This window comes from Oncorhynchus masou, chromosome 29 (assembly GCF_036934945.1).
Source record: "Oncorhynchus masou masou isolate Uvic2021 chromosome 29, UVic_Omas_1.1, whole genome shotgun sequence".
Lineage (NCBI taxonomy): Eukaryota > Metazoa > Chordata > Actinopteri > Salmoniformes > Salmonidae > Oncorhynchus > Oncorhynchus masou.
The window spans coordinates 60,909,918-60,971,397 of NC_088240.1; the positions used below are offsets into that span (position 1 = coordinate 60,909,918).

Sequence of the window (61,480 nt, forward strand, 5' to 3'; positions counted from 1 at the left end):
GATCCTGGCTGAATGGCAGATCCTGGCTGAATGGCAGATCCTGGCTGAATGTCTGATCCTGGCTGACTGGCGGATCCTGGCTGACTGGCAGTTCTGGCAGATCCTGGCTGAATGGCGGATCCTGGCTGACTGGCAGTTCTGGCAGATCCTGGCTGACTGGAGGATCCTGGCAGACTGGCAGTTCTGGCGGATCCTGGCAGACTGGCGGTTCCGGCAGACCCTGGCTGACTGGCGGTACCGGCAGATCCTGGCTGAATGGCGGATCCTGGCTGACTGGCAGTTCCGGCAGACCCTGGCTGACTGGCGGTTCCTGCAGATCCTGGCTGAATGGCGGATCCTGGCTGAATGGCGGATCCTGGCGGCGCTGGGCAGACTGGCGGCACTGGCGGCGCTGGGCAGACTGGCAGCGCTGAGCAGATTGGCGGCGCTGGGCAGACTGGCGGCGCTGGGCAGACCCTGGCTGACTGGCGGTTCCGGCAGATCCTGGCTGACTGGCAGTTCTGGCAGATCCTGGCTGTCTGGCGGATCCTGGCTGACAGGCAGTTCTGGCAGATCCTGGCTGAATGGCGGATCCTGGCTGAATGGCGGATCCTGGCTGAATGGCGGATCCTGGCTGACTGGCAGTTCTGGCAGATCCTGGCTGACTGGCGGATCTGGCAGACTGGCAGTTCTGGCAGATCCTGGCTGACTGGCGGTTCCGGCAGACCCTGGCTGACTGGCGGTTCCTGCAGATCCTGGCTGAATGGCGGATCCTGGCTGACTGACGGATCTGGAAGATCCTGGCTGACTGGCGGATCCTGGCTGACTGGAGGATCCTGGCTGACTGGCAGTTCTGGCAGATCCTGGCTGAATGGCGGATCCTGGCTGAATGGCAGATCCTGGCTGAATGGCAGATCTGGCGGCACTGGGCAGACTGGCGGCACTGGCGGCGCAGGGCAGACTGGCAGCGCTGGGCAGACTGGCGGCGCTGAGCAGATTGGCGGCGCTGGGCAGACTGGCGGTGCTGAGCAGACTGGCAGCGCTGGGCAGACCCTGGCTGACTGGCGGTTCCGGCAGATCCTGGCTGACTGGCGGATCCTGGCTGACTGGCAGTTCTGGCAGATCCTGGCTGACTGGCGGATCCTGGCTGACTGGCAGTTCTGGCAGATCCTGGCTGAATGACGGATCCTGGCTGACAGGCAGTTCTGGCAGATCCTGGCTGAATGGCGGTTCCTGGCTGAATGGCGGATCCTGGCTGAATGGCGGATCCTGGCTGAATGGCGGATCCTGGCTGAATGGCGGATCCTGGCTGACTGGCAGTTCTGGCAGATCCTGGCTGACTGGCGGATCCTGGCAGACTGGCAGTTCTGGCAGATCCTGGCTGACTGGCGGTTCCGGCAGACCCTGGCTGACTGGCGGTTCCTGCAGATCCTGGCTGAATGGCGGATCCTGGCTGACTGACGGATCTGGAAGATCCTGGCTGACTGGCGGATCCTGGCTGACTGGAGGATCCTGGCTGACTGGCAGTTCTGGCAGATCCTGGCTGAATGGCGGATCCTGGCTGAATGGCAGATCCTGGCTGAATGGCAGATCTGGCGGCACTGGGCAGACTGGCGGCACTGGCGGCGCTGGGCAGACTGGCGGCGCTGGGCAGACTGACGGCGCTGGGCAGACTGGCGGTGCTGGTGGCGCTGGGCAGACTGGCGGCGCTGTCGGCGCTGGGCAGACTGGCGGCGCTGGGCAGACGGGTAGCTCAGGCAGCGCTGGGCAGATGGGTAGCTCAGGCAGCGCTGGACAGGAAGGCTCTGACACCTCTGGACTGAGGGGCTCTGGCGCCTCTGGACTGAGGAGCTCTGGCGCCTCTGGACTGAGGAGCTCTGGCGCCTCTGGACTGAGGAGCTCTGGCGCCTCTGGACTGAGGGGCTCTGGCGCCTCTGGACTGAGGGGCTCTGGCGCCTCTGGACTGAGGGGCTCTGGCGCCTCTGGACTGAGGGGCGGATTCTCTGGTAGCGCCGGACAGGCGGGAGCACCTGTGTTGATGGGACGGAGAGACAGCCTGGTGCAGGGTGCCGGCACTGGTGGTACTGGGTTGGGGACACACACCTGAGGGCGAATGCCTTGCATACTACGCCAAATCAACTCCTCTCTCTCTCTTCACACTCCCCCAATTCTATTAACACCTCCTCGAGTGTCTCCTCATCTCCCATCTGTTCACTCTCCTCCGTTCTGTCCAATAACTCCTCGACCCTCTCAGACTCAGCCCTCAGCTTCGCCGATAGCTCCGATACCATCCATGGCTCCTTACTGTTAACAGGAGGAGTTGGCTCAGGTCTGGCTCCTGACTCTGCCACACTCTCCCTGTGCCCCCCCCCCCCAAGAAATTTTTGGGGGTGCTTCTCGGGCTTCCAGCCGCTCTGCCGCGCTAGCTCCTCATAATGCCGCCTCTCTGCCTTCGCTGCCTCCAGCTCGGCTTTGGGGCGGCAATATTCCTCTGGCTCTGCCCAGGGTCCTTTCCCGTCAAGGATCTCCTCCCAAGTCCATTCTTCCAAATAGTGCAGCCTCTCCCACTGCTGCTGCTGCTGCTGCTGTTGCTGCTGCTGCTGCTGCCTCTGTTGCTTCTCTAGCTGTTGCTTCTCCTGCTGCTGCTTCTGCTGCTGCTGCTGTTGCTCCTGCTGCACCTGTCGCTTCTCCTGCTGTTGCTTAATATTTGTGTCATTCTCAAAACTTTTGGCCATGACTGTACAATGATTTTAACTTCTTATCTTTCGCCTTGGATCGCTAAAACTGTTGGACATTCAAGACAGGCATGAATTCACACGGTCTAAAAATAGCATTGTAAATATGAACTCATACTGTGTAGACGAGAGTGTAGGCTGAAAACTGCATCTATAGCTTCTGTATGTATTTTTATAATTTGCATAGTTTGAAGCAAATGAATAGGTAATGGACACTGATTAATTGATAGAGATACATACATAATCTTCATTCCGTTTTTATCTGAACAGTTATCAATTGGAAATGTCAAACCAACTCTGATTAAGCAGAGATCAGAACTTGCCAGAAGAAGGTCGAAAAAGTCTTGATTAACAATGGCGAAGTTAACAACATAGCAACCTATTGGAAATTAGTTCACTCCGTTTCATGTCAGAAGAAACTCGTGGGGAGTAAAGCAAGAAAATAAAAAAGGTGCATTTTGTTCTATTAATTTGCTGGCAAGAGTTCTGTAAGAAAAATGATAAAGCAGTTATAGACACTCCTGGTCTTTGTGGTAAGTTTTCCCTTAAAACATTTGAGACCAAAAAGATAACAGATCAGCCTGCATAACATATTATAAGGTCATGACCTAATGCAAAAGTCAAGTATGTACTGTTGTTATAATATGATATGTAGCCTACAAAAATTGCAATATTAGCTTGGTTATTATATTATAAATGATTATAATTATCAATTCAATGTATTGTTCCTGATCATGTTAGTGTTGTTGTTATTTATAACCCCATTGATATTGGGCGAGGACTTTGTATTCATGTCAAACTGCTGTCTAATTCCTTGCTCTTCTCTCTTCTGACCCCAACTCAAGCTCCTCTTACTCTGCCTCTGGCACCATGATCCCCTGGTTACCCGAGTGCTACATTGGCATGGGGGCTTTGCCGAGGTGGACTCCATGACAGAGGCGGTGGCCGGGGAGAGCTTCCTCATGGACTGCATCTCCTGTAAGAGGAGAGAGGAGGTCCAGGCCCAAACCACGGTTGACTGGCACTTCAGAGCCACAGGAGAGGAGGAGTACATCCGCATAAGTAGGCCTACTACATAGTACTAGCTGTACTATATATTGTATACTATTTAGTGTGTATTATGTAAGTGTATAATGTTTTTGTAAAGTGTAATGAGACTGTAAATAAAATGTGACTTGACTACCAAGACAGTAGAAAGGCTAAACATGACAATATGGAACAATTTAGTATAGAGGTATGAATGTGTAATACCATGGTTGAAATATTATATAACTTATACTCTGGGAGCGTATAAACACTGTGTGGGTGTTCTACTTTCTTTTTAGAGCTTTCACTATGACCACCCACATCCCAACACCCTCAAAGAGGACTCACATTTTATTTGTCACATACTCGTGGTTAGCAGATGTTAATGCGAGTGTAATGCTTGTGCTCCTCGTTCCGACCATGCAGTAATATCTAACAAGTAATCTAACCAAACAATTTCACAACAACTACCTTATACACACAAGTGTAAAAGAACAAATAAGAATATGTGCATAAAAATATCTGAATGAGTGATGGCCGAACGGCATAGGCAAGATGCAGAAGATGGTATAGAGTACAGTATATACAGTGGGGCAAAAAAGTATTTAGTCACCCACCAATTATGCAAGTTCCCACTTAAAAAGATGAGAGAGGCCTATAATTTAGGTACACTTCAACTATGACAAAAATGAAGAAAAAAAATCCAGAAAATCACATTGTAGGATTTTTAATGAATTTATTTGCAAATTATGGTGGAAAATAAGTATTTGGTCACCTACAAACAAGCAAGATTTCTGGCTCTCACAGACCTGTAACTTCTTCTTTAAGTGGGAGAACTTGCACAATTGGTGGCTGACTAAATACTTTTCTGCCCCACTGAACATATGAGATGAGTAATGTAGGGTATGTAATCATTATATAAAAGTGGCATTGTTTAAAGTGGCTGGTGATACATTTTTTACATAAATTTTAGAGATGAGTCAGTATGTTGGTAGCAGCCACTCAATATTAGTGATGGCTGTTTAACAGGCTGATGGCCTTGAGATAGAAGCTGTTTTTCAGTCTCTCGGTCCCCGCTTTGATGCATCTGTACTGACCTCGCCTTCTGGATGATAGTGGGGTAAACAGGCAGTGGCTCGGGTGGTTGTTGTCCTTGAAGATCTTTTTGGCCTTCCTGTGACATCGAGTGGTGTAGGTGTCCTGGAGGGCAGGTAGTTTGCCCCCAGTGAAGCGTTGTGCAGACCTCACTACCCTCTGGAGATTCTTACGGTTGTGGGCAGAGCAGTTGCCATACCAGGCGGTGATACAGCCCGACAGGATGCTCTCGATTGCGCATCTGTAAAAGTTTGGTGTTTTTGGTGACAAGCCAAATTTCTTCAGCCTCCTGAGGGTGAATAGGTTTTGCTGCGCCTTCTTCAACACGCTGTCTGTGTGGGTGGACCATTTCAGTTTGTCCGTGATGTGTACGCAGAGGTACTTAAAACTTTCCACCTTCTCCACTACTGTTCCGTCAATGTGGATAGGGGGCTGCTCCCTCTGCTGTTTCCTGAAGTCCACGATCATACCTCCCATTGGATAATGAATATATCACAGTGGAAAAGGAGGTGGTGCTTGCTTTTAAGTCAATCTCTCTTTAATGGTCTTTGTTGTGTATGTCCTGAAGTCCTGAAGTTCTTCCCTTTAGTTTTTCAGTCAATCTGACCACACTGCATATTTAGACTCTTTTCCCTCTTAGTAAAAAAACTGTCTCTTATGTAACACACATTTATGTGACAATAGGATGAATCCCAAAATACTGTTAAATATCCACATTTCCTTTTCTTACTTCCTCATCCTTACCAATTTAAAAATGAGGCCATTAACCAGCAACTTAAAATAATTCCGATTCACCTTGAATGTGCTCTATAGAAATTAAATGAATGTATAGAGTAAAGTACACATGATCTCTGCATAGCACTCCCTCTCCTCTTCCTATCCAATCGGTGGTGTCAGAGATCATGATGTACGTGCTGATCGTGGTGCTGCAGCTGTGGATGTTTGTGGTGCTGATCCACTGCTACAACAAGATCTGGGCTGAACACGAGGCGTGGGACGCCCGCAAAACCTTGAGGGCCCAAGAACTGGCCCTAATAAACAAGTGAGAGCCAGTTTTAACAATCTGCTAATCTGTATACTTCATACTGTGCAAATGTACACACCACAGAGATTGTATCATTTGTGAATTAAAGGTATTCTCCATTCTACTCTATACCAGACACTAACTTCACATTCTATGTAGTCTCTTTTATTTCCTGACCATTAACTCAGTCTATCTTTTGACATTTACAGGCCTTTAGACTCAAAGGACAATTGTGATGGAGTGCTTCTGGAGTGACTTGCTACGGTGAGTTTGTTTTGAAATCCTCTCACATGATTGAAAGTGTGATTTTATAGGCTTGATTGTACCGTAGATTTAACTGTAGACCGCTGACTGTAGAGAATAAGTTGAATTACTTTCACTATACTAAATTAGAACACATTTTACTGCAATCAAAAGCTTTTTTGCATTGCTTTTCTTAAAGCAGATGTTCGATCTTGATGTATTTGGTTTGTATCTAACAGGTTGTGGAAAGAAGGGGGTCGAGTGGTAAATGGCAGATATGTGAGAGCAGAACTAATAAACGGGCTCTGCCCGATCACTAAAATGGCCACCCCTGTCAGAACTACAGATCACAAAATGGCCGACCTACAAGTCCCAGAAGCAAGGGGAACCCTCAGAAGGTGGAGCCAACCCACAGATAAAGTGTCAAGAAAAACCAGGAAGCGAAGAAGAGAGTGCTGGAAGGATCTATGAACAATAGAGAAAGAAACAATAGAGATTGGCTGGATTTACCGTGTATGAGCTGGACTGTTTTGGACTTACCTGTTGGCGTTTGGACCTGGACCTACCGAGAACCCGATTCGTGTACCGAACCCTGCTATCCTTGACCTCGCCTACGGCCTGGGTGGACCAGGACGGAGAAACAAACACACAGGTACTGTCCTGTTTGAAATAACTCTCATTCTTGGGTGATTTGGTGACAGTTTACCACTTAGTTTGTGACAAACGCTCCTAACCTTGAAGAGGTTTGCCACACGTGGTGGAGGATGCGGGCATGGACTAACCATACCACTGGTTAGGTAGAAGAAAAAGAAAAATGTTCAGTTAGCACTCCAAAGGGGAGTCAGGTTTTTTTGTGGCTTTGTTTGGTTAGGACAGTTTCTCAGGAAAATGAGTATGGAGGGAGCCATACAGGCCCTGTTACAAGCGGCGGCCGCCCAACAAGAGGCAACTAGAGCTCAACAAATAGCTCATCAGGATGCAATGCGAATGTATCAGGACATGTTACAGGTCCAGCACCGCACCAACCAGCTGCTCAGAGAAGAGCAAGAGAGAAACACCCGGGAGTTAAGAGAAGGCCTAAAGGTTCTAGCGGACCAAATTGGGGCTCAATTACCAGCTGCAAACACCCAGAGGGCCAATCATTTTCTTCAAAAAATGACAGCGCAGGATGATGTGGAAGCATATCTTACCACCTTCGAAAGGACGGCAGAGAGGGAGAAGTGGCCAAAAGAAGAATAGGCAGGGCTTCTGGCACCATACCTGGCAGGGGACGCTCAAAAAGCGTATTTCGACCTGGAGTTGAAAGATGCACAGGATTACGATAAACTAAAGGGAGAGATCCTGACTAGACTGGGAGTGACCAATACCGTGAGGGCACACCGCTTCCACCAGTGGTCCTACCGACCGGGACAACCCCCACGAACACAGATGTTCGACTTGATTCACCTGGCACGGAAATGGTTGCGACCAGAGACCCGGTCATCCGCCGAGATCGTCGAGACCATTGTACTCAACCAGTTTCAGCGAGGTCTACCCCAAGAAGTGAGACGATGGGTTGGCCAGAACGAGGTACTTTCCGCCGACCATCTCGTGGGCCTGGTTGAACGGTATTGTATGGCAGGAACAGCTGAGCAGGCACAGGAGGAAAGATTCCCGTTCCCCAGGCATGGGCAAACCAGCGGACAGGGTAAGGCTGTCCCAGCATATAGAGGGGGAAGAGAGCAGCGTGGGGCCATGAGGAAAGAATCAGAATCAGGCCGAGACACTAAGGGAAAATACGGAAACCGGGACTGGGTGTCGAGGGGTCTCCCCCGAACCCCTATTATCTGTTACAATTGTAATCAACCAGGACATATTGCAGCCTACTGCCCTATTAAAGAAGAGCCAATGCAATGTAACCTCTGTGAAAATGAAGATGATATACGGTATGCATGTCCTGTTGTAACCACTGTACTTGAAAGATCAAGAAATAAACATATGTGCAGGGTGAAGGTTGAAGGGAAAGAGGTTGAAGCACTGCTGGATTCCGGCAGTATGCTAACCCTGGTCGTTGCAAGCCTAGTGCCGAATCATAAACTGGATACAAGACAGGATATCAGTGTTACATGCATTCATGGGGATACCCGTCTGTACCCCACGGCCTTAGTGAGCATACAAACAGAGGACGGTCTGCTGGATTATGAGGTCGGTGTGGTCCCAAAGATGCCATATGATGTAATATTGGGTAGAGACTTTCCTAACTTTGCGAAGTTAGGCCACAAGAATGGCATGTTTGAGAAGCCAACAACCCTGACCAAGCAGGAAGAAGCATGGGGCCTTCAACCAAAGCCAGGAAAAGAGGTCTCCCAGGGGACAACATCACAAGTGCCAGTAGGGGAGGAGGAGGATGAAGTGGCAAACCTCGCTAATAACGAACAGCCCGGTACTAGTGGGGCTGGGGTCGGTCTGAATCCAGAGGACGACGATCTAGAACCCGCAGACCTGGCAGGTTCCTTGACTAATTTTGGGACGGCCCAAAACCAGGATCCAACCCTGCAGCAAGCCAGAGCAGATGTGCAGGTCGTAGATGGTACTCCCATAAATGTTGGTATGATGCCTAATAGTTTTCCCCACTTCATCATGAAAAAGGGTTTGGTGTACAGAGTCTCGAAAATAGGGGTTGATGTGGTGGAACAGTTGTTGGTTCCCACTCGGTACTGGAGGACAGTACTGGATCTAGCTCATGGGCACATTCTGGGTGGACACCTTGGTATCGATAAAACCCGAGACCGGATTGTAAGGAGGTTTTACTGGCCAGGAATTCAAGCTGAAGTGGCTCGACATTGTGGAGAGTGCCCGGAGTGCCAGTTAACAGCTCCCCGATCAACTGTTAGAAGCCCGTTAGTGCCACTCCCCATAATCGAAACACCATTTGAGAGGATAGCGATGGATTTAGTGGGCCCACTACCCAAATCTGCCAGAGGGCACCAATACATTCTGGTCATTCTAGATTATGCCACTTGCTACCCAGAAGCCATTCCCCTTCGGACGATGGCTTCCAAGAATATTGCAAAGGAATTAGTGCTCTTGTTCACCAGGGTAGGGGTTCCAAAGGAGATCCTTACTGACCAGGGGACCCCCTTTATGTCCCGAATTATGGCGGACCTTTGTAAACTGTGGCAGGTGAAACAGTTGAGGACATCGGTTTACCATCCTCAGACGGACGGGCTGGTCGAGAGATTCAACCGGACCCTGAAGTCAATGCTCAGGAAGGTAATCGATAAGGATGGGAAGAACTGGGATTGCATGTTGCCGTATCTGATGTTTGCCATTAGAGAGGTTCCTCAAGCCTCGCTGGGGTTTTCCCTTTGAGCTGGTATATGGGAGGCATCCCCGGGGAATCTTAGACATCGCCCGGGAAACCTGGGAGCACCAATCCACCCCGTATATTAGTGTCATAGAGCACATCACGGCAATGCAAGACCGGATAGCCACAGTCATGCCCATCGTCAGAGAGCACATGAGACAAGCACAGGAGCACCAGCGGCACACTTATAACCGGCAGGCTACCCTGAGGGAATTTCAACCGGGAGATAAGGTGTTAGTGCTGATCCCCACGGTAGAGTGTAAACTACTGGCCACATGGAAAGGACCATATGAAGTACTGGAGAGAATAGGAGAAGTCAATTATCGGATCCGACAGCCAGGTCGACGGCCCCAGGAACAGATTTATCACATAAATCTGTTAAAATCATGGAGAGAGAGAGAAACACTAATGGTCACATACCCCACACACACTCAGGAGACAGCCGAAGTAAATATCTCACCCACTCTGTCCCCAGCACAAATACAGGAAGTAAAGACCCTAATCCAGAAGAACAGAGATGTGTTTTCAGAGGTACCTGGCCGAACTGAGGTTACGGCTCATGATATTGTTTCCCTACCAGGGAGAAAAGTGAGTATGAGGCCATATCGGATACCCGAGGCTCGACGGGCCGCGATTAGAGCAGAGGCGGAGAAAATGTTGACAGCTGGAGTGATCGAAGAGTCACATAGTGAGTGGTCTAGCCCAATTGTGATGGTCTCCAAGCCCAATGGGTCTTTGCGGTTCTGTAACGACTTTCGGAAGGTAAATGAAATCTCCAAGTTTGATGCCTACCCCATGCCCCGAGTAGATGAACTACTGGAGAAAATTGGTAATGCTCGGTACATTACGACTCTTGATCTGACAAAAGGGTACTGGCAAATTCCTCTGACCCCCAGGGCCAAAGAAAAGACATCCTTTGCAACACCTGACGGTTTGTTTCAATACACCGTCATGCCATTCGGCTTACACGGGGCCCCAGCCACCTTTCAACGGCTCATGGACAAAGTCCTAAAACCGCACAAAGCATATGCCGCAGCTTATTTAGATGACGTGGGGATCTACTGCCCAGATTGGGAATCCCACTTACCCCGGGTACAGGCAGTGTTAGATGCCCTTAGAAAGGCAGGGCTCACAGCAAACCCTGCCAAGTGTTATGTGGGGTTAGAGGAAACAGAGTATCTGGGATACACTGTGGGAAGAGGGTTAATCAAACCCCAACATAAGAAGGTGAAGGCAATTAGAGAATGGCCGAAACCAGTAAATAAGAAGCAGGTTCGAGCCTTCCTAGGGCTGACGGGTTACTACCGGAAGTTCATCCCAAGTTATGCCACAGTGGCCGCCCCACTTACCGACATGACTAGAGCCAGAGGGCCAAACATGGTCAAATGGGATGAAAGGGCCACCAAAGCATTTAGGACATTACAGGAGGCTCTCTGCTGTAATCCAGTGCTGGTTGTACCAGACTTTGAGAGAGAGTTTATGGTTCAGACGGATGCCTCAGAGGTTGGCTTGGGAGCAGTGCTATCCCAAGAGGTAGAAGGGGTGGCACACCCCATCCTGTTTTTAAGCAGGAAGCTGGAACCACGGGAAACCAACTACTCAGTCGTTGAGAAAGAGGCGCTGGCAGTAAAGTGGGCTCTAGAAAGCCTGAAATACTACCTGCTGGGGCGCCACTTCACCCTCATCAGTGACCATGCCCCACTCACCTGGATGCATAGGGCTAAAGAGAAGAACGCTCGGGTGATGCGGTGGTTTTTGAGTCTCCAACCGTTTCATTTTGACTTGAAACACAGAGCAGGGAAGGAAATGGGAAACGTGGATGGGTTATCCCGCATGCACGCATATTTTGCTGCGGTAGCCCGACCTAGGGGGTCGGATCTAGGGGGAGAGATGTGTGGCAAAGAAGGGGGTCGAGTGGTAAATGGCAGATATGTGAGAGCAGAACTAATAAACGGGCTCTGCCCGATCACTAAAATGGCCACCCCTGTCAGAACTACAGATCACAAAATGGCCGACCACCAAAACTACAAGTCCCAGAAGCAAGGGGAACCCTCAGAAGGTGGAGCCAACCCACAGATAAAGGGTCAAGAAAAACCAGGAAGAGAAGAGGAGAGTGCTGGAAGGATCTATGAACAATAGAGAAAGAAACAATAGAGATTGGCTGGATTTACCGTGTATGAGCTGGACTGTTTTGGACTTACCTGTTGGCGTTTGGACCTGGACCTACCGAGAACCCGATTCGTGTACCGAACCCTGCTATCCTTGACCTCGCCTACGACCTGAGTGGACCAGGACGGAGAAACAAACACACAGGTACTGTCCTGTTCGAAAGAACTCTCATTCTTGGGTGATTTGGTGACAGTTTACCACTTAGTTTGTGACAAACGCTCCTAACCTTGAAGAGGTTTGCCACAGGGTAAACATCAAAGGTGGAGATCTCTGTCACAAGCAATTGTTACCACTACACTAGTAGGCTATTACATCATAGAAACATAATTTGAATGTCTTAGCATAGTGTGTAACACATGCGGTTTACAATGTACTTGATTTACTGTACGAGGTAGTTGCAGCTGGCGTGAGTGGTGATTAGATTGACAGGTAGTGCCGAACAGCCTTAGTGTGTCACCTCAACAGAGAATGTCATCACGTGATGGAACAACAGTTCTGACAAAGCTCTGATTACAGATGGTTCCACCTAAGCTACATAGAACGACCATGCATCTACATAGACAGATCTCATCTACGACCATGTTGTGAAAGTTTATTTTAATCGCTTTGGTGTTATTTTCACAACTCTTAATCCAAAACTCCAAGCTGGTCACACATGTAATGTATGTATGTCTTGTGTCTGAGCCTTTGAAGTTGCGATTCCACTTTGTTCGTATACCGACATTTTGCTTGTTAAATTGCCTAAGAATAAGTACACTGTTTATATTCGGCCATATTCCCAGTCATCTTTCCATGGTTAAATGCAGTGGTTCGCGCCTTCAGTTTTGCGCGAATGCAGCCATCCATTCATGGTTTCTGGTTAGGGTCGGTTTTAATAGTCACAGTGGGTACAACATGTTCAAATCACTTACACGGAACCATAACCGGCTGCGTGCGTGCGCCATCGTGCGCTATCGTGCATGAATTTATTGGTGCACGATGCACCAAACAAACTCTGAACCAATGACATTAATTTGGAGACAGGTCAAAAAGCATTAAACATGTATGGCAATTTAGCTAGTTAGTTTGCACTAGCTAGCTAATTTGTCCTATTTAGCTAGCTTGCAGTTGCTAGCTAATTTGTCCTGGGATATAAACATTGAGTTGTTATTTTACCTGAACTGTACAAGGTCCTCTACTCCGACAAATTAATCCACACATAAAACGGCCAAGCAAATCGTTTCTAGTCATCTTTCCTCCTTCCAGGCTTTTTCATTGTTGAACTTATATGGTGATCGCATCTAAACTTTAATATTATTAATTAGCCTTTCAGGTTACGTCGATATAGGACTTGTTTTACTGTGGATATATAGATACTTTTGTACCTGTTTCCTCCAGCATCTTCACAAGGTCCTTTGCTGTTGTGCTGGGATTGATTTGCACTTTAAGCACCAAAGTACGTTCATCTCTAGGAGACAGAACGCGTCTCCTTCCTGAGCGGTATGACGGCTGCGTGCTCCCATGGTGTTTATACTTGCATACTATTGTTTGTACAGATGAACGTGGTACCTTCAGAAGTCTGGAAATTGCTCCCAAGAATGAACCAGACTTGTGGAGGTCTACGGTTGTTTTTCTGAGGTCTTGGCTGATTTCATTTGATTTTCTCATGATGTCAAGCAAAGAGGCACTGAGTTTGAAGGTAGGCCTTGAAATACATCCACAGGTACACCTCCAATAGACTCAAATGATGTCGATTAGCCTATCAGAAGTTTCTAAAGCCATGACATAATTTTTCTGTAATTTTCCAAGCTGTATAAAGGCACAGTCAACTTAGTGTATATAAACTTCTGACCCACTGGAATTGTGAGACAGTGAATTATAAGTGAAATAATCTGTCTATAAACAATTGTTGGAAAAATTATTTGTGTCATGCACAAAGTAGATATCCTAACCGACTTGCCAAAACTATAGTTTGTTAACAAGAAATTTGAGAAGTGGTTGAAAAACTAGTTTTAATGATTCCAACCTAAGTGTATGTAAACTTCCGAATTCAACTGTATATACAGTGCCTTGCGAAAGTATTCGGCCCACTTGAACTTTGCGGCCTTTTGCCACATTTCAGGCTTCAAACATAAAGATATAAAACTGTATTTTTTTGTGAAGAATCAACAACAAGTGGGACACAATCATGAAGTGGAACGACATTTATTGGATATTTCAAACTTTTTTAACAAATCAAAAACTGAAAAATTGGGCGTGCAAAATAATTCAGCCCCCTTAAGTTAATACTTTGTAGCGCCACCTTTTGCTGCGATTACAGCTGTAAGTCGCTTGGGGTATGTCTCTATCAGTTTTGCACATCGAGAGACTGAAATTTTTTCCCATTCCTCCTTGCAAAACAGCTCGAGCTCAGTGAGGTTGGATGGAGAGCATTTGTGAACAGCACTTTTCAGTTCTTTCCACAGATTCTCGATTGGATTCAGGTCTGGACTTTGACTTGGCCATTCTAACACCTGGATATGTTTATTTTTGAACCATTCCATTGTAGATTTTGCTTTATGTTTTGGATCATTGTCTTGTTGGAAGACAAATCTCCATCCCAGTCTCAGGTCTTTTGCAGACTCCATCAGGTTTTCTTCCAGAATGGTCCTGTATTTGGCTCCATCCATATTCCCATCAATTTTAACCACCTTCCCTGTCCCTGCTGAAGAAAAGCAGGCCCAAACCATGATGCTGCCACCACCATGTTTGACAGTGGGGATGGTGTGTTCTGGGTGAAGAGCTGTGTTGCTTTTACGCCAAACATAACGTTTTGCATTGTTGCCAAAAAGTTCAATTTTGGTTTCATCTGACCAGAGCACCTTCTTCCACATGTTTGGTGTGTCTCCCAGGTGGCTTGTGGCAAACTTTAAACGACACTTTTTATGGATATATTTAAGAAATGGCTTTCTTCTTGCCACTCTTCCATAAAGGCCAGATTTGTGCAATATACGACTGATTGTTGTCCTATGGACAGAGTCTCCCACCTCAGCTGTAGATCTCTGCAGTTCATCCAGAGTGATCATGGGCCTCTTGGCTGCATCTCTGATCTTTCTTCTCCTTGTATGAGCTGAAAGTTTAGAGGGACGGCCAGGTCTTGGTAGATTTGCAGTGGTCTGATACTCCTTCCATTTCAATATTATCGCTTGCACAGTGCTCCTTGGGATGTTTAAAGCTTGGGAAATCTTTTTGTATCCAAATCTGGCTTTAAACTTCTTCACAACAGTATCTCGGACCTGCCTGGTGTGTTCCTTGAACTTCATGATGCTCTCTGCGCTTTTAACGGACCTCTGAGACTATCACAGTGCAGGTGCATTTATACGGAGACTTGATTACACACAGCTGGATTGTATTTATCATCATTACTCATTTAGGTCAAGATTGGATCATTCAGAGATCCTCACTGAACTTCTGGAGAGTTTGCTGCACTGAAAGTAAAGGGGATGAATAATTTTGCACGCCCAATTTTTCAGTTTTTGATTTGTTAAAAAAGTTTGAAAAATCCAATAAATGTAGTTCCACTTCATGATTGTGTCCCACTTGTTGTTGATTTGTCACAAACAATACAGTTTTATATCTTTATGTTTGAAGCCTGAAATGTGGCAAAAGGTCGCAAAGTTCAAGGGGGCCGAATAATTTCGCAAGGCACTGTATATATATATATTATGTGTTTGTTTTTTGGTGGGGGCTTGCCTGTTTTGCATGTTATTTCGGCATTACTATGTGTCACATATCAGTTGGCAAACAATGTAAAATATATTTATATATCATTGAGTAAATAAAGCCACATACACACGGTCTATTTTTTGTTTTCTTGAGTAAGGCAGCTCCAAAATGCAGGTATTTTAGCCTAGCCCAGTGCTTTCTGTGGTGGTGGGGCAAGCCAGCAAAAAATAGGAGCATTGGCCGTGATTGGCTCAGTGTTCTGTCACTCATGGGGACACTATGTCATCGTTAAGTTTAAATCCTTAGTAAGGGTAGACATCTAAAATTCCAGCCCTTTGGGTCCTGCCATAAAGTTATATTACAAATGCCCTTCCAAGAAGACTCAAGGTCATTGGCCACAGATAATATGAAGTCAAATCACGTTATATGTACAGTAGCTTTGATTGAACTGATCGTGTCAAATCCTTACTTTCAAAGTCTTAGAAGTCATCATCATGAATCAAGTTAGCAATCTACTGCCAAATCCTTGTCATATGAAGAGAAATAATGAAGAGAAATTGAAGATAAAACGTATCGGTTTTCATCGGCCATTGGACATAAAGATATTTAAGTTGGAAATCGCAAATTTCTACAGAGTCGTTTGGAAGGAATCAGTGGCTAACTACTGCAAGCATTGCAAAGCAACCACTAGCCTGCTATTCAATGGAGTGGCTGTGTTATTTTTGTCTGAGTTCCCACCAATAATCCAGAGAATGCCAGACTTAGATGACAAATTTTCAGACAAAGGACCGCCGTGCCACTTTCATGTTTAAGTGACGACACCACAAGCCAAGGTAAGTCCAATAATGTCTTGTATGCTGCTGCATAAATTGTGTAATATGCAAGGGAGATATGTATATTGTAGATAATATGCTGTTAGTAGCCCATGTGCCTCACCAAAATAATTTGGTCTATTTTCACCTCATAATTTCGCCTAACGTTGCTGTTCTAACTCGGTGGTACTGCTCAAGTAGCCTATAATCTGTTTTTGAGAAATGTCATCTGTAAGAAGTTTCATTGTCTGTTTATATGCCTCCTTAATCCTACGGTTTTGACTACTGTAAGAGCAGCCCATGTTCTGCATTCTGTTGCTGTACATTTCCGTATTAGCTTGCTCATTAATGTCTTAATCAAAATTACGGAATGCCTCATCGTTATCCGCTCATCATTCCCTTATGTCATAGTTTGTACTCAATTGTCAGTAGAAACCACATTTGTTTAAGCAAGTCAGCCATAGCAGCTATGTTTTGTAATGGTGCATATCCTACAGATCTACTGATTTTCTTGGCAAAATGTTCTCATGATGGAATTGACAGTTGATCGTTCCAATTGGGGTGAACAAATCTGTCAGCCTCTGCCATAGTAAGGCCTCTGTTTACCACATGGTCAGCGACGATGGCTCGGACTTCACTAGACACAACAGTTCCCTGCCATCTGCCCCCCTCTCGTTCATGTCCACCTCTTTGAAGGGGCCCATGCCCACCTCTTCGACCTCTTGGATGAGGCCCATGCCCACCTCCCTGATTTCTCTGAAGGGGCCCATGCCCACCTCTTCGACCTCTTTGATGGGGCCCATGCCCACCTCTTCGACCTCTTTGATGGGGCCCATGCCCACCTCTTCGACCTCTTTGATGGGGCCCATGCCCACCTCTCTGATTTCTTTCTCACCCTTGCTGTCTATCCTGCTCCATGTTGAAAGAAATTGCAAGTGTTGACACGCACCCTTTTATATGGTGACCACTTGTGGTTAACACTATGTGAAATCAATTAGCAATAATAACTGCCTTTTTGATTATCTTTTTTGAGTCATGTAGTTAGAGTTGTGAAATTTCATCACATACTTGTGAAAATAGTACCAAAGCGATGAAAAAAATGATTTGACATGATCAACCGATACTTTGGCTTGCCTAATCATGTTTTAGGAATGTAATGACTGTTGATTTGCAGGTGGGAGTGTTGAGTGTGATCATCTAGACCTGCCACTATATTTCTTCGTAGTGTTTGTAAGCAGAATTTGAACTGTCATATATGGAGCAAGGCAAAATCTAATCAAATGTGCTCACAAACTCGGGACTTTTCCTTTTGTGTATGAAGGATGTTGTCACTCCCTGACCATAGAGAGCTTTTTATTCTCTATGTTGGTTAGGTCTGGGTGTGACTAGGGTGGGTCATCTAGGTAGTTATGTCTATGTTGGCCTGTTATGGGTCCCAATCAGAGGCAGCTGTTTATCGTTGTCTCTGATTGGGGTTCATATTTAGGCAGCCATTTCCCTTTGTGCCTTGTGGGATCTTGTTTTTGTGTGGCTGGCTGCCTGTGAGCAGTCCAGTACGTTTCGTTTGTGCTTGTTTTGGTTGGTGAGTTTCTATTTATTAAAATATGTGGAACTCTACGCACGTTGCGCCTTGGTCCATTCCTTATGACGAATGTGACAGATGTCTCTGTCTTGAACATTTGCAACATAGCCAGCGGTCCTCTGTTACAAACTAATCCAAAATTACCAGCAGGTGGCAAACTCTGCTATCAGAGAAGAATTTAGACCACACAACGTTGATATTCATTGCAGTCACAAATAGTAAGTTACAGTCAATAAGGATAAATTATCCAGTTATTCCAGAGGTCACAGAAAAACATAAAATGGGATTATAGGATATTGCTTTTGTATAGGCTTACACCAAACATCTAAAGGCACAGTCAAACAATATTTTATCTGCAAATTATGAGATTATCCCAAGGACTCCTTAGGTGCAGAATGCCTGGGGTCTACTAACTGGGATATGTTTATCATGCAGAATGGAGTTTTGACACAATTATATGTTGTTCATTCCGTCTGCAATGCTGAATGTTCACTCCACCGCTTAGGCCCCTGAAGGTGAGTCTCCAGGTAACACACGCACGCCCACACATGGAAAAGCAGTAGGATAGCTAGGACGTTTGGAGGTGATTTGTGATTTGCTCCTGTTGTAAACGTAATCTCGCCACTCTCCCTCCTGTCTGAATGCTGCTTTGTTCTACAGCCTAGCTCCATCTCAACCACGCATGAACATACACTGACCATACAGATATGACAATACAGACGTGACCACAAACTGACCATACACCTTACAGCACTGAAGCATGTTGACCAGGTGATCATAGCTATGGAGACAACTGTAACAGAGGTATTACCACACAGGTTTAACAGTACTGAAGTGTCCGGAACTGAACCACGATGTCCTGCGGTCATAAGAGTAAATCACACAGCACCCCTACCATACCATGGGGAGGTTCTGGCCTTGACCTCTGACCTGACATCTATGTCTCATTAAACGTGTTCACGTGGTTAAGGCTCTTTGTGTCTGCCACAGTGTGTGTGTATGTGTGTAAGAGGGAGAGAGAGCGAGAGAGACAGAGAGAGAGAAGTCTTGGAGAGGAAGAGTATGTGAAACCAGATTATCTTACAGTTTATACCCTTATGGGATATGAAGACCTCGAAATCAACGGAGTACTCTATTTAAAAGGTCACCATCATCATCATCGGATGTAGCTGGACACCGGAGCGTCTGTATCTCTGGTTCCAGAGAGACTCTACAAAGAAAAACTTTGCGCGTCCATCCGCCTTTCTTCATACACTGGTGACACTATTCCTGTGTTAGGGCAGATCCAGGTACCAGTCCGGAATGAGGGGAAGGAGTGGACGCTACCGCTTGTCATTGTTAAAGGAGAAAAATCAGCCTTGCTAGGCAGAAACTGGCTACAAAAGATCAAGGTGAACTGGGGAGAAATCTTCAGTCTCAGAAATGACAAACCAGTGAGTCAGGCTACACTCACTAACATGCTGGAGACGCACAAAGAACTTTTCAAAGATGGCTACGATGAAATACAAGACTTCACAGCAAAAGTCAGAGTGCAAGAAGGAACCAAGCCTATCTTTCACAAACCACGTCCGGTTCCCTATGCTCTTAAGGAAGCAGTAGAGAAGGAACTGGACCGCCTACAGAAGAATAACATAATCACAAAAGTAGCGAGGAGCGACTGGGCCGCTCCGATTGTTGTAGTCCCAAAGAAAGACAAGACCGTCAGAATGTGCAGTGACTACAAGGTCACAGTAAATCGCTGCAAACTACCAGAGGAATATCCACTACCAAACGCTGAAGATCTGTTTGCCACTCTAGCTGGTGGGAAGGTTTTCAGTAAGCTGGACCTGGCATTCGCTTATCAGCAACTGAAGCTGGATCCGGAGTCAGAACAGTATCTGACCATCAATACACAAGGGGCTATTCAGATTAAATCGCTTGGCCTATGGAATCTCGACAGCTCCAGCGATATTCCCACAAACAATGGATCAGATCTTGGACGGTATAGACCATGTTGTGTGCTTCATGGACGACATCCTCGTGTCAGCACCAACCATTGGAGAGCACCTTGTAGTGCTGGACAAGGTGATGTCAAGACTGGAGAAATACGGAGTGAGAATGAAACGCAGCAAGTGTGAGTTCCTCCAGGACTCAGTGGAGTATCTCGGATACAAGATTGATGCACAAGGCCTGCACCCAACCAACAGGAAGGTGGAAGCAATTGTAAACGCACCAGCACCCACAAATATCTCAGAGCTGAGGTCATTTTTGGGGCTTCTGAACTATTACGGAAAGTTTGTGGCAAACTTGTCCACATTGTTGCATCCACTTCACCAACTGCTGCAGGCCGATACAAAGTGGAATTGGTCCCCACAATGCGAAGAAGCATTCAAGACTTGCAAACAGCGTCTGCGAAAGAGCAAGTGGCTTGCCCACTATAACACAGCGATGAAGCTGAGACTCGCGTGTGATGCATCTCCATATGGAGTAGGAGCCGTCATCTCACATGTTCTACCGTCAGGTGAAAAACACCCTATTGCATTTGCATCACGGACTCTGTAACCAAGTGAGAAAAATTATGCTCAAATTGAGAAGGAAGCCCTGAGCATAATATTCGGAGTGAAGAAGTTTCACAAATACCTCTACGGAAGGAAGTTCCAACTGCTGACAGATCACAAGCCTCTGTTGGCCATCCTTGGACCAAAATCAGCTATACCAACCCTTGCTGCACTTTCGAATGCAACGTTGGGCTCTGATATTGTTAGCCTACAACTACAAGATTGAGTACAGACGATCCAGTGATCACGCAAATGTCGATGCACTATCGAGACTACCGTGCAATAGTGACTCCGACAGTGAAGATGATAGAGCAGTCTCCCAGATCTCTCTCATTGATGAACTGCCCATATCTGCTTCTGACATAGCAGAGGAAACAAGGAAAGACCCAGTGCTTTCCAAAGTCTTGGACTTAACGTTAAGCGGTTGGCCAACCTTCGTAAATGACGATAACCTTCGTCCATTCATCGACAAGAAAGACCAGTTGTCCACTGATCAAGGGTGTGTTCTGTGAGGATCAAGGGTGGTGGTACCTCACAAATTCCAGAGGAGACTGCTATCTGACCTGCATGAGGGACATCCAGGGATCACTCGAATGAAAGCACTAGCTCGCAGTTATCTGTGGTGGCCTGGACTGGATCAGGACATTCAACAGCATGTAGGCCACTGCTCACCTTGTGAAGCTGTTTGCAACAAGCCTGCTGCTGCACCTCTTCATCCATGGTCCTGGGCTGCTACACCTTGGGAACGCATCCATGTGGATTACGCCGAAATTGACATGCAACATTTCCTTGTTGTCGTCGATGTCCATTCCAAGTGGATGGAAGTGTTCCCTACTCAACTGACCACAGCTGAGAAGACCATCAATCTTCTCAGACACCTGTTTGTATCCTTTGACTAGTCAAGGAGCTCGTATCGGACAATGGCCCTCCGTTCACGTCAAACGATTTTGAAATGTTTCTCAAGAACAAAGGAGTAAGGCACATCTTGTCACCACCTTACCATCCGCAATCAAACGGAGCAGCGGAGAGAGCCGTGCAAACCTTTAAGAAGGCCTGGACTAGACTCGAGGTTCAGTCTGTGCCCACCCACCAAAGGCTTCCCCGGTTCCTGTTTACTTACCGTAACACCCCACACACAGTAACGGAATGTACACCAGCTGAACTGTTTCTGAAACGCCAACCACATACCCGCCTGACATTGTTGAAACCAGACATGTCAAGCACTGTGGTAAAGCACCAGCTACAGCAGAAGAAAGCTCATGACAGACACTCAAAGAATGTCAGAGAATTCAAAGAGGAAGAGAGGGTGATGGTACGTGATTCCAGACACCCTAAGCGCCTGTGGAACTCAGGTGTGATCTTGCAACGCAGAGGACCTTTGACTTACCAAGTCCAAATTGGTCATCGCCAGGTCAACGTTCATGTGGATCATCTGCTACGGTCCAACGCCCCCAGCAGAGACATGCCGAGAGAACAAGAACAATAATGACCCCCCAGGACTATTCTCCTGACTGTGGACATACGGGAGAGACAGAGCCTGACCTTCCACCCGAACCTGGCCCACCACAGGAAGCCCAGGAGGAGCGGAGATATCCTATTCGACAGCGAAGGGCACCTCAACAGCTTGACCTGTGAGTTGAGCTGGTTAAGGAGGTAACAGACAGTAAAACAAACATTTTAACCTCTTGATACTCCCCATCCCGGATCCGGGATCGTGAATAAAGCCTCAGGCTCATTAGCATAACGCAACGTTAACGATTTCTGAAAATCGCAAATAAAATGAAAATAATGCGCCTGCTCTCAAGCTTAGCCTTTTCTTAACCTGTTGCGTCGCGCAATCCCGGATCCGGGATTCTATTTATAGCCTCAAGCTCATTAGCATAACGCAACGTTAACTATTCATGAAAATCGCAAATGAAATGAAATAAATATATTTGCTCTCAAGCTTAGACTTTTGTTAACAACACTGTCATCTCAGATTTTCAAAATATGCTTTTCAACCATAGCTAAACAAGCATTTGTGTAAGAGTATTGATTGCTAACATAGCTATAAGCCTAGAATTCAGCCAGCAACATTTTCACAAAAACAAGAAAATCATTCAAATAAAATCATTTACCTTTGAAGAACTTCAGATGTTTTCAATGAGGAGACTCTCAGTTAGATAGCAAATGTTCAGTTTTTCAAAAAAATATTACTTGTGTAGGACAAATCGCTCCGTTTTGTTCACGTTTGGCTATGAAAAAAACCTGTATACAGTTATAGCCTCAAGCTCATTAGCATAATGTAACGTTAACGATTTCTGAAAATTGCAAATAAAATGAAAATAATGCGCCTGCTCTCAAGCTTAGCCTTTTCTTAACAACACTGTCATCTCAGATTTTCAAAATATGCTTTTGAACCATAGCAATTCACTAATTTGTGTAAGAGTATGCTAAGCTAGCTTAGCATTTTGAGTAGCATTTAGCACGCAACATTTTCACAAAAACCAGATAACCAAATAAATAAAATCATTTACCTTTGAAGAGCTTCGGATGTTTTCAATGAGGAGACTCTCAGTTACATAGCAAATGTTCAGTTTTTCCTGAAAGAATCTTTGTGTAGGAGAAATCGCTCCGTTTTGTACATCACATTTGGCTACCGAAACGAACCGAAAATTCAGTCACCAACAACGTCAAACTTTTTCCGAATTAACTCCATAATATCGACCGAAACATGGCAAACGTTGTTTGGAATCAATCCTCAAGGTGTTTTTTCACATATCTCTTCATTGATATATCGTTCGTGGAAGCCTGCTTTCTTCTCTGAATTCCATGGAAAAATACTTGCAGCTGAGGTTTGCGCACCAATTTCGGCGCAGGACACCGGGCGGACACCTGGTAAATGTGGTCTCTTATGGTCAATCTTCCAATGATATGCCTACAAATACGTCACAATGCTGCAGACACCTTGGGGAAACGACAGAAAGGACAGGCTCATTCCTCTCGCATTCACAGCCATATAAGGAGACAATGGAAAACGGAGCCTCAAATCCTGCTGATTTCCTGGATGCCGTTTCATCTTGGTTTTGCCTATAGCTCACGTTCTAGGGCACGCACAGAGAATATCTTTGCAGTTCTGGAAACGTCAGAGCGTTTTCTTTCCAAAGCTACCAATTATATGCATAGTCGAGCATCTTTTTGTGACAAAATATTGCGCTTAAAACGGGCACGTCTTTTTATCCAAAAATGAAATAGCGCCCCCATAGCATCAAGAGGTTAATATGTCCTAGATAAAAGGAAAGAAAAAGGACATTACCTGGGTTAGTTATTAGGACACAAACTCCATCTTCGGGGCAGAATAATCCCCTGGATTTGTGCTGGGCTCTGAAAAGTCTGCTTCAACCCAGTAGTTGAACAATGGTTAAGAATGCATTGTTCAGATATTGCATTAGTAGTTACCTAACATATTTACCTTGTTCTCTGGGAGTTAAACACTATGGGGGAGGAGTGTAGTATCTGGGATCTACATCTGTTTATATTAGTTACTGTGCTGTTACTAAGAAGTAATGCATTACGGCAGTGTTACGTTACTTCACCTAATAGGAAATGCACATGCGCACAGGGGTGCTGGGAAATGTAGAGCACGAGGGGTTGACTAAACGAAAACTAACTGTACTCCCATCTCCTGTCTGGTCATTTCTCCACAACACAAATATTACAGTACCCACGCTGGTAGTAGTCCACTATTTGATGGAATTATGCACTTCTTCAATTGACACCTATTGGCACATGCATTAAAGATACAGCATGTAACCTCACTGACATGTAATCGGTGACTACAGTAACTATGCCCGTGTTATGAAAGAACACCAGTAGCTAGCTGTCATCTTTATTAGCTGGAAGCTAAATCGTGCTGAACTCCACGGATAACTGCATCGTTCTTTGCGCGTTTTGGGTAAACAAAGTATCTAGCTAACAAGATACTAATTGCACTAAACTTATTCAAGTACAGTCACCCTTCTCATTCGTTTCAGACAGTATTATTTCACACTAGGTTGCACAGCATTGCACAGTATCGAGTGAGCACACACACACACACATAGTCACCCACCAAGACGCAGGGCCCCAAGTGGAAAACAGGAAATGCCCTAATCACAAGGGTTTGCAACACAAGATTAGGCTGCAACATCTTGTGACCGAAAGACACACACACAGACATGTCAAAACAACTTGCACACCACACACACACGCACACACACACGCACATAACTTCTCCTTTTTGTCGAGCATTCAAGGACAAAGGACTTACACCAGAACCAATAAGAGAAGGACACTAGCAACACCGAGGAAGGAGCTGAACCCGAGGACCAATCAGACGAGAGGAACCTCCTAGACTCAACCTACATCATTTGTTGTATAAAATGTCAATGCACAATGTCTTGGGGCCTTTTTCTGATAGTTCCCTCTGAGCTAAATGAACGGGTCCGTGCATGCTTTGTCAGATATTTTTACCTTTAATAAACTGCCTTGAATCATACCTTATCCACCTGGTCCAGCGTCTCAACTTGGTCTCTCTCCTCTAGTAACTGTATCATCAACAAAACATGGTAGCAGAGGACGGTTGATATAAGAACCTGAATTCAGTCCAAAGGAGGTTGATGAGAGGAGAGGCAAGTTGGAGGCAAATCCAGAGAGACGGGTGACCTGAAAAGGAGCCGCCGGGGATTCATCTCACCTCAGGAACCTGATCTAAAACGTCGACTAAACAAAGGTAAGCAGAGCCTGTTAAATCAAAAATCTGCATATTGTACTATAGACAAAACCAAATTTAAGATCAGTAACAGAGTGAGTATGAATTTCTGTTAAATTTACTTGTGTTGAAAAACAAGGCAGTTGTGTAAAAATATCTAAAACAATGTTATTTTATACCCACGAGAGAAGGGTTCAGAGTATATAGAGAGGCCCATGAGAGAAGGGCTACCCACGAGAGAAGGGTTCAGTGTTGTGATAAACCCACGAGAGAAGGGTTCAGTGTCAAGTCTGTATCAGTGTCCGAAACTAGTTGAATGCAAGTTGTTGGCAACCTCGGGCAGCCCTCTATAAGTGACGGAATTAAACTGAGCTTGACCATTCGGGATTCAAGCTAACAAATCCGGAACTAGTTGATAACTATTTTTCTGCTAGGCGGCACCGGTAAATAAGTCTAAACTTGAATTAAGGGCATGGAATTAAATCCATGCTCTCCAAATTAATGTGACTTGTGTAACCATATTGTAACTGCTTGGCCGTTTCACGAGACTCATTGGTGCTGACCATACGTGCTGAGTGATTGCTTGATTTTCTCTTTGTGCTGTTGGTATTTCCTTAAGGACTAGAATTAATTTGATAATTATTATAGAAGCGCTGGATTTCATTGATATATTGTTCCAAAAGGAGGCGTTTGAAATACTTTGGGAAAGTATTTAATTAATTGGTTGAATAAGTGACAATAATATTCTTTTCCTATCAAAGTCCTAGAATTATTCTGATAATTCTTTTAGGAGCGCCTGAATTTACTATTATATTGTTCCAAAAGGATATTGCCGAAAAATCTGGTTAAAATAGCTGTATAATTCATTCGGCAATAAAATTCCTTGTGTACGAGGGTGGGACACAAGAGATAAGTCTGTGTCGGCACCGTGAATACATCGCTGGTCTTGACCAACGACGGGCTAAGTGCACCAAGATAGTTATGGACCCAGGCGCAGTTTAAAAATAAAATGGCCACAACCATTGTCCCAAAATTTAAATTTAATGAATATTTAGATCAAAGGATGCAGGATAGAGCAGGTGGAAAGGAACAGTACAAGTCAATAAAGAAGGTTTGGGAGGGAGTTAAATTGAAGTGGACACAGGCAGGTTACCTAAGTGGGGGTGCTCCGTCAAAAAGTCAACTCACCACCATGGAGAAGGAACTAGGGGAGGCAGTGAAGGAAGGGATTGCAAGTGAAGAGGAAAGGAATAGGGCTCATCTATTCAAGAAAGAAGGAACTAAACACAGAGAGAGAGAGCAGAGGCTGAACTGAAGATAGGAACATGGGCAATTGAAGAGATTCAGAGGACACAACCATACAAGAAGCCTGATATGATGGGGATAGTGACAGATACCACAACGAATTCACCACCCCCACAGTCTGCAACCAGCATCACACCGGTACCCTCAGCGCCCGTAGCATTACTCTACCCGACCTTGCCGGATGACCTGAAAAGCACGCCTCCCCCATACACGTCTGGCGGTACCCTCAGCCCATATAACCCATTTTTGAACCCTCCTGTGGTACAGGCGCCAGTTTTGTATGTACAGAGTGGCCTTTTAAAGGGGATGTTACGAATCCCTTTTGGCCCGACAGTCTAGGGGGGATGGTAATGAGACTTAACATAACTCATGCAAATTATTATTGTGACAAAGTAAAAGTGTAAACGAAATAACCACGACAACAGAAATCTACCGTCAAACTCTAGGTTTATTTATAAACACACGGTAATGGGGGGAGCAGGAAAAGGGGCTGAGTTGGACCCAAGGAAAGAAACAATAAGTATTCAAAAACACCCCTAAGCTAGACTAGCCTACTTTAACAACAGCTAACTAACTAACCAAAAATACAGTGGGTGGTCCGCCCAGTTCTAACTAGTGTATTTAACAAAGTTCACCTACGGGTAGTGTATGCCCATGGGCGACTTGTCTTGGTTTCCCCCTTTTCCCACCAGCAACAAAAACACAAACACCATAACCAAAAACAATACTCACAGGTGATGACAAAGTTCTATGAGGTGCTTAAACAAAAGAGAGGTTAAGACACAAAGCGAGAGTGAAACACAGAGACCTACAGACATGACATATACAGAGAGATTGAGCTGAGCTGAGCTCTAGAACAAACAAATGATGGGGTTTTTAAACCATGGGGAAGGAACTGTGATAGGTCAGGAAATAGGAGGAGGTGTGTCTTCTGATTGATGATTGATTGTTGACTGATTGGGGAGTGATGATTTTCACCTGAGAGGGGAGAAGGAGAGAAAAGAAACCCACAGATAACTGTATCCGTAACAGGGGAACATGGCACTGAACATAGAGAAAGGATTCCTGGATTGTGAGGAAGTCAAAAAACAGGAACCACCCCAGGCACACCATTCTCCTCTGAGAGCCTCACAGAGAGGGGGGGTCAAATCCCGAGTCGCTGGTAAAGATGACATCATTCTCACTCATGTGCAGAAAGAGCAGCACAAGAACTGAAATTGAGACCTGACCTGGGTAATGAACCACTAACCAACCTTGACCTATGGTTGTACACAGATGGATGCTGCTACAGAGGAGAAAAGGGGAACATAGCAGCATATGCAGTGGTGCAACAGCTTCCAGATGGGTCACACGTGACTCTGGAATCTGCTATTATCCCACAACCTGCATCAGCCCAGTTAGCTGAAATCATAGGTTTGACACAAGCACTGGAAACAGCTGAAGGAAAGACTGTGAACATATACATCGACTCAGCTTATGCTCACGGGGCAGTCCATACGGATGGACCACAATGGCTGAGGCGAAACTTCACCACCCCAGGCAACCTACCAATCAAACACAAGGCACAGATGGAGAAACTGATTAAAGCAGTCTCACTACCTGGGAAGGTGGCCATCATGAAGTGCAAAGGACACCAACAACTGAGAAGCCGAATCAGCGAAGGCAATGATGCAGCTGACAAAGCAGCCAAGAAAGCGGGCGGTTACACCCCGAGACAATAGTACTACAGACTCAACCAGCACCAACTGAGCTCACAGAGCAACACATCAAAGAATTCCAGTTCTCAGCAGGACCGTATGAACACTCAGTGTGGGGACAGAGAGGGGCCACTAAGGGACCTGATGGACTATGGAGATGTCATGATGGCAGGTTGGTGGCCCCCGCACACCTATGTCCAGAGCTGATCCGAGAGGGACATGGGCTCACACATGAGGGTAAATTAAAGACTTTGCAGAAGGTGTCCTACATTTGGTGGCACCCCCACATGAAAGACATGACAGACTTGTTTTGCGACGAGTGTAGCATTTGTGGCAGCCACAATCCAAAGAAACCATATCAAACACCAATGGGTTCATACCCAGTGCCCAATGCCTGTTTCCAGGACATTAGTATAGACTACACTGACATTGGGCCTGATAATGTAACTAATGGAAAGAGATACCTCTTAGTAATGGTAGACAGGTTCTCTAAATGGTTGAGGCAATACCAACAGCACGTGAGGATGCCAGGTCTGTCATTAAGTGGCTACAGACTGAACTCATACCAAGATATGGAGTTCCCAGGCAAATCAGATCCGACAACGGGTCCCATTTCAGCAACCGACACCTGAAACAGGTGGAGGAGAGGTTCGGAATTATACACAAGTTTGGGTCTGTGTATAAGCCGCAATCCCAGGGGCTCGTGGAACGCGCTAACCAGACTTTGAAGGCTAAGATAGCCAAAATATGTGCAGGTTTAAAGTTGACATGGGTTGAAGCCCTGCCCCTGGCGTTGATGGCCATGAGAGCCTCTCCAGGTGCAAGCACCCATCTCTCTCCTCATGAGATAATGACTGGAAGAGTCATGCCTGGTCCACCAAGGGAGGGAGGTCATATGCCCACCCTTGATGTACATCAAATTGTAATGTCTGATTATGTCAAAAACTGACAGAACTTTCTGCAGCTCTCTCCAAACAGATCCACAAGGTCCAAGAGGGGGAGCTGACGGGAGATCCGGTGCCACTGAAGGTAAAGGTTGGTGACTGGGTGAGGGTGAAGGTCCACAAGCGGAAGTGGCTTGAACCCAGGTGGGCTGGATCGTACGAAGTGAAGGAGGTTACTTCACACTCAGTCCAGGTCAAAGGTAAATCGGGCGCACCTTGGCACCACCTCACAAATTGCACCCCAGCACCAACTCCTTCCAGAACATTGACTGAGGTCAGGGCCGATTTGAACGCCCTCAATTTGACACCAAATTCAGTTCCTCTGCCCTGTGACGATGTGGATGAGACTCCCATCAACACAGGCTAGAGGGCCTAACCCAGGGATGAGATACAAAAATCCCTGGGATAGGCTGGGGATCTCTGGTCCCTTGTTTGTTATTTTCATCCTAATCACTGGAGTTTCCTTAGGAACTCTCACGTGGTTATTTCAGCACATGACACATCCACCACACCCCAGCCAAGCTAATGTCACATCTAGCACCACTCTATACAACATCACTGAACACACCCAGAGCCATGCCATATGCAAACGACACATTGGACAAATCACCCAGACTTGCGCAACTGACCAAGTGAGAAGCACTACCCTATGTGTTCCTGTAAACACCACCACCACTGTTACCGTACCTTGGGGAATGCTAGAGAGCTCTAGAAACAGTGGTACTGGGCCACTATGGCAGACCACTTATCATTGGTATATGACAAAAGGGGGCCTGGATGACTGGTCCTGGAAAAATCTTGTCGCCGAAACGGGCCCAGACTGGTCTAGCTACTCAAGAGGAGCAGACCTCCCATCCCATCTTCTGTCACTATAAAGGATGAGCCGACAAAGGTGGTGGAGGCTGGAGGTCTGGGCAGGTGGAGACCCATTACTATGCTCACCACCGCACCCACGTTGGATAGCGCTATTCGTACGGCTACAGGGGTCTCTGGCCTTTCTAACAACGGGCTCCTTTTGACAGAGGAAGCAGGTAAGATGACAAATCAGAGTTGTGTGGTGTGCATGGGGGGACGTCCGTTGCTCCGCATTGTCCCAGCCACCATTACTATTGAATGTTTCCTGCCTGTCATGAAACACGATAACCCACCCCAAAATTGTTCCTTATGGGATAAGGTGTACCCTGTGGTTAGAAGCGTAGCCAAGAAACCCATCTTCTCCTATCATGTGGCTAAGGCCAACTTCACGTGTGTGAATCTCACCATAGGGACTCCCACATTGGGGACTGTTCCAAAAGGATGGTGTTCACATGTCCATACACCTAATTCTATCTTTAAACCTGTCTCTAGGGCTGATGTTTGGTGGTGGTGCGGAGGTTCAAGACTTTTTGATGGGCTCCCGGGAAATGTTTCTGCCACATGTGCTCTAATATCTTTGATACTTCCTATTTCAGTTTACCCAACCCATCCACAGATCTGGAATCCCCTGGTGAAGGCTTCCCTCTTAGGAGGACCAAACGTGATGCCACTACTCCAGGGGATGGCATAGGGGCATAGGGGATGGCATAGGGGTCCCAAGGGGGGTTCCAGATGAGTACAAATTGATAGACCAAGTGGCAGCAGGTTTTGAATCATCTATCTGCTGGTGGTGTACGGTAAACAAAAATGTTGACAGAATTAACTATATCCATTACAATGTGCAAAAACTAGGCAATTGGACACAGCAAGGCTTTGAGGCAGTACATGGTCAACTGTCTGCAACTTCCCTCATGGCCTTCCAAAATCATATTGCTATTGATATGTTACTGGCCGAGAAAGGCGGGGTCTGTTCCATGTTTGGGGAACAATGTTGTACCTTTATTCCCAATAACACAGCCTTGGATGGAAGCCTTACCGTTGCCCTGGAGGGACTTCGTACCCTTAATGGTAAGATGAAGAAACACTCTGGGGTGGACACCTCCATGTGGGACTCATGGATGGATGCGTTTGGCAAGTATAAAACCCTGGTCTCATCTATCCTCGTTTCCATTTCGGTTTTTGCAGCCATCCTAGTCCTTTGTGGGTGCTGTTGCATTCCATGTGCCCGTACATTGACTACTAGGGTTATCACATCAGCTATTGATCCGAATCAAACTAGCCAAATGTATCCCTTGCTTGTAGTGGAGGAAGCTGAAAGTCTGTATGATGAAGGGCTCTATTAGCCCATGTGCCACGTCTCTTGTGAGACGTGAAGAGGGGGAATCACAAAATTTGTCCGCTGACAAATTTTTATCTTATGCTTCTATTGCCAGCCCAAGGTTCACGTCTTGAGACGTGAAGAGGGGGATTTGTAATAAATATATCATGCTAACATTATAAGCTTGCTAGTTGCAACATAGAAGTTAATCATATGCTTATTAAGTAGGACGCTGTTGGAACCCATCCTGTATTACTTAAGTTGTCTACTGAGCCTCTCTATTAATGTTTGGTCAGTGTTTGGCCACACAGCGTGAGCCAATATAGATTAGGCATTGCACAGTATCGAGTGAGCACACACACACACACATACACACATAGTCACCCACCAAGACGCAGGACCCCAAGTGGAAAACAGGAAACGCCCTAATCACAAGGGTTTGCAACACAAGATTAGGCTGCAACATCTTGTGACCGAAAGACACACACATGTCAAAACAACTTGCACACACACACACACACACACACACGCACACACACACGCACATAACACATAACTCATATTTGTCAAGCATTCAAGGACAAAGGACTTACACCAGAACCAATAGGAGAAGGACACCAGCAACACCGACGAAGGAGCTGAACCCGAGGACCAATCAGACGAGAGGAACCTCCTAGACTCAACCTACATCATTTGTTGTATAAAATGTCAATGCACAATGTCTTGGGGGTTTTTTCTGATAGTTCCCTCTGAGCTAAATGAACGGGTCCGTGCATGCTTTGTCAGATATTTTTACCTTTAATAAACTGCCTTGAATCATACCTTATCCACCTGGTCCAGCATCTCAACTTGGTCTCTCTCCTCTAGTAACTGTATCATCAACACTCTCCCAATGAATTCAGGGAGTGGACGTTTTTGCCAAATCCTGTGTTTTTTTTAAACTACAGATAGACACTGAAGACAAAAACCTAATGTGAACAAATGTGGCTTTTGAATATGCTAGCAGCATGGTCTATTGCTTTTGTTTTATTACGTTTTATTTCTAATACATTGAGTTGACTGTTCCATATGAATTTGTTTTGTTTAAACAAAGCATTGTCACACAAGCCTACTAAGACAACATGTTGGGCAAGTGGCTGCATTTTTAAACAGATGATGTGTGTTATGGGTGTAAGATGGCACAGTAAAGCCATCTGTTGGTAAATGTTCATTACTGCAACTCACGTGTTTTACCGGTGTGCTTGAAATACCGGGATGTAATTGTGACGTACCTGAACAAGACTGGTTACTTGCGTCAAAACCTCTGTCTCGTCATTTAACATTCAAACAACGTGTCCTCCCCAAAAAGAAAAAATACACTGTGAATGTGTTGTACATGCAACTAAAGGCAGAATTCATTGGAACGTTTAAAAACAGGCTAATGCGTCTACAGACAGCCATATATGGATGTTAGTCTGTAATCACTAGCTAGCAACCAAAAGAAACCAAACAGAAGACTGACGCAAACAAAGCAGAAAGAACGAAACAAAGGGACCTACCTGAATGTGTCCAATGGAAACTCTAATGAGACTAAAAAATACACTCCTGGGTACCAGTCTGTTTGTGCCATCATCATGCCAGTCCTTGCCGCTCCTTATGCAAACAATAACAACTAATTGACCAGACAGAACAAACAGATCTAGGACCAGGCTGTCAATGGCTCTCTTACGTTAAGCAGACGTTTACATTCAAATGGCCGTATGCTTGTTTATGTTCAAGAAACAAATAATTGTTCACTAATTTGTATAGGCTGCAAAACACTATGTTACTACATGTATTCGTATGTTTTCTATTGTTGAGTTTAAAAAAAGCTGGATGATCAGAATTCACCACACAGTATATGCTACTGAAAAGAAAAAAACAGCAGCCAATATAAAATGTATTCATTTATTGCAAACTTTGGAGACTATTCATTTTTCCAATTTAAGAATGTACTGTAAAACAGAGGGCATTATTATCATCACATTTTTGTCGCTTGCCTTAAAAAAAAATGTGAATGGCCCCCATCTCCATTATTCCCCCTTCAGGTCACTGATTAGGAATGGCTCCAGCTTCATCAGGATATCTAAGAATATATCTTTGCCTTTAGGCCCACATGCTTTCAGAGGGCCATCGTAGAGCTCCCTCATCCTGTTCTGGGTGGTTCTGTTCCGTGCAACCATCACGTCACTGTAGGTGTTTGGGGTGATGATTCCCTTATCCAGGAGTCTATCCAATAGGGGTTCCACCTGGCTCACTCTGTCGATCAGGGCCGTCCGGTGATGGTCCACAAAGTGTTTATCTGAGGTAGAGATCGGACATGGCTTGGGACTTTTGGCAGTGATGTTAATGATGCGTGTGTGCGTGCAGGGGGGGGGGGGTTGAGGATAGGCGTGAGGAACTTTTTCTAATTCATACAGGATTAAATAGGCTATGGGGAGTGAAGAAATGCTGTTGAAGATTCTAGAGGGCAGCAGTAGCACCTACAGAATGTTGGGGAAAGAAATTAAAAGGAAGGACTTTTCTACCGTTCAAAAGTTTGGGGTCACTTAGAAATGTCCTTGTTTATGAAAGGAAAGCTAATTTCTTGTCCATTAAAATAACAACAAAATTGATCATAAATACAGTGTAGACATTAATGTTGTAACTGATTATTGTAGCTTGAAACTGCTGATTTTTAATGGAATACATCGGAGTACAGAGGCCCATTTCTAAGTGACCCCAAACTTTTGAACGGTAGTGTACATTTGTTTTAATAACGTCATCCTATTTGAGACATTAGGCTATATAACATCTGGTTTAGTGCTTACCTTGGTTCATCTTCGTTGGTCCAGTTGCACTTTCCATTCTATCACCAGATGTTACGCAAGATCCTGGAGCTGTAAAATAGACTTCATGAGACGCCACCAATCGAATACAAATATTGAATAGTTGGCCTAAAGATAAATCAGCAAGCAATCTAAATGTGTTTATTGCAGAACGTATTAGGCCTACTTTTAGTTGAAAATGAATATATACTACTGAATGCTATCATTCTGGTCAGAAGAGCAAAATAGAATGCTCGCATAAGTGAAAGTAAAACTGTCAACTTCCTTATAGTTTTCCTTCCCTACGTTATGGACATTTCAATGTAATTTATTTAGGCCCTAGATCTAATAAAGTTTTGTTCTAGCCTACTTTTGGGTTAACTGAAGTGTTTTTAAACCTTTCAAAGATATGAAATTAAATATTTTTAAATGTCCAATGGACGTGCCTCCTACTTTATTCGACTTACATTTCTTGAATTCCATCAGTTCCTTTGCGACATTTTGGCAGTCAATTGCAACCAAGACCTCTATAGCCACATTCACAGCCCCGTCTTCAGTGAAGGTACGGGTCAGAATGTCCACCAAGTCCACTGGGTCCGCTTTCTCAACAATGCCCCTGCGAACTTTTGGCTCCTGCTTGCGGTCACATAGTTTACGTCTGAACTTCTTCAATTCAGCCTCTCCTAAGTCATCCAGGACTCCAATTAATATATCGCCAACGGTTTTCGACATTTTTTATGCCAAACTGGTATTTAAACAAGGTTTTGTAACATTAGGCTCCGTGCCTTCTATTCGGTTGTCTAATAGGCTACTGACTGTAATATCTTCAAGATACTGTACAATTCGCACCGTGACACGTCATAGGCCGAGGGGAGGTCCATCAGCACACTCCAGCAGAAACAAAAAAGCATAATCCATTCTATTTTTACAAAAATGTCATATAGAATTTATCTTAACGAATCTATTATATTATTTGTATGTATTTTTGCCTGCTCATTTTAGTTTCATACCTTTCGAAATAATACAGAAAATGTAAATAGTATTTTAAAGTTATGTACAGTTTATTTACAATCATTTTACAAACAACATTGTTCCCTAAATCATGTAAATCACACATTATATTCAACAGAACAAGCATTGTCCCTCTTAGCTTTATTTTGTCAGCCATAAAAGAGGTAGATGTGTAAGAGTATAAAAATAGACAGATCCTCACAGTCAAAGTTCATGTCAAACATTGTTCAACATCATGGGTGCTAAGCAGGGGTGTCATGCACCCATTATTTTAGAGGGGGTAAAAAGTACTTGAGGATGGAGGAGGATTGTTCATCACTAACCATGTCATTACCATAAAGAACATCAGTATTGGAGACAGCTGGGCTTACCGTTTCATTGAGCTCTCATTCTGCTGACGTTAATAGGAGGTAAGTCATACACTAAAACCAAATCAAATTGAAGGCTACTACATACTTTTTAAAATTCCGATTTTTCAGGGGGTGCTACAGCAACCTCAACACGCCTACTTCCCACAGCTATGGCTACTACTGTATCACTTGGTAATAAAAGTGTTACACCGAACATTGTCTAATGTTGCAGATAGAAATCCCATGAATAGAGCCGATGTTATTCCTTTTCTACATGTCAAAGAGGCATGCTTGTTCTACATAGCATATTTCTAGTGATGTAGCCATAACACTATCAAGAGACAATAGCACCAATGAGAACCAGTGCTGCTGGTACACTCCCTCTACAGCGACGCCATGCTTCGCTGGACACTGGTGATGATACTGGTGCCCCCTGGCCTTGCCAGGAGGACTCTGTCCCCGTGGGTAAAATGTTCAGGCTGGCCAGGACCTCCTGTGCCGTCTTCCCCAGCATCCCCTGCACGTCCAAGACGAAGCGGTAGACGTATCGCTTGCCCGTCGTTTTGTGGATGATGTTCTTGTGGTAGTAGTAGCGCAGGCCACGGCTCAGCTTCTCGTAGTTCATCTTGGGCTTGTTCTTACACTGGCCCCAGCGCTTGGCCACCTGGATGAAACACAAAGGGGGTGATTGTTAAAAAATAACCACAAACACATGATAGCATATTCCCATTGCTCAATCCTATGCTCGTTTCCAACTCCTCGTGCGAGTGGTTAAAATCTCTCACAATCAGTAGAGAAACTCACCTCTGCTGGGTCGGACATCTTGAACTCCCAACCGTCTCCTGTCCAGCAGATGAAGGTACAGCAGGCAGAGTCTAGAAGCAGCTCCAGTAAGAACTGCCATAATTGGATGGGCCCTGATCCTGAATAGAGAGAAAATGCATATGAAAAAAAACAGAATTGTATCATCTTTAAGCACTAGACTGCAAACAAAAGTTGTTTTTGCCTGCTACTCTTAAGATATACTATGAATGTGTTTCAATTTAAAAGAAGACACAGTAATGACAAAAGCACATTCTCGAGCAAACCCACAATCAGGCTCACACACTACCCACACACACAACCCACGCTCACACACACACTTGTATAACAGTAGTAATGATAATTCATGATAAGAGACTAGTCTCACCTGGATAAACTGACATTCCCATCACTTGTCCTCTTTCCCTCTCGTGTCTTTGGGAGTGTGTACTTTTGCGTTTGGCCACACGGGGGCAGTATTGCTCTGAAGGCTGCTGTGGTCCAGGGGTTGAGGAACAAGATGGAGGGTGGTGAGGGGGCAGCAGGGATGCGCTGTAGCTGGGAGAGGGGTAGTCTGGCCAGAAGGAGGGTGACGTCTTTTGTGCTTCTGAGTCGTACAGTTGTTCACCTGAGTGACGGGTGTAGCTTTGTTCAGCTTCACCTATGGAAGAGGAGGAGTTAGACATTGCATATATTATCCATGTAATCAAAGCCTATGGATTTTTCTGTATGGTTATTTTTACATGTTAAATAAACAAAGAAGAGCTGGTAATAACAGACAGCTTGAAAATGAATGATTTGAATTAGACATTACACAGCCTACAAAAAAACAACAACTGCCAATATGTTTCTAAACACAAATAGGCCTAATGGTCATGCATTTGTTAATTTCATTTTTTTTTTTGCATTATGTCTCAAATGTGTGGTCTTTCTTACTGAGGTGGTCCAGGCTGACAGTGCTGGGGGACCCGCTGTGGCTCGTTCCTTTTCCAGGGAGGAAGGAGTTGCTGGTGCTAGCATCCTCCATGCCCGGGCTGAACTGTCCACTCTGGGCTGGAGAACACAGGGGCACAAGGCTGTGGTACGTCTGGGTGGAATCCTGGAAACCCGCTTGAGACTGGTCCAAAGTCAACCCATCTAGTAATGGATAGAGAGAGAAAAAGGAATGAACAATCATGATCAATATTCATTCATTTCTAATACTACAACAGGTGTTGATAATAGAATAATTCTCAAAATGATAGAAACATATGGATTGTAGAACAGGGGACTGACACTCACCACTTGGGTATGATGCCCAACAGTTAAACTCTGGGTATGAATCCAGGTTGAACAGGACAGAGTCACTGGAGGTTACTGAAAAAAAGAAAAGAATGAAAGACGTCAACAATAAAACACGTGAGCAACATTGGAAGTTAGTCAATGGTCACTGACATGCCTATCTCATGATTTTTTCCCCCAGAATGCTTATCAGAGTGGTCAAATAAAGTGGTTGTTAAACAGCCTCTAGAAGAGTCTTCATATGCGTACCTTTGTTGTCGTACGGACAGAGATTCTTCTTCAGCTCTCCATAACTCTCTGGATACTGCTGCCCGGGTCCTTTACTGTCTAATAGAAAAGACAGGTCTTCATCACTGTAGTCTGGAGGTCACGGAGATAGAAGAGAAGGATCGGGATGAGTCAAAAGGCATAAAGATCTAAACAGAACTCAAAATGGAATAGAAATAGAATTGGTTTAGAATGTAATAAGTTACATTGATATGAAGGGGATACAAGCTTATCTCTAAAAACTGTCTAACTGCTTTTCTTGAAGCAATAATAATGTTATGGTCTACTACTATTACTCATTATTATTATTATTTACGTTTAATAATAGTAACAATAACACATCAAAAGATCTATTTAACAAGTATTCTGAGGCACCCAGAACAAAATCTCAACCAGACCCATTTTAGTTGAATGGAGGGAGAAAGGGAAACAGAGGGAAAGAGGAGAAAACACCAGTGGAGGGAGCGTGACAGAGTAGTGATGAAGGGGGATTAGAGGGGCTCTAAATCTGTTGGAGAAGGAAGTCTGGAGGAAAGGATTAGGGAAAGAGAGTGGGAGGGTCTTTAACCCGACCACCCCCGTCTCGCTCTACCTCCCTCAGTCAGACGGACATTCCTACAAACAGTGCATGGACACACACCCCAGCACCCCTTTTCCTGACACAGCCCTCGGTTGGGTAGAAGAAGCAGATGTCAAGGTCTCACTTTGAGTTTCTGACAGGGCTGATGAGATACTAACTATGCAAAAAAAACATTTCCGTTGTCCTTCAACTACTACACAGAGCTACAGGAAACATAACTCAAAATCTTATCATAGACACATGTGGACACTGAAAGTTATTTTCAGAGTGTACAATGATAACTAATAAAGTTGATGATTAATCATAATTCTAGTGGCGTTGGTGGCAGTTATTTGGTTTGGGGTGTAGTTCAATTTGAACTGATGCATTGATCAGTGTTTATCAATAAGTTATCCAATGAGAACATGACATACCATATGATGCAAAGTCCAAACCAGCAGGGACTTCCTGTGTCCTGAAATTTTCCATATAATATCCAGCTTGGTACATATCCATCTGTGTGGAAAAAGTGGAATGCATATGTCATGCCCATTTTATTGTGGAACATCTTTTTCATACAATTTTACATCTTTGTACAACATATATAACATATTACATATTACAACATATTACATATATGTATAATCGGATTTCTTTAAAATGGTCTCTGAAAATGTAAATATATGTTGCATTCTTAATATTTTTAAGTGTTCTTGCAGGCTGCATACTGCAAAACTTAAATTCGCAGGAGGCAAAATCCTACCTTTATTTTAGAGTCTCTGGTGTCTATGTTTCTCTCGTTGGATTTCAGGATGGTATCCCAGTACGTATTTGACGGGAACAGTTGCTTCCACTTGGAGTTCAGAGTTACAGTTGTGTTGTCTCCCTCTGCCCGGCCCAGTCCCGTTATAAAGCAGCGGAGCTTTGAGGGGCGTGCCTGCTCCCCGGTGCAAAGGAATGTGTCCTCTTGCTTCGTGACTCCCCGGTCCCAAAAAACTGCTGTTTAACTGGCCGTGACGTCAGCCACGACTCACGAACACAGATTTGGCAGCCAGACACACACCCATTCACAAAAATGTATCATAAAATGGTCAATTGAGCGCCCAAAATCTAATTAACATTGCATGCCCAATTGGCTATCTTACTCCCATTTTTTTTAACCTTTATTTAACCAGGCAAGTCAGTTAAGAAAAAATTCTTATTTTCAATGACGGCCTGGGAACAGTGGGTTAACTGCCTGTTCAGGGGCAGAACGACAGATTTGTACCTTGTCAGCTCGGGGGTTTGAACTCACAACCTTCCGGTTACTAGTCCAACGCTCTAACCACTAGGCTACCCTGCCGCCCCATGATAAATTGACAACCCATTCATGATCATATAATGTATGGAGAGTTTATTGGTATATTCATAGATATATTGTATAGGAATACAACTTGATCTACAAATTATTTTATTTAAATTAGGACAATATAAAACTAGCCAATGTACTGAGAAAATGTTTTCCCCCAATTAGGTCAATAGCGACCTAATAGACTACACCAAAACGCCTGTATGCCTATCAATTGGCTATTGACTTAGTCATTTAAAAAATCAATGGAAATCATTACCTTCTATGCTTGGCAACATCGACTAAGCATAAACCTATGCCAGCCAGGGCGGAGGACAGATAGGGTGTTTTAAAAATCAGAACTTGCAAGTTGCTTATAATGAGGTGGGAGGCCATGAGCATATCTTTAGAAGCCATTCGACTGAACAATAGCCCGTAAACTACATGCTGAAGCTCTGAAATCACGGTGTGAGTGGCCTGAGCAGATAAGGCCCACACAAGCGCCTTTCCCCAGCAGAGAAAAAATACATCTGGAAAAGTGAGCTGCCAAGTCGTGCACGGTGTGGGAGACACACGAGTCGTGATTGGGACCCCCGTCTCCAAACAAGGACACAAGGGGTTTCGAGTTACACAACCTCCTGGCCGGCCTAATGATGAAGAGTCCATCATCAAGTCAACTGGTTTACCAACTTAATGACAATGAAAAACTCCAGAATATTACAAAGCTGAACAATGCTATAACCTTAATCAAAATGTCTCATCGATTATCTTAATACATAAAAATGGGCCTAAACATTGTTCAGTGGACTGAAGGGACAGTTCAAATATATTTCGTTATTTCCTTCCACAAATGAGGAAACATTTAAATGCATAAGACAGAAAATACATACTAAATCTAGGTTTACTAGTAGGCTATTAATGCTGTGCCTTGTAAAGGGCTTGGGATAATCTCAGCTGGGCTATTTATTTATTTGAATTTATTTTTGACATAAAAGGCCAAAGAAAGTTTCGATTTTCTGAACATATTATGGTGATAGACAAACTAAAGTAGGTTACTCCATGCATGCGTTAAAGCCAGATTGAGACATAAGCAATGTGTGGTAGCTTTCATGATAAACCTATGGAAATTGATTATTAAAAGACAAACCTTTTCTAATGAAATACAGAAACTCACATCTTCTATTGTCTAACTTTGCACACTATTAAATAATACAACAATGTTTTATGAATTTGTTTAAAGTCACCTTTTACATTCAACCTCACGGAAGTGTATTGGGTCTATCATATTATAGCCATATCTATCGGCACCATCTATAGGCCGACTTGCAGACTAAGAAAGTAAAGGTCTTAAAATATGCCCTTTCCTACATCGACGATAGATGGTTATTTGTTTGAGAACGTTTAATGATTCGTTTGCTAAGGGGAACATGGTCTTACTTTGTAACCTACTTTGTGATGAGGTTCTTTTTATCAGTGTGCAAGTTTGCGGTCAGAGATTTTTTTGACATCAGTTGCAATTTCCGGAGTCATATTTAGAAAAAAACTACAGGAAGGGTATACAATGTTCATTACCACTATGGTTATTATGGTGAGGCTATTCAAGTTTAAGTTTAGAAAGTTGCAAGCAACAGGCTTTTGAATGACAAGCGAATGTATTCATCTCAACAATGCCCAATAACAAATTAGAAATAGGCCTACATTCATTTGTAAATTACATGTTGCTTGGAACACACATTATGTAATGTGATTGGGCACCTCAAAATGCATCATATTTCTCAAAACATTGCTGAATGATAACAACACTCGGAGCAAAGCCTATAGAAGCCCAACCATATCTGCACCTTTATTGCTCTATGTCCAATCATCAGCCTCATCAACTTTTAGGCACAGTCAGATTAGGAAGATTGTCATCGTTGATTTGTAGGCTAATCAGCAGGTTTGTGTGTGCAATGTTCTAAGAAATTAAAAAGGACTTCGTTTCACCAGTAGGGACCCAGCCCTAATGCGTTGTTAGAGTGACTTCACTTCCCAATTTAGAGTGAGAGAGAGAGAAAAAAGCTGCCATCCGGTTATGGACTAAGCAAGAATTGTTGCTGCAATGGTTTGCGCCAAAGGGTAAATGCGCTTGTGTATGGGTTGATGCGATTCAGTCAGGCTATCCAGACTTGTTATAACGTGTTTAAATGACTAAATGAGAATCAACGACTGAGTTACTGCTACAATGGACTGTACGATAAAGGTAGGCGATTGAACTGGTTTTAATGTCGCTTGTGAAAACGATACGCAGCCACCCACTGAGTTGTTTAGCACGTCTCTGTTTGCTGAGTGAGAGAGGCAAAGCGGTGATGCGAGGTCCCCACTCTTTCCTTCTTGTACAAAATTTCCTCTTCCTTCCCGTTCGTGGTTGTATGTCGGCTCTTTAATAACACAAGTAACCACTACATCTTTACACACCGATAAAAACGAAATGGTGTCCTGCACTGCACGCGTAAAAAGGGGCGCGCAAAACTCGCTATTTTAATTGTTTCGTTTAATCAAGTTTAATGCAGACGTTACTGGGTTAAAAACACATATGCTAGTTTAAAGAAAGTTCAAGGTGATTTAAAAAGAAGTGATGTACCTGTCCCAATTGATGATAAAGACGACACATTTGAAGCACATTACACAGCATACAAGCAATCTTGATCAGTACAAGTTTATTGGAGCGCGCTCGTGGCAGGTGTCTTGGCGCCATGGAATGTATTTGGAGTAGAAGGCTACTTTCCATAGAGTTGGAGGATCGAAATCCATGAGATGACTGGTATTTCATATTTTACATTTATTTCGACATTAAATCATAATTACCACAACATATGAATAACTGTTAGGATTATTTTATCCAATTAATAAAAAGGACTTCAGGAAATGACTCTTCTTTAATCGAATTATTAAAATGGGGGTAATGTAGAGACGATCTCAAGCTTAACGAAATTGATGAGAATAACTAGGCTACTAGATTTGGAATGGATAAAATATTGACTTATCTAATGGTTCTGAAACGCATTTTTGTCATGAAGGTGGGGCAAAAACTCTGACCAAGACAAACGAACAGCATCGATTACAAATATAAGGTATTGAGGTATTCCTTGTTATAGCAATACCGATTATTATTTTCACATAATAGGGTGAATTTAACCAAACAGTTAACGAATAGTTCGACAAAAAATATGTAGCGCCCGTTTAAATAGCGTGTCCTGTAAAGCAATAAGGACCTTCAACTTTGAGAAAAAGGCACTAAAACAACGAATGGAAATTCTGCCAAGGTTATAAACCTCACGATCAATTCAGCCTATTTGCAGAACGAAACATATCAATTTAGAGGCTAATAACGAAACGAAATAAACGTTTTAACAGGTTTTGAAATTGGTTCCATGTTGATGATATTTTGAAGTAGCTAAGGCATTGGAATAATCCATTTACATTAAAATGTTATTAAACTTGATTAAAATGTATACGTTTTGGACCAACAACTTTAGCCTACTTTCGCGCATTGCAGGTGTCCATCCTGTTTTTCGTCCACTGAAATCAGATCACTTCCAGAAACGTATAACGAAATGATTATTACTTTTCTTCATACCCTATAGCTATTACAACATATAGGACTAACATACTTAGGCTACTATTCAGATAATCTGAGGGAGGGAATAAATAGGCTACTTCTGGTTACTGAAAATGGATGTTATTACAGTGACATAGAGAGCGTAATTTAGGAGCACGCGCGCGCACACACACACACACACACACTTTTAAAACTTAAATATGATGGCCCATCTACTGAAACATGGATATTTTCTAAAACATCCAGATAAAGTCAGTTGTTTTTGTCACAAAGTTATTTAAAGAATATAGAGGCCTGAACTGCAAACAGGAGCGCTTGTCAGGTGTCGTTATCTGAGCTCTGCAGGCTTCCTGTCTCAAACCTCAGACTTTCCGCACACATTTCCGCTCCATCCAAATGAAAAAGACAAAAAAAAGTCTTTGCAAAACTGAATCAAGTCACTGGATGTGTCGAGGCACTGCAATGTTTTAGATGTTTTTGCAATGTTTTAGATGTGAATACATTAACTCTGAATATAACTAAGACGAACGTGCTCATACTCCATGCGTATCCTTTATTATTGGCAGCTACAGTACATGCTTTATGTTTCTACTGTCTAAAAGCCATGTAACAGAAGCTATGATGTCGCCATATCAAAAGTTGTGAAAACCACATGTTTTTGCATGTTGAAGGAGCAGCTGCTGCAGGCCTTTGCAAAATCAGCTCGATTCAACCTCTACTTCTGCTTTCTTGGCTTCTACACCATATTGAGGACAGAGTTGGTCACATGTTACATGGATCACCGTAGTGAATTAGTGATCAACTGCATACAATAAGCAAAACAAACAGTTTCTTGATATATGGCTCTGGTTTCAATGGGCAGTTATTTATTCATTTAAATTGTGATAAACAATAGCATAATGAACTTTCTTTTAGATGTACACTTTTTATCCATTGACTTTTTAAAATTATAGACGATTGAATATTTAGCGGAGTCAATATTTTCTTGTTTGGCAATGAACATTCATCTTGGTAGACAAACTCTTTGCAATGCGAGGCCTCGGTGGAAAGGCACCATAAGCACAGATCAAAGCGAAAATACATTCACAACATAAGTCAACTTCAGCAATGATATGGAACAAAAGTTAATCTAACCATAGTTATGCATTGCAGTCTACAAGCCTTTGATTTAGACTAGTAATTAGTATCCCTTGTGAATCAAAGATATACAGTTGAAGTCGGAAGTTTACATATACCTTAGCCAAATACATTTAAACTCAGTTTTTCACAATTCCTGGCATTTAATCCTAGTAAAGATTCCGTTTTAGGTCAGTTAGGACCATCACTTTATTTTAAGAATGTGAAATGTCAGAATAATAGAAGAGATAATGATTTATTTAAGCTTTTATTTCTTTCATCACATTCCCAGTGGGTCAGAAGTTTACATACACTTAATTAGTATTTGGTAGCATTGCCTTTAAATTGTTTAACGTTGGTCAAACATTTCGGGTAGCTTTCCAAAAGCTTCCCACAATAAATTGGGTGAATTATTTCCCATTCCTCCTGACAACGCTGGTGTAACTGTCAGGAGGTTTGTAAGCAGTGGCGGTTCTAGACCATTTAAACTGGGGGGGCTAAGCTGGGTCCAGTTGTACTGTTAGAGGGGCCATTTACATTAGACGTTATTGTTGTCATTGGTTTCTTCACTGCATTGCAGGCATTAGCAGGCAAAAGACCATGTTCATAATTATCATCGTTGCCACTGTCTAATAATGGATGTTAAAAAAGAATGATAGCAAAAATGTGTTATGTACAAATTATTTCATACTCCACATGTGGGGGGCCACAATGGGGTCCAAAATTGTTGTCCCCCCCCCCCACCACCACCCCAGAACCGTCAATGTTTGTAAGGCCTCCATGCTCACACATGCTTTTTCAGTTCTGCCCACAAATTTTCAATGGGATTGAGGTCAGGGCTTTGTGTTGGCCACTCCAATCCTTTGACTTTGTTGTCCTTAAACCATTTTGCCACAACTTTGGAAGTATGCTTGGGGTCATTGTCCATTTGGAAGTCCCATTTTCGACCAAGCTTCAACTTCCTGACTGATGTCTTGAGATGTTGCTTCAATATATCCACATAATTTTCCTCCCTCATGATGCCATCCATTTTGTGAAGTGCACCAGTCCCTCCTACAGCAAAGCACCCCCACAACATGATGCTGCCACACCCGTGCTTCACGTTTGGGATGGTGTTCTTCGGCTTGCAGGCCTCCCCCTTTTTCCTCCAAACACAAACATAACGATGGTCATTATGGCCAAACAGTTCTATTTTTGTTTCATCAGACCAGAGGACATTTCTCCAAAAAGTACAATCTTTGTCCCCATGTGCAGTTGCAAACAGTAGTCTGGCTTTTTTATGGCGGTTTTGGAGCAGTGGCTTCTTCCTTGCTGAGCGGCCTTTCAGGTTATGTCAATATAGGACTCGTTTTACTGTGGATATAGATACCTTTGTACCCGTTTTCTCCAGCATCTTCACAAGATCCTTTGCTGTTGTTCTGGGATTGATTTGCACTTTTCGTACCAAAGTGCGTTCATCTCTAGGAGACAGAACGCGTCTCCTTCCAGAGTGGTATGACGGCTACGTTGGCCAATGGTGTTTATACTTGCGTGCTATTGTTTGTACAGATGAATGTGGTACCTTCTGCTGCTAACCATCAACCATTTAAGCAGCTGAACCTGAGACAACAGACTTCTAACTTAGTCCTACATGTTCTGCCTGTGTATGGTTCTGTTGGCTTTTGTATTTTATAATAATAATAATATATCCCATTTAGCAGACGCTTTTGTCCAAAGCGACTTACAAGTCGGCTGGGGCCACTACTTTTGCATATGGGTGGCCCCAGCGGGAATCGAACCCACGACGCTTGGCGTTGCAAGCGCCATGCTCTACCGACTGAGCCACACAGGACCCTTTTTTGTTCAACAACCCGTTTTATGGCAGTATCTAGTATTAGCCTTAGGTGGGCCTAGTACATTCGGTACAAACCTTTCAATAGATAAAAATGGCCTAAGTGTGATAATGCACAAATATAATGAACCAAAAAAATAATTTCACTTTGACAGCAGAACTGACAGAACTTTAAAATGTGCGTATGCCGTGTGTGTGTAGACAAAATTGTTTTCAAAACTATTTTGTGTCCCTCAGCAACAGGGCCTAGCTTCTACGAAACTCATTGAACAGGAAGTCAGTTGTGGCATTGGTGGTCAGGCCACATTCGGTATATTTGTGTCAGTTTGCAAGCTATAGAGGGAGAGGGAGTGGGGGGGAGAGAGAAAGAGAAAGAGCAGGTGTATGAGCTTGGGGCTGTGAATGCACAAACACACCATTGAAACAATGAATGAACCTAATGAAAGATAAGAAGTTCAACAATTGATCACTCCAATGCATAACATTACAATATGAGAATGGTGCTCATGACACTTTCCATGAATCATTGCTGCTCAGCCTCAACCTCTTCTCAGCTCAGCCCTTAGTTTCACTTCTGCTGTCAGGACCTCTGCACAACATGACAGGAGGAGGGAGACAGACAGGGATAAGAAAGAGAGAAGCGAGAGGAAAGAGACAAAGAAAGGAGAGAGAGAGGGTAACGGTCAGCGAGGAAAGTGTGGTGGACCTGTGATGTGTTGTTCCTCTACCACTGAAAACAAACATCACATGTACTAACATTTCAGTATGAGTACTGAAATAATATGTCAGTTTATTAATGTCATTCAATTAAGCTTAAATGTTGCTATAGCTAACAGTCCTGTCACTGTTAGTCTAACGAAGGAAATGCCACTAAATGTGTACAATGCATGAATCACTTTACAATGCTCAGGTAACACAATGGAAGTATGGCACTTTGAACTTCAATCAAGGTTGTGTATTCTTGATGTCCGACGTACCCAATCCTCCCCTACCTTCATCAACCCTAGGTTGTTTTCCAGTTTAAAAATGAGCCACATCTTTACACAGTGGCCCCCCTCTGTTTCCTTTCCCTTGGCCTGTGCCAAAAGGTTTCTCTGCACATGGGGGCCAGATTTCCTGTGGGCCACCGAAAAGCCCGGCACTGACGTACGAGCCACAAAGACAATAGTGAAGTCCTCTAAACACACACGCACTTAGACCAACACATATATACTTACCCACACAAAGACTCAAAAACAAGGCCTATCCTTACCCACCGTATAGACACAACACTCCCTCGCAGACAAACACACACACACACACACACACACACACACACACACACAGTGCCATCTTGAAGAATGGTTTGGAGTTTGGGGGCCATTGTCAGCGTTAAACACAGGAAGCAGCACAAAGAAAGCGTCTCAAATCTTGATCTGACTCCACCAAGCTCGCCCCCACCATCCCCCAATCCCAACGAATTAAAACTGTGACAAAGATCACGGAAGCTCTCATTTCTCCAAACGTCGATGCCAGTGTTCCGCAAGTAACTTTAATCAAACATTATGATACAGCTAAATTGATCAATAATGAGAGTGATTTATAAACTTCATGCCACAATCCTCTATTTTCCATGTCACCAATCACATATTCTAAAGACATCTGGAATATGACAACGTTAGAAATGTGAATTAATAAATCCTTCATCAATAGAACAAGACTCATTAGGGTATAACATTTCATCATGCGTGTTCCATTCAACGTAGTGTGGAAAAACCTCAGAGGTGTGAGCAGTTTCCTGGCTACCATCATCACATGACTAGTTGTGGCCCATACTTACTGTAACCGCTGACTCCACTGTATGTCCATGCCGGCAGGAAGCACTGTCCGTGGTGAGCGAGGACCAGTCCATTTTCGAGTCGCCCTTCCCTGCCGCCACGACCATGCACATGAAGGGCGAGATGACGTCACCGGGAAGCTTCAGCCAGGCCTCCGAAGAGAGCCAAGAACCCACCGAGCCGGAGTGGGCCGGGCCGGGAGCACAGAACCCTGGGAAGAGAGGAGAGCACATCAACGGAACCAGGTGAGGGAGGGTGCATCACAATTAGCAGTCTTTGAGAGAAGTTATACTACTTATTTAGTGTTTTATTTACCACATTCCCACTTAGTGTTATATATACACACCACATTCCCACTTACATAGTGTTATATTTACCACATTCCCACTTAGTGTTATATATATACCACATTTCCACTTATTTAGTGTTATATTTAACACATTCCCACTTATTTAGTGTTATATATACCACATTCCCACTTAGTGTTATATATACCACATTCCCACTTATTTAGTGTTCTATATACCACATTCCCACTTAGCGTTATATATACCACATTCCCACTTATTTAGCGTTATATATACCACATTCCCACTTATTTAGCGTTATATATACCACATTCCCACTTATTTAGTGTTATATTTAACACATTCCCACTTATTTAGTGTTATATATACCACATTCCCACTTATTTAGTGTTATATATACCACATTCCCACTTATTTAGCGTTATATATACCACATTCCCACTTATTTAGTGTTATATTTAACACATTCCCACTTAGTGTTATATATACCACATTCCCACTTAGTGTTATATATACCACATTCCCACTTATTTAGTGTTATATTTAACACATTCCCACTTAGTGTTATATATACCACATTCCCACTTATTTAGTGTTATATATACCACATTCCCACTTATTTAGCGTTATATATACCACATTCCCACTTTAGCGTTATATATACCATATTCCCACTTATTTAGTGTTATATATACCACATTCCCACTTATTTAGCGTTATATATACCACATTCCCACTTTAGCGTTATATATACCACATTCCCACTTATTTAGTGTTATATATACCACATTCCCACTTATTTAGTGTTATATATACCACATTCCCACTTATTTAGCGTTATATATACCACATTCCCACTTATTTAGTGTTATATATACCACATTCCCACTTATTTAGTGTTATATTTAACACATTCCCACTTAGTGTTATATATACCACATTCCCACTTATTTAGCGTTATATATACCACATTCCCAATTATTTAGTGTTATATATATACCACATTCCCACTTAGCGTTATATATACCACATTCCCACTTAGCGTTATATATACCACATTCCCACTTATTTAGTGTTATATATACCACATTCACACTTATTTAGTGTTATATTTAACACATTCCCACTTATTTAGTGTTATATATACCACATTCCCACTTAGCGTTATATATACCACATTCCCACTTATTTAGTGTCATATATACCACATTCCCACTTATTTAGTGTTATATATTTTTTACATTCAAGAGAGTTTACCATCACCATAATAAATACTGCAACAGGATCACACAGAATCATACCAGAATATTACTCATCTCCCCATTCTCTCTCAACAGTCGTGAGTCCCCTGTGGACTGCAGTGTGACCAAACGCTCCAGACACATGAGCAGCAACGAAGGGGGTCAGCTGGCCTACCAGGCCTCATACCCTGAGCCCCGCGCCAGCCCCCAGACCGCCACCACACCCAACACCACAGAGGAGAAGAGAGTCATAGTGCCCGCAGGTGAGGTGCCAACACACTCAGCAGAGGGGTGCCCAGATCCTAAGGCACACAAGGATCTGCGAAGAGAATAGGCTGGGATGGTGTTCCCATCATATTGCCTTCACTTGTTAAATGATCTTCCATCATTTGGGAGTCAGCCATTAAGAGCAGATTTTAGGGACTGGGAAGGGAGCACATTTATGGAATGGAATCCAGCCAGTGAGTCATTGTTGGGAGATTCCACCTAAGATGACATTCCAAACATGAGACATTAGGTGTGTTAAATCTATACAATTAATAGACAAGACTACAAGGTTTGATTCTTAGCCTGAGTCACACAGGCCAAGCTATTCTAGTGGCCTTGATAATACGGATATTACATCACAGCTGTGTTAAACAAGGACAATGAAGACCCTAGGGCAGGGCCCCATCCCCCCAAATTCTGAACACAAAAACAACATTGATAATTGTATTTTTTATTTTGGGACATACATTTTTTTAAATAAAAACACCAGCATATCAGCTACAAGTGATTTACATTTTGGAAATCTGTTAAAAGTATTCCCACACATAATAGATAAGATAAAAACATGTAAGCAAGGTTTGAAATTATGTTTTAATCAAATATCCATTTGGGCATCTTGAGGTCAATTTGCAGTCAACAAATGATTTGTAATTATGTTCCAGCCCCTTGACCATCCGCTCAAGAAAAAGAAAAGTTGATGATCAAGTTGATGATGGTCAGGACCCACTTCTGGGACACTGGATGAAAAGTTTACACTGAAAGCGTTAAACCAAATAGAAAGTATGTAGAAAACATAAAGGACCTATTTATTTCTCAATAATAGCCTATAATCTTTGAATGTTAACAATAAACTAAATAAAAGCTAGACAATCAGCCCCCATTGATTTTGTAATGTTTGAGCATAAGAACACAGCATTAGCCATGTCAAAATGCATAGAATTGTAGGAAATGTAGGAGATTAGCTATAAAACCACAACATTTTATCTCCGCTGCCAAGATATGTTTGACTTATTATTTGGTCCGTGTCTGTTTTTTTTCACCACTCAACCCTTATGGTAGGTTGAGACTCAAAAAGGACAACTCAATTGGTGGGTCACAAAGCAAAACAGTTTGGGAACCCCTGCCCTAGGGTACAGACAGAGGCTAGGCGTCTACAAACTGTCTGATATTTTGGGGTATTCATGTGGTTCATACATCATCTTTGGGTTCTTACTGTACATTTAAAAACACCTTAAGTTTCATTTGAGGAGAAGAAAACATTTACATTGAACTTTTTTTTTACTCAAAAGAGTAACTTCTCAACTTGATGAGATGATGGGTCTGTGTGAGTTACAACAACCTCCTGTTACCACGACTTACCAATCTCTCTTCCTTCTCTCCCTGTCCTCCTCTTCCTCCTGGTCCCAGACCCTGAGGTGTGGACCCAGGACCATGTGCGCCAGTGGCTGGACTGGGCCATCAAGGAGTACAGCCTGGAGGAGGTGGACATCAGGCACTTCCACACACTGGAGGGCAAGGCCCTCTGCAAGATGACCAAGGAGGATATGATGCGCCTTACGTCCGCCTACAACACTGACATCCTGCTCGGCCACCTCAATTACCTCCGACAGAGTAAGGGTTACGGCCTGGGACTCGTAGAAACTTTTCATATGACTATTTTCATACTCCACAAGGACATAACTGATCTATGTATCCATTTTGTAACCTTCTTTGAATCTCTTTTTAGGCAGCCCTACTTTCTCCTACCCCACAACTCCAACCAACAACACACAGCAACAACCCAGACTACAGGTTAAATCAGGTAAGAGAATTAACTTCACAACTCATTACCAAGAACACAGTGACAGTGTAAAATCCTTAAACCGCATGCATAAAGAACCTGGAGCTAGCGAGCATTGAGATAAACAGCCTTAAAATGAGAAGGGGATTAAAATGGAGGGGTTTTGTGGCAGGAATAATTTATTCAAACCTCGGAGGCAGATCAAATACTTCAAAATTAAGTGTCGAGTTGCCTTTTCAGATTACATAGTTTAGAGCGCTTTAAAGTCTTTTGGCGGAGCGTTGCCCTGAGTTGATAACTATTTGACGAGTCCACGTCTCAAGTCAGTTTCAGACAGGAAACAGCTGCACCGGCAGAGAAATGGGCGAGTATGGGCCCCACTTTGGGACACAATTGACAATCTAGTGGCAACAGAGGTGGCCTGGTCAAAAGGACACTCACCCCAAGGAATACTGGACCATCTTCAGCTCTCTGTTTTCTTCTGGCTGCCTCAAATCACTCTTTTAAGTCTCAGTTTTTGGGCTTCCTTCCATAGACTGTAAAAAAAATATGGACGAAGCCATCGATGACGATACCCCATTGTTTTCTATGGGAATGCTAAGTGGTGCATTTGATGATCAGGGAGTATCTTGCTACATGGGAGGAATTTTTGGAAACATTGCATTCGCAGTTTGAGCTACTCTGGGAAATTACATTGCAGGCTAGGTCAGTGTTGACCCCTCTCATGTAGTATGTCAAGTTGAAGGCCCTCCGAGGTACCGCAGGCTGACATTACAACTAAATTATCCTTATAACTTCATCTGTCCAAGTACTCTGACGTGCAACTGGTGAAATAGAAGCAATTATTGATACCATGATTGTGTTTGGGGAAAAAAAATCCTTCCGTCTATGGCTACTGGGTAAATACACTTGAATTCAATCACTTGATTTGAATGAAACATTCCAGACATATTTCCCCATTGTAGAAGTTCTCACTAAGTTACTTTTTGGACCCAAATGCAAAAACATTCCAGAGATAAAAGGTGCTCAAAGTTGAGCTATTTTACAAACCCCAACATACGAGACAGTTATGTCTTCATCACTGGAACAGATAAACAGTTGAGACTGCTATCATTTAAAAGCTTACAAACAGTGTTGTCAAACTATTTTATACTTTCTTGAAAATAAAAATGTAATTTCACCTGAAACAAATCAATAAACGCTGAAACTCTGATTTGTTTCATATTCAAATATAGGTCCATTCTATTTCTATGATTGACACCCACCCTGTATTCAAGAGCATGTTGTGTCTCAACCAATGGCGGGCACAACACAAACACCTCAGATGATGTAAAGTAGGATCTAATCTACAACATATATGAAGAAAGAGTTTACAAGTTTAGATAATTAACGTTAAAAAAGGTCAAAAAGTCAATTGTCATTTAAAAATCTCATAATTTATTTGAAAAACCTTTTAACTGATATATTCAACTGTTTATACTTTCCGGTGATGTAGACATGGATGTCTCATGGTATGGTATGCAAAATGGGTCAACTTTGAGCACCTTTATCTCCTAAATGTTTTGGTATTCAAGTCCAAAATGTAACCTTCTGACTACAAACATTATGGAAAGTTGTTTAAATCAAAAGGGATGCTGTCAAAAAGGGATGGAATTCAAATGGATTCACCCTGCTACCCGTCTGAACTTTCTTCATGTGGATGCCTAGTCTCACCCTCCGTTCTTTTTGAGCAGAGAACAGCTATGAGGAGATAGGCAGAAGGAACAGCTGGCCATCGAACCCCATGCTGCCTGCAGTAACCAAAGGTACAATAACCGACGTCACATCTTATTCTCAGTGCTTTACATTTCTTGTGAGCACTAAGGCAGATTCATACTAATAGTTGTATCAGATTAGTTCTAGAAATTATTACTACAGTGTTTCACAGTGGAGGCAGAATAAATTCATTAAGTCAAGAATTTTGTCGTTCAAGATGGAATAATAATGGAGAAAACTGATAAATAAATCATGTTTATGATTTAGGTTCTCCCATGGAGCACCAACACAGCACCAGAGTCACAGAGCCTCCGCCGAGAATTGTGCAAGGTGTGCATCTGTACTGCTTTCTCGTTTCCTGACCCTAGTTTGTTGTAATACTGGTACCATAGTCAAGCCAACAATGTCTTAACAGAACAATCTAACCTTTCCAACCCTTAATTTCCTTGCAGACCCATACCAAGCATTAGGTCCCATCAGCAGTCGCCTAGCCAATCCAGGTGAGAGCATATCCCATAATGCACCATGTTAAACTGGTGAACCAAAAAGGTGGTGACAAATGTGGCCTTTACACTGTCTGCTTTGGTGTCGTGAACTGTAACACTCCAAAATAGATTGAATAGGAGAACAGAGGGCAGAGGTATTCCTTAAAAAGAGAACAATTAAGTCCTACCTTCCCTGTCTGGGATGGCACATTGACAAAAATGTCCACCTAGACAATAGCATTATACATTCGCACTCAGCAAAACTAGGCTGAAACATTTTAATTATTGTCTCCCGTTAACCAGAATGACCCTGTTTGACAGAATTAATTCTGTATCTCCTCACAGAAGGCCAGGCCCTCCACTCCAAGAAACGAACAGGCAAACACAGTTCATACAGGCTGCCTGACCCCAGCGCTCACAGGCCTGTGGGTAGGTTTCTGCCTGGTCCACCCACGTTCTGTCTCTCTCCATGACACACAGTGAAAAAGGTCACATTTGCTGAAGTAGTTCAAACTTGAAAGTGTATTTAGAATCCTGGTGGCATCTCTTATGCAAATTATATTCTCAGACACAGACACCCATGGGACATAGATTGATATGACGATAGCAAAATAGTCCACGAGAAGGCGATATCAATGGTGCATGTGAATAAATGTAATTGTATTTGTGTCAAATTGCCAGTTGGCAACCTATCCCTTAAGGGATTCATTGACACAAATAAAAATGACAATGATTCACAGTGATAATTCTTACGGTGTTCTGTGCAGTGCACATCGCATAAAGAATGAAATGGAAATCAATACACAATAGTAGATAAGGATATTCAAGCAAAAAAAACAACTTACAAATCTATACAAAAAAATGGTGTGTATGGATAAAACTATACTAATCTACAAACAATCCTACCCTTAAGAGAAGCATTTCAGAAACAGATCTTGCTCACTTTAACAGAATCCAGCCCTTTGATGCATCCATTCCCCTCACCCCTGTCCTGTTTCTCTTCCAAGGCTCCGGACAGATCCAGCTGTGGCAGTTCCTGCTGGAGTTGCTGTCGGACAGCAACAACTCCAGCATCATCACCTGGGAGGGCAACAATGGCGAGTTCAAGATGACTGACCCAGATGAGGTGGCCAAGCGTTGGGGCGAGCGCAAGAGCAAACCCAACATGAACTATGACAAGCTGAGCCGCGCCCTGCGCTACTATTACGACAAGAACATCATGACCAAGGTGCACGGCAAGCGCTACGCCTACAAGTTTGACTTCCAGGGCATCTCACAGGCCCACCAGAGCCACGGCGGAGAGGGGGCATTGTGAAGTACCAGACTGAGGTATCTTATGCCCAGCCCTACCACAGCCACCAGCCAAAAATTAACTTCATGAACACGCATGCCGCCCCTATGCCCGTGTCCCCTGGGAACTTTTTCGGGCCGTCTACAACTTACTGGAACTCAACAACCAGCCCCATGTATCCTGGGTCTCCCATGCCAAGGCACCCAGGGACTCACTCCCACCTAAGCTCATACTATTGAGGTATGGGTGTCTTGCACTAGACTGGATGGCAGAGCTTCCTGAAACAGACTGATAAAGATAACATCCACAATGTATCTGGTCTTTAACATCTAAGTTACATTGTAACGCTATGCGAGTTGTTAGCACAGAATGTAAAATGGACACGTCACATCTTCAAGCAGAGGCACCATAAGATAGGCAAAAGGAAGAGGGTAAACAATGTGAAGAAGCAATGATGACGAGTAGAGACCAAGGGATAGCCATGAAGGTTCTGCCTTTTTGAATTTCTCAACTATGGAGGCTGAGAATTTGTTCATATTATAGCCTGTGATTCAGTTATTTGAAAACCATGTTTTTCAATTAGGTAAGTATTTTGTTTAAAATGTCATTGAAGGACTTTAAGGGGAAAGTCACTGAGTGTGGGAAGTGCTAAAACTGTTATGAAGTCTTGATCGCAATTACTATATTCATCAATCTAACATTTGTAAAAGTATCATTGTACAGAATGTGTCATACAATTGTAGCAATAAAACATTTACCCCTGTAGTAATGCTAATAAAAGGAACTTGTTGGTCTCCTTTCTTTTCTCCAAACCATTCATCATTTTAACTGACAAAACATATTAACTAGATGGTGTATCAGTAATTTGTTTTATTGCCAAAATGAATTATCGACATGAACATCGGGCAGTGACCACACTTGTTGTCTATTTGTCCACACCAAAGAACTCTTCGAATATTCTGTGTGGTTCAGAGACCTGCTCCACTTCCACAACAGCAAATCCCTTCACAGGCCTCTCTTTAAGTCTCTCCACCTGCCTCATACCTAACTGCCCCGCCACAACAGTCCCGGGCTGTGAGGTTGTTGTCAACTCCTGGGCAGGCTTTGTGCTGTATTCCACCGACCACGACTTGCTGGTGACCATCTTGGTGGTGGCTAGAGTACACAGAGCGAGTTAGATGCCAAACATCCTCACAGACTGAATAAATGGATACTCATTGATGGTGACAGGCTAAGCCTTGTGTGTAAATGTTTGAAAATGTGCATATCATGAGGCCATCTTTACAAATGCAAAAAAAGTACGACCAAAACCACCTCACAAAACCCAACAGTAATTAAATGCAAAGATACACTTGTAGGCACAGTACTCACCAGAGGGAACTGCAGAGCTACATGTGGACTCACAACAGGAGCAGACTGAAGAAGCTCCATACAGCTCCTTCCATCTGATAGGACCAGACCAAGATGTGTCAGAGCAACATAAGTATTTTTTCTATTATTCATGGTTTTCTATCATCTTTTGCAGGGCCTATATGGATAAAGTATCAGACAGCTTCAGTATTAGCAGGGCTTACCCTCCTGCTGCGGAATCGTAAGTGCAGGCCTTCGCAGTTGAAGAGGGGACAGACCTCCCCACAGATATAGCACAGTACATGTAGAGCTGCTGTGGCTGAAGAGGCGGCTTGAGCTGATTCAAATGTGGCACAGAATCTACAGTTTGCATACTTATGTACATACGTCTTCCAATGCAATGCAGTGTCAGAGGACCTCAGTCAAATGAATTGCATAGACAAGGGAAAGAAAAGATTAAGCTCAGTAGTTATAATGCTTGATGGAGGCCATGAATTGCATAGGAAATCTAACGAGGTCATAGCACTCAAGTTCAACTACTGGTCAGTTGACTATGGTTACTGTTGCATATTACAAACGGAGTGCATCCTTAACATACCTGCCCTGCTGTCATTCCCTGAAACAGAAAGGCATCCATGGTAAACCTCACAACATTCCTTTTATATGGGATGAATCTGGAGCCACTGTTGTTTTTGCTCTCAACCATGCACCTGAGCAGAAAATAGATTACTGTTAAATCCAAGAAGGTCAATCTACAATAGCTACATTCATTTTTGGATTAATAAATTATATGTACCCATATATTCTTGAAGAATATAACTGTGGTACAACATCCGAACCCAAAACTATAATTTTGATGTCATAGATGGGCAGTACTTGCATTTATTGCTCGCTCTATGAATTTGAGAGTGGTTACATTTCTCCAGCCCCATCCCTCAGATTTTTGCCAAAACATGGGCAGGGGTTTTCTTTGTTATTGTTTCAGCTACCAATTGCCTCTTTAAAAGCAAAGTACTGTGCAAATGATACTGATAGAAGTGATCTGGCATACTGTATGTCTACATTACCCAAAATTGTCAATGACAGTGAACTGAGGCGTAGAGGAGTGTGACTGCTTAATGGTCACATTACATGAGTGGACATAGAGACGTCCATCTTTAGACATGGAAGGCACTTCAGCCTGAAAGTACATGGGCTTTCCCATAGAGTACCCATCAGATGGGGCAAGTCTCTCCCATTGAGCTGAGGGAGAGAGAATGAGTAGTCAGATCTTTCAATTACCTGAGGGCTCATTTAAGTACATTTTATAACATGAGGACTACTCATTTACTGTAGATCAATGACTCATCTATACCCTACCATTACGTGCAGTGAGTATGGAACGGGTTCTGTTCTTCATTGGTTTAGAGACCTTGTGTACCACGTTCAGCATGTAGCCTATTTTGTAGGAGTAATGATATCTGGAAAGAAATAAGCAAATGTAAATAATTGGCATTGACTATAAATCAACTAGTAAAATGTTGTGCAAACCTGCTATCATTTATGTCCTTTTCTTTGTATGGAATGATAACTCCTCCAGTGACATGAACTCAAGGTAAACATCAAGCCATCACAAAATAGTGTAAATACTGCAAGTCACCTGTTGAAGTGACAGACAACTCGCAAGGTGAATGGTGCAGCTCGTCTGATAGGCCCTTGGAGCTTCGGGGGATCATATCGGAGAGTGTTGGAGTAGGCCACACGATTATTTACTAACTGTTTATTGAAGATAAGTAGACCTATGTCAATATCAGCAAGGTATTTCTGGGAAATGTAGGCCTATGAATGCTGACAAACCTTACCGAGCGCTTGCTCCCACAGAGGCCGAGGTCGTATTCGAAGATGAGGGACACTTTTGTAGATTTATTGGCTTGGCATGTTCCGAGTTTCAGTTGAGACAGTGAACTCCCGGTGCCCAAAATGTTTTTCTTTACCTGCACGAACATCTTGTTGATGTTACAAAGTGTTATCACTTCGCGGGCTTGACTTTTTGGACCAGAGGGCTTCTGTGTTGGGTACACCGGGATCAGTATTTTCCTAACTTTATCCGGTAATTGTTCGTGTCCCGTTCCACGGACTGGAGAGAAATGCTCCTTGCCTACCAGCGGCACCCTTGAGTGCTGGAACACAGGTAGTTCGAGGTAAAATGGTGAGTCTTCGGCGAATACCTTCACAGAAGACTGGCGTGCATTTGAGCCTCCCTCTGCTCTTAGAGAATGCAAAATAAACAAAAACGCCAAGTTGAAAATATAAAACATATCTATATTCCTGTACCAAAATGGTACAATAACTCGAGCAAAATCAGGCCCTGCGTCAATTCATATCCATAGGTATGCCGCGTTAAAATACTAGTCGGAACTAGGAAGCTTAGACATTTCCGATTTGCTAATTCGTTGATCACCGCACGTGTACAACCAGTTTGCAAGTCGATTTTTTCCGAGTTTCCTAGTTCCAACTAGAACGTGAACGCGCAATATTCCTTGTAGAATGAGCCAGAATCAAAAACAGCTGTTAGAGATCTAGTCGCACAACGCTCGTGCCACCGAGGACATTTGAACTGCAGGGAAAATATTAGATACATTGGATTAAAATATTATAATAGATGATTATGCCTGCCTATTAGTTTTGATAGACTAGACAAAAATAGTCAGGGCCTATAAAAATGAAGAAAATACAAATAGACAATTATATATTATATCCAGAGAAGTTATTATCCATACAGTGAATGCTTTGTATGTTGTTAGCTCTCATTTTCAACTTTCATGACAGATAAATGTGGGATTTTGTTAATTATATGCCTAGATGTAAAGAAGTGTTAAGCACATTATTTTCACATTACTTGAGCAAAAACCATGCGTGTGTTTGCTCATATCTAGAAAATGGTCAGTTCAATGGAAAATATCTTTAATGTACAAGAAGCACACATATTTGTGTTAAACACCTGGGCCACATTCAACAGAATACAACGTTTTGGAAAGGACAGATAGAAATACGGTATGTATAACAAACATGCCTCTCCGACAATTAGAACAAGGAATCATGCCAGCTCTATTCATCACATTTATATCTGAAACTTTTTGACGACGCAAGCCAACTGAAAGTGGTCATGGTTTCCTTATGAATTTAGCAGCAGTGGCATTATATTTAAAGATGGGTAAATCACAGTGAGAGAGTGAATGAGAGGAGAGTTAGAGCAGAGCCAGTCCAGTAGAAGGCAGAGGGTGCTGTGGCTCCATTACACAGGTGGGTGGAACAGCATTCATTGGTAAAGGTGAAGTTGAGGCCCATGGCTTACTTCTCACCAGTCAGGCCACACAGGGCGGAGAGGACACAGCTCTTCTCATACAGCGTCACACTGAATTCTCCTGTAGATTAAAGGTGTTTATGGCTGAGTTAGCGTTACATTAATGGTGTTATTTGTACAAATCAAATTGATTTATATAGCCCTTCGTACATCAACTGATATCTCAAAGTGCTGTACAGAAACCCAGCCTAAACCCCCATACAGCAAGCAATGCAGGTGTAGAAGCACGGTGGCGAGGAAAAACTCCCTAGAAAGGCCAAAACCTAGGAAGAAACCTAGAGAGGAACCAGGCTATGAGGGGTGGCCAGTCCTCTTCTGGCTGTGCCGGGTGGAGATTATAACAGAACATGGCCAAGATGTTCAAATGTTCATAAATTACCAGCATGGTCAAATAATAGGTCTGGGACAGGTAGCACGTCCAGGTGAACAGGTCAGGATTCCATATCCGCAGGCAGAACAGTTGAAACTGGAGCAGCAGCATGGCCAGGTGGACTGGCGACAGCAAGGAGTCATCATGCCAGGTAGTCCTGAGGCTTGGTCCTATGGCTCAGGTCCTCCGAGAGAGAGAAAGAAAGAGAGAATTAGAGAGAGCATACTTAAATTCACACAGGACACCGGATAAGACAGGAGAAGTACTCCAGATATAACAAACTGACCCTAGCCCACCGACACATAAACTAATGCAGCATAAATACTGGAGGCTGAGACAGGAGGGGTCAGGAGACACTGTGGCCCCATCTGATGATAGGATATAACCCCACCCACTTTGCCAAAGCACAGCCCCCACACAGCTAGAGGGATAGCTTCAACCACCAACTTACCATCCTGAGACAAGGCCGAGTATAGCCCACAAAGATCTCCGCCACGGCACAACCCGGGGGGGGGGCGCAAACCCAGACAGGAAGATCACATCAGTGACTCAACCCACTCAAGTGACGCACCCCTCCTAGGGACGGCATGAAATAGCACCAGTAAGCCAGTGACTCAGCCCCTGTAATAGAGTTAGGGGCAGAGAATCCCAGTGGAAAGAGGGGAACTGGCCAGGCAGAGACAGCAAGGGTGGTTCGTTGCTCCAGAGCCTTTCCGTTCACCTTCACACTCCTGGGCCAGACTACACTCAATCATATGACCCACTGAAGAGATGAGTCTTCAGTAAAGACTTAAAGATTGAAACCGAGTTTGCGTCTCTCACATGGGTAGGCAGAATATTCCATAAAATTGAGCTCAATAGGAGAAAGCCCTGCCTCCAACTGTTTGCTTAGAAAATCTAGGGACAATTAGGAGGCCTGCGTCTTGTGACCGTAGCGTAAGTGTAGGTATGTACGGCAGGACCAAATCAGAAAGATAGGTAGGAGCAAGCCCATGTAATGCTTTGTAGGTTAGCAGTAAAACCTTGAACTCAGCCCTTGCCTTGACAGGAAGCCAGTGTAGGGAGGCTAGCACTGGAGTAATATGATCCATTTTTGTTGGTTCTAGTCAGGATTCTAGCAGCCGTATTTAGCACTAACTGAAGTTTATTTAGTGCTTTATCCGGGTAGCCGGAAAGTAGAGCATTGCAGTAGTCTAACCTAGAAGTAACAAAAGCATGGATTAATTTTTCTGCATCATTTTTGGACAGAAAGTTTCTGATTTTTGCAATGTTACGTAGATGGAAAAAAGCTGTCCTTGAAACAGTCTTGATATGTTCGTCAAAAGAGAGATCAGGGTCCAGAGTAACGCCGAAGTCCTTCACAGTTTTATTTGAGACGACTGTACAACCATTAAGAGTAATTGTCAGATTCAACAGAAGATCTCTTT

The 61,480-nt window shown here is 43.6% G+C and overlaps 4 protein-coding genes, 1 long non-coding RNA gene and 1 pseudogene across 7 annotated transcripts; 3 read left to right on the forward strand and 3 right to left on the reverse strand.

Annotated features, from left to right (window-relative positions):
- The first annotated feature begins 2,820 nt into the window (after positions 1-2,820).
- On the forward strand, positions 2,821-5,881 carry LOC135519672 (sodium channel subunit beta-1-like). The gene is made up of 3 exons (XM_064944910.1): positions 2,821-2,847; positions 3,560-3,792; positions 5,695-5,881. Exons 1-3 carry the CDS (start codon positions 2,821-2,823, stop codon positions 5,879-5,881), a joined length of 447 nt encoding a protein of 148 aa, XP_064800982.1.
- An 18,750-nt stretch (positions 5,882-24,631) lies between these two features.
- Positions 24,632-31,906, forward strand: LOC135520163 (uncharacterized). Of its 2 annotated transcripts, none has more exons than XR_010452357.1 (2): positions 24,632-24,982; positions 27,542-31,906. It is a non-coding gene; the product is annotated as an uncharacterized LOC135520163 (long non-coding RNA). The 2 variants fall into 2 exon arrangements; XR_010452358.1 differs by having other exon boundaries at positions 28,928-31,906.
- A 1,086-nt stretch (positions 31,907-32,992) lies between these two features.
- Positions 32,993-34,774, reverse strand: LOC135520162 (apoptosis-associated speck-like protein containing a CARD). Its single transcript, XM_064945518.1, has 3 exons — positions 34,373-34,774; positions 33,909-33,977; positions 32,993-33,400 (listed from the first exon to the last, which is right to left on the reverse strand). Exons 1-3 carry the CDS (start codon positions 34,635-34,637, stop codon positions 33,132-33,134), a joined length of 603 nt encoding a protein of 200 aa, XP_064801590.1. The 5' UTR covers positions 34,638-34,774; the 3' UTR covers positions 32,993-33,131.
- A 173-nt stretch (positions 34,775-34,947) lies between these two features.
- LOC135520165 (protein C-ets-2-like) lies at positions 34,948-39,281 on the reverse strand. Of its 2 annotated transcripts, none has more exons than XM_064945520.1 (8): positions 38,938-39,281; positions 38,609-38,690; positions 37,598-37,675; positions 37,349-37,423; positions 37,004-37,204; positions 36,456-36,728; positions 36,071-36,189; positions 34,948-35,930 (listed from the first exon to the last, which is right to left on the reverse strand). In XM_064945520.1, exons 2-8 carry the CDS (start codon positions 38,688-38,690, stop codon positions 35,601-35,603), a joined length of 1,158 nt encoding a protein of 385 aa, XP_064801592.1. In that variant the 5' UTR covers positions 38,938-39,281; the 3' UTR covers positions 34,948-35,600. The 2 variants fall into 2 exon arrangements, with proteins under 2 accessions (XP_064801592.1, XP_064801591.1); XM_064945519.1 differs by having other exon boundaries at positions 37,598-37,708; positions 38,938-39,274.
- Positions 39,282-41,561: 2,280 nt separating this feature from the next.
- LOC135520164 (Friend leukemia integration 1 transcription factor-like) lies at positions 41,562-55,770 on the forward strand (annotated as a pseudogene).
- Positions 55,771-55,884: 114 nt separating this feature from the next.
- On the reverse strand, positions 55,885-58,637 carry zp3d.2 (zona pellucida glycoprotein 3d tandem duplicate 2). The gene is made up of 8 exons (XM_064944911.1): positions 58,182-58,637; positions 57,980-58,095; positions 57,700-57,800; positions 57,408-57,582; positions 56,939-57,050; positions 56,565-56,650; positions 56,362-56,435; positions 55,885-56,145 (listed from the first exon to the last, which is right to left on the reverse strand). The coding sequence occupies exons 1-8, from the start codon at positions 58,635-58,637 to the stop codon at positions 55,916-55,918; spliced, it is 1,350 nt and encodes a 449-aa protein (XP_064800983.1). The 3' UTR covers positions 55,885-55,915.
- Between the last annotated feature and the right edge of the window lie 2,843 nt (positions 58,638-61,480).

What these genes read in the sequence shown, in the direction of transcription:
- LOC135519672 (XM_064944910.1), top strand. Translation starts at nt 2,821, where the DNA reads ATGAACTCATACTGTGTAGACGAGAGT. An exon ending in CATACTGTGTAGACGAGAGT is followed by an intron (nt 2,848 to 3,559) that starts GTAGGCTGAAAA and finishes CCCCAACTCAAG; the next exon opens with CTCCTCTTACTCTGCCTCTG. An exon ending in ATAAGTAGGCCTACTACATA is followed by an intron (nt 3,793 to 5,694) that starts GTACTAGCTGTA and finishes ATCTCTGCATAG; the next exon opens with CACTCCCTCTCCTCTTCCTA.
- LOC135520162 (XM_064945518.1), bottom strand. Translation starts at nt 34,637, where the DNA reads ATGTCGAAAACCGTTGGCGATATATTAATTGGAGTCCTGGATGACTTA. An exon ending in ACTGATGGAATTCAAGAAAT is followed by an intron (nt 33,978 to 34,372) that starts GTAAGTCGAATA and finishes TCTATTTTACAG; the next exon opens with CTCCAGGATCTTGCGTAACA. An exon ending in ACCAACGAAGATGAACCAAG is followed by an intron (nt 33,401 to 33,908) that starts GTAAGCACTAAA and finishes TCTCTACCTCAG; the next exon opens with ATAAACACTTTGTGGACCAT.
- LOC135520165 (XM_064945519.1), bottom strand. Translation starts at nt 38,690, where the DNA reads ATGGATATGTACCAAGCTGGATATTATATGGAAAATTTCAGGACACAG. An exon ending in CTGTCCGTACGACAACAAAG is followed by an intron (nt 37,424 to 37,597) that starts GTACGCATATGA and finishes TCTTTTTTTCAG; the next exon opens with TAACCTCCAGTGACTCTGTC. An exon ending in AGATGTCCGACCCAGCAGAG is followed by an intron (nt 35,931 to 36,070) that starts GTGAGTTTCTCT and finishes TGTTTCATCCAG; the next exon opens with GTGGCCAAGCGCTGGGGCCA.
- zp3d.2 (XM_064944911.1), bottom strand. Translation starts at nt 58,637, where the DNA reads ATGTTTTATATTTTCAACTTGGCGTTTTTGTTTATTTTGCATTCTCTA. An exon ending in CATACTCACTGCACGTAATG is followed by an intron (nt 57,583 to 57,699) that starts GTAGGGTATAGA and finishes TCTCTCCCTCAG; the next exon opens with CTCAATGGGAGAGACTTGCC. An exon ending in AGGGAATGACAGCAGGGCAG is followed by an intron (nt 56,651 to 56,938) that starts GTATGTTAAGGA and finishes CAGCCACAGCAG; the next exon opens with CTCTACATGTACTGTGCTAT.